Source organism: Castanea sativa, chromosome 10 (assembly GCF_040712315.1).
Source record: "Castanea sativa cultivar Marrone di Chiusa Pesio chromosome 10, ASM4071231v1".
NCBI classification, from domain to species: domain Eukaryota; kingdom Viridiplantae; phylum Streptophyta; class Magnoliopsida; order Fagales; family Fagaceae; genus Castanea; species Castanea sativa.
In genome coordinates this window covers 6,406,019-6,478,107 of record NC_134022.1, presented here as the reverse complement: position 1 = coordinate 6,478,107, position 72,089 = coordinate 6,406,019, and the positions used below count along the sequence as shown (strand labels likewise).

General features: G+C 32.0%; 4 protein-coding genes and 1 pseudogene across 4 annotated transcripts; 4 read left to right on the top strand and 1 right to left on the bottom strand.

Moving 5' to 3' along the window:
• The first annotated feature begins 22,133 nt into the window (after positions 1–22,133).
• Positions 22,134–24,979, top strand: LOC142611932 (akuammiline synthase 1-like; annotated as a pseudogene).
• A 7,150-nt stretch (positions 24,980–32,129) lies between these two features.
• On the bottom strand, positions 32,130–33,314 carry LOC142611931 (uncharacterized). Its single transcript, XM_075784081.1, has 3 exons — positions 32,985–33,314; positions 32,461–32,658; positions 32,130–32,357 (listed from the first exon to the last, which is right to left on the bottom strand). Exons 1-3 carry the CDS (start codon positions 33,312–33,314, stop codon positions 32,130–32,132), a joined length of 756 nt encoding a protein of 251 aa, XP_075640196.1.
• A 6,237-nt stretch (positions 33,315–39,551) lies between these two features.
• Positions 39,552–40,184, top strand: LOC142611929 (uncharacterized). The gene has a single exon (XM_075784080.1). It carries the CDS (start codon positions 39,552–39,554, stop codon positions 40,182–40,184), a length of 633 nt encoding a protein of 210 aa, XP_075640195.1.
• Positions 40,185–40,674: 490 nt separating this feature from the next.
• On the top strand, positions 40,675–43,266 carry LOC142611928 (uncharacterized). Its single transcript, XM_075784079.1, has 3 exons — positions 40,675–41,170; positions 41,246–42,302; positions 42,579–43,266. The coding sequence occupies exons 1-3, from the start codon at positions 40,675–40,677 to the stop codon at positions 43,264–43,266; spliced, it is 2,241 nt and encodes a 746-aa protein (XP_075640194.1).
• An 18,806-nt stretch (positions 43,267–62,072) lies between these two features.
• Positions 62,073–66,029, top strand: LOC142612868 (7,8-epoxymelianol synthase CYP88A154-like). The gene is made up of 8 exons (XM_075785043.1): positions 62,073–62,348; positions 63,151–63,628; positions 63,991–64,260; positions 64,532–64,621; positions 64,861–64,939; positions 65,027–65,133; positions 65,370–65,491; positions 65,609–66,029. Exons 1-8 carry the CDS (start codon positions 62,116–62,118, stop codon positions 65,700–65,702), a joined length of 1,473 nt encoding a protein of 490 aa, XP_075641158.1. The 5' UTR covers positions 62,073–62,115; the 3' UTR covers positions 65,703–66,029.
• Positions 66,030–72,089: the final 6,060 nt, after the last annotated feature.

Below are 72,089 nucleotides of genomic sequence, written 5' to 3'. Positions count from 1 at the left end.
AGTTGAAGTAATTGGGAAAGTTTAATGAAATTGGTTTCTTCTATTCTATTAGTTCCCTGCTTGTTATATCATCCATGCATGTTAGTCATGCCATCTTATCATTTCTTATTAATGGATTTTTTGGCCACCTTTGTTTGATTTCATGGATGGTGGTAAATACTAAAGGCAAGTTGATTTATTGGGATGTCTGTTTTTTCTTCAATACAAAAGTCATTGAGGTCTCACATTTTAAAATATGACATTATTTGTGCAGGTAAAAATTTATGAATAATGAAGATAAGAGAAGATTTTATACTATGGAACTTCGGTGATGGAAGGTCTTTTCAGAAAGTTGGAAAAAGAAGGGGCTGCATTACCTTGAATTCCAATATATATATTGAAGATTAGTGATATGATTACAATTAGTATTGTATTTGGTTTTAGTGCTTCTTATTTTTGTTTTTTCAGACCTATCTACATATATTATATAGTCTCCATTATGAATGTTATGTTATTTCCCTATAATCATATATGCAGCATCTTCATATATACTATTACAAAGTTTGGTCTTTCTTTGCCCTTTCTATATTTTTTAAAGCAAGTATGAAGAAAATTGACAGAGGGCTATAGCCGCGTTTTTTATAAACGCGGCTATAGTTCCGAGCTTCTCAGCTGACAGAGGGCTATAGCCGCGTTTTTTAAAAACGCGGCTATAGCCCTCAGCCTATGACCGCGTTAGTAAGCGCGGCTCAAGCGGGTCTATAGCCGCGTTTTTCTGAAACGCGGCTATAGACCCGAAGCCTATAGCCGTGGTTCAAAAACGCGGCTTCAAGCTTAGGCTTTAGCCGCGGTTATAAAAACGCGGCTACAGACCCGCAGGGTCTGTTGCTGCGCCGCTTAGGCGTGGGTTGTAAACGCGGCCATAGAAAACGCGGCTATAGGTTATAGCCGCGTTTTTGGGGTCTATAGCCGCGTTTTTGAAACGCGGCTATAGACCCCGTTTTTTGTAGTGAATGAAATGGGGTACAATTTTCAAAATTTTAGATGTGAACATGAGAACTTATTGGATGACATGCCCATGAACGTTGATGCTAATTAATATTGAAGTTGCATTCAATTTTGAATAGGCTTTGTTGGGTTAAAATGAATTGACCCTTGTAAATTAATTAATTAATTATTCAAATTAATTAATTAGGTTCAATTACATGCAATGACATGGTAGCACAAAAAAATCACCAACTAAACTAAATGCAGCGGAAAATAAATTTGACACAGATGATTCATTTACGAATGGGAAAAATCACCGAGGCAAAACCCAACCGAGTAATTTTAAGGCCACTCACAAGAATTTACTATTATCAATTACAAGCGATTACAAGTATAAAGAATCTTACCAAACCCTTTGGCCTATCCCGAAATATCAACCTACAGTTGAACCCTTGCTTCAATACCAAATTGGACTTGTATTGTAGCAGCAATTTTTCTATTCAATGCACGAATCCCAGTACGTGACTAACCAATGATTCACAAATTCCAGTACGTGACTAAATCCAACAACTTGAAGAGGTTTTTGACTGCAAAGTTCTTCACTTTATCAACAATGAAGATCAGGAAGTTTCTTGGTCACAAAACCCTTAGCGTAAAAGCGTAAAGACGCAGTAGTTTCTTCAAAGAGAATAATGAACTAGGGCACTATTTGCATGTATTCTCTTATGTGACGGCCTTTAAAATAAGCTTTATATATATATCTAGGGTTGCGAAAAAAGAAACCCTATACAAATATATAAGCATGGGCTGAAAATCAAATCTGGAAATTTTTATTTCGTAAGTCTCGACAGAAACAACTTGTGTCGAGCTTCAACATTAAATCTTGATAGAAGTCTTTTTGTCGAGATTGCTGTCGAGCTTTAATGAACAGCTCTTCTTCACTTGTTTCTTGGTCAGATCTTCATGGCTTTAACACTTGACTTGAACAACATGTTTCTTGAAGTCTTAAACCCATCCCAGATCTAACCAAATACAAGTAAAGTACATTTTATTAAAGGATTATCTAATTACATAAAATATGTCTCTAACAGAACTGACAAGTTTGACTCATTAAATAAATGCGGAATTGACTCATATTTTTGGTAGAATTGTTCATGTGAAAATGGAAGTTTTTGGGGTTGATCCATGTCTTTTTCTTTTGATTCCTCTTCCTATTTCTCTCATTTACTTATTTATGAGCAATATACGTTTCTTAATTTTTACCCTAAGTAAGTTGTAGAAAAAGTTGTATAATTTTTTAAGGTTCTAACATTTTTTAACAAACAAAGTTATCTAGATTTTTTTTAGTACTTGACTATTTTCTTGAGTATGTGCATATAATATATATATTTTTAGTGCAAGTGAACCATCACCTCATTTGTTTCCTTCTTTTCTTTTCTTTTATTTTTTTGAGAATTACTTCATTTGTTACCTTTATTTTTTTAATTGATCCCAAAAAAAGAATTGGTTTTTTTTTTTTTTTTTTTTTTTTTTCCTTTTGAGTTATCTGTCAACTCCAAAGATATGTCTAGTTATAATAGAAAATGTTCATCGATGAACATTTTCTATTATAAGTGAACATTTTTTTTTTTTATTGTTATTATAAGTGAAAGATTCTACGAAAAGCAGGCATGCTAGAAAAGACCGTTACTCATAAAATTGATATATTATTCATTTAATTGCGGCAGAAATTTTTAATCCTTCTCGCCGAATTTTGTGTATTCCTTTGGATTCTAATTCTAAGAAACTTCTTGGCTCTTGCCTATGATCAGTCATTAGTTTTCATATGGAGTGAATTGATATTCATTATAAAATGTGTCTGAAAACGAAAGGTACCCTTAAGAAACAGTAAATAGACACTCTTCAATAGTTGTTCTCACGAAGATAAAATGTGTGTTATATATATATAGAAGAATTCTAATTCTAATATACTTGTTGCCTGTGGTCAATGATCTCTTTTCATATGGAGTTGAATTCATCTTCATTAAAAAATTGTGTTTGAAAACAAAAGGTGAAACTACACTATTGGTCCCTAAAGTTTACCATGTGTGCGCAATTAGTCCCTCAAGTTTGAAGTGAGCACAATTAGTCCCTTAAGTTTTAAAACTGAGTTGTATTGGTCCTTTTACTAATTGCTGTTAACGGTGTTACTTACGTGGCTAACGGAACAATGATTTGGCATTTTTTTAATAATGTGGCATGTTTTTAATTAAAAAATTACAAACTAAATTTACATGTGGGAAAAAATATTCACGGGTACCAAATTAAAAAAATGAACTTTCTATCTGCTGTATATATTCACGGGTACCAAAGTTCTTTTTTTTTTTTTTCCTATCACTTCTGTCAAAAAAAAAAAAAGTTGAATTTGAAAAATCTGTTGGAACAATCCTAGGCACAGGAAATGCTAGCTAATGACTATTCTTATTGGGAAAAAAAAAAAAGTAAAAACCCATTTTATAATAAACTTCAATAAAATAATTGAATTTGAAACAAAAGATCTGGTCAAAAAAAGAAAATGAATTTCTCTCAAATTTGGCGAACACCCACCAACATGCCGCCTTTGTTCTTGGCCTTCACAAGTGAAGTTTGAGGGGGTTGGGATGCCTCACCCATTTTTCTAAATGTCGCTGCCTCACTGATCTGTAGAGCTTGGTAAGTTTTGGTTTTGGAGGGGACCCACATGATTCAAGGGGGTGAGTTGACGGTATTACTACTGCTAATACCATTTTGATGTTGTGGTTGTTGATAAAACTATTGGTTTTAGAGCTAAATCTAAGCTTGGAATTGGTAGATCTGAGATGAGTTAGTTAGTTTGTTAAAATGGTGTTTGGTTGCTCCGGCAGTGTTGTCTGAACTCGAAAACTTATCAGCTTGGCAGCATCGTCAGAGGTGACGCCGGAAGCTTCTTGACTTGGTGGCATCAATCATCATCGGCGGTGCAGCAGCATCTCGAGGAGCAAGCTTTGGAGAAAATCCGGTTTTCTATTTTTTTCCTTATTATTTTATTACTGCAAGTATAATACTCTAATATGAATATTGTAATGTTATTGTTTACCAAATTAAAAAATATTCATGGGTACCAAAGTTCCTTTTTTTTTTTTTTTTTTCATCCCTTCTGTCAAAAAAGAAAAAAGAAAAGAAAGTTCCTTTTTTTAATTTGGCACCTGTGAATATTTTTTCTCACATGTAAATTTAGTTTGTAATTTTTTAATTAAAAACATGCCACATTATTAAAAAAATGCTAAGTCATTGTTCCGTTAGCCACGTAAGTAACACCATTAACAGCAGTTAGTAATGACCAATACAACTCAGTTTTAAAACTTAAGGGACTAATTGTGCTCGCTTCAAACTTGAGAGACCAATTGTGTACACAGGGTAAACTTCAGGGACCAATAGTATAGTTTCGCAAAAACAAAAAGTACTCTTAAGAAACCGTAAGTGGACACTCTTAAATAGTTGTTCTCACAAAGATAAGACGTGTGTAAATATATTCCTTTGGACCCCACTAAGAATTCTAATTTTGATAGACTTCTTGCCTATGATCAATCATCTCGTTTTATATGGAGTTATATTCATCTTCATTATAAAATTGTGTCAGAAAATAAAAAGTACTCTTAAAAAATGTAAATTTTTCACTAAGTTCTTCACACAGCTACATTTGTTTTTTATCAGCAAAACCTCTCTCTAGAAGCTACTATCATAAAGAAAACGTTTTCAAAAACTTTTGAAAATTGCTTGTTATTTATGTTGTGATTACTAAGATTCTATTATGTTTTTGGTGTGAGACACGAAAACATAAAAAAGTAGAACATATTTACTTCTAGAAAACAAAAAATAAAACATAATTACTTTTGAAAAAAACCTCGAATCCACAAGAGTTTTTTGAATCTACTAGAAGAAAGGGTTCTGGAATTCACCAGAAAAATAATAGACAAAAGTCTAAATTTTTATTAATATCAATAATACTCTAAAAAACGTTTAGAGACTTAGGGACCGATTTAAGGGCCCCATAAAACTTGACAGACAATAAAATATATTCTAAAATAACTCCTAATTAATACTTAACCATAACAGAAACCAAATTTGACCTAAAAAGTGTTGGGAAATTTAGACCCCGATTGATAGAATTAACAAATTTTAAACCCAATTTGTTAATTAGATTGATTATGAAGAAACCTTGTTAAAACAAATTAACAACAATATCATGCACAACAGAAAAGTAAATAAGACAAGATATGATGATCTAGGAAAACCAATAAAACAAACTCATTTCACAGTAAAAAACTTTAGGGAAAAACCTTCCTAAAAAGCAATTCACTATAGTAAAGAGAAGTTTCAAATCTAGTACAAAAAATTTTTCCCTAGACTCTACAATCCCCGTAGATAAACTTATAGCAGAAATCTTCTACTGCTTCAGAACCTCTGAACTCTTCAATATATGAACGTCACCCTTTTGCACGGATCTCAGTACGTGACTAATCAATGATGCACGGCTCCCAATACATAACTAACTCACCAACTTGAAGAAGATGCTGGCTGCAAAGTTCTTCACTTCATCAATAATAAAAATCAAGAAGCATTTGGTTACAAAACCCGAAGGCGCAAAAACGCATTAGCTTCTTTCAAAGAGAATAAGCACTCGGTCACTTTTTGCATATATTGTCCTTGTATTCTCCTATGTGACGGCCTTTAAAATAGGTCTTATATATGTCTAAGATTGTGAGAAAAGACACCTTACACATACATGTCAGCATAGCCCGAAAACAGATATGGAAATCTAAATTTCGTAATTCTCGAACTCGATAGATATAGTTGTCAAGCTATCTGTTGAGACTTCGATAAATATATCTGTCAAGTTATCTATTGAGATTCATTAATCCTCGATAGATTTTATCTGTCGGCGGCTGTCGAGAGTCTATCCAGCTTTAATGAACAGCTTTTCTTCACTTGTTTCTTAATCCAATCTTCATGGCTTTAATACTTGACTTGAACTCTTGTTCTTTAAAGTATTAAACACATCCTAGATCTGCCCAATTACAAGTTAAGTGCATTTTGTCAAATGATTAGCCAATTCTATATGACATATGTTCATAACATGTTCCATATATGTCCTAACAAAAAGCATTAAAATCACCTAAAAATAAGGAAATAAATCACATAAACCTAAAATAACGTTTTTTTACCTAAAAATACCAAAATTAAATTATAGATTCTGTCTTACATCAAATCCCTCTACTTGAAACAAACTCGTCCTCGAGTTCATCTTTGAAATTTGAAATCTTCTCCTCCAAATAAACAAATCATTCGAATGCTTGAGCCCCTTGAACTACTTTCCATACTTGGAACCCATCATTGAAATAAAAAAATCAACTTGAAATTTTTTTTCCTTAGTCTTCATGTAATTGTAGAGATTTACCAAATAAGAATTGACAATTGAATCAAATCAATGAACCCCAATTAAATCAATAAATTTCGGTGTATTGCTTACCACCAAAATAAAAGGATCTTGAGATTGACAATCATATGATTTGACTTCATTGAGATCCTTGAAACTTTCCTCTTCAATTTCTTCCTCAATGGTCTCTACCATCTCGACTCCAAGATATTTCTCTATAATAGGATCTTCATTATTCCCCTCCACAATAATCTTAATTTTAGGATCTTCTTCCATAACAAGGCCTTCATTAATTTCCTCATAAATCTCTATATTTTATTCTTTGACTTCTACATAATCTTCAAGAACAATATTTTCTTCAACATGTAATTCTTTCTTTAATGGTGAAATATATGGCTCTTCAAAATGATTCAAGTACAAGCTTCTTGGTCAATAATAATCTTGTTTTGTATATGACAAATGTTCATCACAATCCAAAGGATAAAAGTTGATAGCAAACATCTTTTTCATCTTTGATCGTGAACGAATTTTGTCTTTACCTCGTCTAATTCTATTGGAGTGCATGTATTCATTCCCACCAACGTAATGCATACTCACTAAGTTTATACAAAGCAAGTTTAATTTTTCTCTCATAATAAATATTCTCAAAGTCAAATAAATTATCTAGATCAAGTAACCAACCGAGAAAATCTTCCTTTAAAAATTAACCATTAAAACTTTCTATTCTTCTATAAGGCCTATATGAAATTTGTTTACCAATAGGTTGCTTGTGAGTTATGTCTCCACAGAAATTATCCCTATTGTTTCCATACTCCAACGACGGAATCCTAGCAAAGATATTTGTGAGTGATGGTCATATGTCACGTAATACTTACAAAGTTTTCTATCATTGGAATTGCTATCGTCTAATATGTTAGCCACCAGACTAGGATAAGTTAAGACTCTGATACCAATTGCTACGTCAAGAAGCACAACATATTTACTTCTAGAAAATAAGAAACAAAACATGTTTGCTTCTGAAAATAATCTCGAATCAACGAGGGTTCCTTGAATCCACAAATATCCTTAAATACACAAGGAGATAGGATCCTGGAATCCACCAAAGACATAATAGACAAAAGTCTAAATTTTTTATTAATATCAATAATACTTTAAAAAAAGTTTACAGACTTAGAGGCCTATTTAAGAGCTCTGTAAAAATTGTCAGACAAGAAAACATATTCTAAAATAACTCTTAATTAATACCTAACTATAATAGGAACCACATTTGACCTAAAAAACATTAAAATTTCCTAAAAACAAGGAAATCAATCACCTAAACCTAAAAATAACTTTTTTTACATAAAAATACCAAAATGAAATAATTACAAAATTTAAATTGTAGATTCTGTCCTACATCATTTTTCAATTGGCTTCATTCTCAATTCAAGTTTGCTATTGTAACCACTAAAGGGTCAGTTAAAAGCTCCAAAGAATTAATCCATAAGCAAAGTGAGATAATTATTTCTTGCTTTGCTACATAGAATCCACATGCGTAAGAGTCATATTTTTTTTGTTGGCATATCTGAAATCAAAATGCACTTTTTATGCAATTAAGTCAAAGTTTAAGTTTATCCTAATGTTACATACAAGTGGTATTAATGAAAACTCAAGACTTCCTAAAAAAGTGCTCAAGAAAAGCTGAATGTGAATGTTAAATTCTGTTTTTCAACTCATGATGACTTGACCTTCTAGAAATTCATGCATTAGGTTCTAAAGTATATAAAAGACATATTTTATAACCGTCATTTGAGAGAGAGAGAGAGAGAGAGAGAAAGACACATGCATAACAGTAATTGCTACGATGCTTGTGGATCCGGGGTTTTGTGTCAAGCTACTTCCAATTCATCCAAGCTTAAATTGAAAAACTCTACAAAGCTACAACAATTAAAAGGGTTGCTATGGAATTAGAATTGGAAAAAGTAGCGTATGCCACTTGAAACAACAAAATAATTGCATCCAACTTTAGTATCATATAAAATTAACTGCATAAGACACTAAAATCAAACATTGCTCAGTAAAAAGGCAATGCGCAATTGGCTTGGACAAACCATTTCTAGGCATATATAATGAATAGGCTTCCATGTACATATTTAATTATGTAAATTTTTGGTGTTGGACCCTAAGCCCTTTATAGAAAATTGTAATTCCCTTTGACTGTTAAAAAAAATAAATACAAACGCAAATAAACATACAAAATGAAGTTTTGGTGCTTGAATAAAAGTAGTGTACCCATGGGCCACGTTACCTTAAAGGCCAGGGGGTTCAAATCAACCCCCTGACATTCTCAAAAAAAAAAAAATTATATATATATATAATTTTTAACAACTTTTTTGAGCCCCTTAAAAAAAATTTTGACCCCTGGACCTTAAATTTGTTTAAACCCAACTGACAGCTGATATAAGTTTGAATATGATTATCTTAATGCTACTTTCACAATATTTTTACAATAATTTAACAATAAAGGTTAAGTGGCAAGTTGTAACTGGTTTTTATCACGACCCACAACTTAAATCACTTTTTTCCTACCTTTAATAACTTGTCACTTAGGTTTTATTGTGAAAGTATTGTGTCAATAACACTACTCTAAATATATTTAATTTTATAAGAAAAAAAAATTTCAAATTTTTGCTCATTCGTTAAAAAAATGATAGAAAAAACCTTTTTTTCTAGGACTTTGGCTTACTTTTTCATTGATAGCTGAATAAAATTATTTTTCCCCCTTTTTTTATTTTAAAAAAGGTCGTTTTTCCCTATACTCACTACAACAAAAGTGGGCTATTGTGACGAAATCTAGTGAGGATAAACAATTTCGTCACTGAATGTTAGCATTCGGTAAGGAAAAGAAGATTTTGTCACCAAAAATTTAAAATGGGTGACGAAATCAATATTTCGTCACTATAGATGTTCAAATTGGTGATGAAATATTTATTTCGTCACTAAAGATGTTCAAATTGGTGACGAAATATTTATTTCATCACTATAAGTCATTAAAAAAAACACAAATGTAACGATACAAAATATTTGCATCACCAAAGGCCTATCTTGGGTGATGAAATTCTATATTCGTCACCCAATATAAAGATTTAGGTGTTTTAGGAGACAAAATAATTTTCGTCGCTTATTACTACAAATAATGTGGTTTCTTTTTGGGTTTTGAAGGTATTTTGGTCATTTTTAGGTTTCAAGGGTATTTTGGTAATTTTAAGGTTTTGGGGGTATTTTTGTAATTTATAGGTTTTGGGAGTATTTTGGTCATTTTTTTGGCTTTCGGGGGTATTTTGGTCATTTTTTAGGTTTCAGGAGTATTTTGATAATTTGAGTTTTGTGGTATTTTGGTCATTTTTTTGGGTTTTAGGGGTATTTTGGTCATTTTTTGGGTTTCGAGGGTATTTTGGTCACTTTTTAAGTTTCAGAGATATTTTGGTAATTTTATGGTTTTGGGGGTATTTTGGTAATTTATAGGTTTTGGGAGTATCATGGTCATTTTTTGGATTTTGTGGGTATTTTGGTAATTTTTTGGTTTCGGGAATATTTTGGTCATTTTTTGGGTTTTGGGGGTATTTTGATAATTTTTAAGTTTTGGGAGTACTATGGTCATTTTTTAGGTTTCGAGGGTATTATGGTCATTTTTCTGTTTCGGAGGTATTTTAGTCTTTTTTGGGGTTTCAAAGGTATTTTGGTCATTTTTGGGGTTTTGGGGGTATTTTGGTCATTTTTTAAGTTTCAATGGGGTATTTTGGTCATTTTATGGGTTTGGGGGGGTATTTTGGTTATTTTTGGGTTTTTCAATAACAATAGAACCTAGAGGTGTGATGAAAAAATTATTTCCCTTACATAATACTCATCACACCCCAAGGTTTTTTTGTGATTGAAAAATTTAGTAATCCCAAATTATAATGGATGCAAATTTTTAACCTTTATCCCAAAAATATAGAAGTGTCTCTGAGCACGTGCGTGAAGGCTAATAATTATTAAAAAAAAATGTAAATTGAATTTCACATAGAATTATACAAATGATAAATTTAGTTTATGTTACAAAAGAAAATTTTTTACAACAATTTCTTAGATAACAACTACTTCATGTAACGTTTGAATCATACAATAATTTTTGTAAACTCTCTCACGCGAACTTATCTAATATTCCATTCCAATGCCTCCTCGATGCAATCCAATAAATTTTTGTATTTGTCAACCTGAGAGGGATAAAAGAGTTAGAAAAAAAAAACTTCAATAAAAAAAAAAACCAAAAAAAGAGTTTGTGTTTGTTTTAAATTGGGAAACCAATTAAGTAGCATAATCCCCAAAAAAAAATCCTAAAAAAAAAAAAAAAAAAAAAACCAAACCAAGTAGTAGGCCTGTTATGTCACGTTATTTTACAAAGAGAGTAAATTCCTATACAAAAAATTCCATGCCAATATTTATTAATTGGATTAATTATGATCAATTGATAGTAGGAAAATTTTGTTCTTATGGATCACACAATGTGGGTCTTAAAGTGTAGAAATTTTAATTTATATATTTATTCCCATCAGTTGAAAACTTGTAAGTGGGTATGATGAAGGTATATTAGGGATCAAGATTGAGGAATCTAAATAGGGGAAGTCCCTTAAATAGTAGTATAGATTAATTTAAACTTTTTTAATGAAATTGGTGATGCTTGATATATTTGTGGGTTGTTGATTTGGAGCAAGCAGGTAGCTTGCATGTTGTTTATGGTAGTGGTTAGGTTTTTGTGTTAATGGTGGTGGCTGTGCTTTTTGTTTATTGTGATGGTTGGGTTTTTTCTTTATGACAGTGGCTGAGTTTTTGTGTTAATGGTGGTGACTGTGCTTTTTGTTTAATGGTGGTGGTGGGTTTTTTGTTTGCGGTAGTAGCTGGGTTTTTGTGTTAATGGTGGTGGCTGTGTTTTTTGTTTGATGGTGGTGGTGAGTTTTTTGTTTATGGTGGTAGCTGTGTTTTTTGTTTAATGGTAGTGGTGAGGTTTTTGTTTATGGTAGTGGCTGGGTTTTTGTGTTAATGGTGGTGGCTATGCTTTTTGTTTAATGGTAGTTGTTGAGTTTTTTGTTTATGGTAGTGGTTGGTCTTTTGTGTTAATGGTGGTGGCTGTGTTTTTTTGTTTAATAGCGGTGGTGGGTTTTTTGTGTTAATGGTGGTGGCTGTGTTTTTTTGTTTAATAGCGGTGGTGGGTTTTTTGTATATGGTGGTGGCTGAGTTTTTTGTTTATTGTGATGGCTAGGTTTTTTGTTTATAGTAGTGGCTGGGTTTTTGTGTTAATGGTGGTGGCTGTGTTTTTTGTTTAATGGTGATGGTGAGTTTTTTATTTATGGTGGTGGCTGTGTTTTTTGTTTAATGGTGGTGGTAAGGTTTTTGTTTATGTTAGTGGCTGGGTTTTTGTGTTAATGGTGGTGGCTGTGTTTTTTGTTTAATGGTGGTGGTGAGTTTTTTGTTTATGGTGGTGGTTGTGTTTTTTGTTTAATGGTGGTGGTGAGGTTTTTGTTTATGGTAGTAGCTGGGTTTTTGTGTTAATGGTGGTGGCTGTGCTTTTTGTTTAATGGTGGTTGTTGAGTTTTTTGTTTATGGTAGTGGCTGGGTTTTTGTGTTAATGGTGGTAACTGTATTGTTTTGTTTAATAGTGGTGGTGGGTTTTTTGTTTATGGTGGTGGCTAAGTTTTTTGTTTATTGTGATGGCTGAGTTTTTTGTTTATGGTAGTGGCTGGGTTTTTGTGTTAATGGTGGTGGCTAGTTTTTTTTTTTTCTTTTTTTAAAAAAATAGTATTGGCTAGATTTTTTATTCATTATGGTGGTTGGGTTTGTGTTTATGATGGTGGCTGGGTTTTTTTTTTGGATTTCACTTTATTTGTTTTGTTTTAAATTGTGATTTTTTTTGTATTCTTTATGATTTCTCCATGGTTTGTAATGTGGGTTTGGTTTTTATTTGATGAGAATGTTGTGGGTCTTCTTTCTTTGATAGTTTGGCTTCATATGATGTTGCATTATGATTATTTTGTCTAGTTTGTTATTGGGTATTCTGTGGACAATATTTGCATTGTCTTACTACTAATAATTTTTTTTTTTGTAGTACATCTTATTAGAGGTATAGGTTTGCAATCTAGTTTGTTATTGATGTATTTTCCTTTATACTTGTGCAAATATGGGATTGGTGGCAAAAAGATAGCTTTTGTGGGACTACTTGAGCTCAAATAATTTTCTGTAAAGTTTGGAAGCTAAGACATCATTTGTATATAAATGGTTGTAATTACTTTGTGAACATCTTTATTGCATTTTTAGATTGTATGGATGTTTTTTTTATGGATTTGGTTAGAATGAATGGATGTTTGTTTTTATGGATTTGGTTAGAAATGAACAGGTTAATGTAATGGCAAGTAAACGTAAAGAATATTAATAAAAAAAATAAAATTGGTGACAATAATTTTTGTTGCCATATCTGACTATAAGTAGAAATTGGTGACCAAATAATTCATCACCTGATCTATTGAATTTAAAATAAAAAAAAAATCAGTGACGCAAAACTTCGTCACCTAATCTATTGAAATTGGAAAAAAAAAATACATTTGGTGACGAAATATTCCGTCATTGAAAATAAGGTTTAGTGACGAAAATATTAGGTGACAAAAAACTTTCGTCACTTATCATTCTTTATTGGTGACGAAAAAATTTCGTCACCTATCATTTTTTTATTGGTGACGAAACATTTTCGTCACCAATACATTCTGTGACGGAGCTTAGGTGACGAATGTTGTTTCGTCACCATATGTATTTGGTGACAAATGTTGTTTCGTTACCATATGTATTTGGTGACGAAATAAGGACATATTGTGACGAAATGTTTCGTCACCATAGTTCACTTTTGTTGTAGTGACTTTTCTTTTTCATCAACAAAAAAAGTATATTATTGTTACAACAAACAAATCTGTATCTATATATGTGATTTATGTAAAGTTGGAATCGAGTTAATTGCAGAAGTTACTATGCAATTCTACCTGGCTCGATCGATCGAGAATTAGACTCGACCGATCGAAAGTCTTGCAGATTGTTTTTTCTGTAGAATTTCCAACTCAGCCCTAAGCGCATATGACGTGTAGGGTTTTATGTTTTGCCCTAAGTATAAAAGGCAAACCCTAGTCACATTTTTGAGGTTGCTCATATTGCTGTTTGTGTGAATCTCTTGTGAGATCTAAGAGGTGCTTGCCTTCATACAAGCTTAGGATTATCAAGAAGGAGATTTCTTCGAGAGCTTGATGATCATTTAGTTGCTGCCATAAGAGCTTAAAGATACACAAGCATGAGTGCTTGTACTTGCTGGAGAATCTAAGAAAGAAGGAGTCCATGGTCTCGAAGCTTGCACGTGGTCGTGTCAGTAAGTTTCTACTGGTGGGTAGTAATAGGATATTAGTGGTCTAAGTCGCTATTGTACAACTTCGATTCTTTCATAGTGGATTCAGGTTTACCTTAAGGATAGCTAGGTTAAATCCTCCCCAAGTTTTTTACCGGTTTGGTTTTCCTGGGTCATCATATCTTTGTGTTTTATATTTCACACTTTACATTGATATGATTATATAATTGTGTTAACCTAGATCTGGAATTTGGACTAAGTAATAACTTGGTTTGTTAACTAGGTTAATTCAAGTGTGCTTTAAGGGGTCTAAACAACTCAACAAGTGGTATCAAAGCGGGTAGCTCTTTTGTTGTAGATCTTTTGATCTTTGAGCTGATCCTTGACCCCAGTTATCATGGATAATTTTAAGTGTCTTACTATTTTTGACTGTGATGATTTGAATAAAAAGGACACTGTTATTTCTGTTGATTTTATTGATACCTGTGAAACTCTCCGTAAGGAATTATTGAAATCTTTGAAAATTGGTAAGAAATTCAAGGAAGAGTTAAAATTGGCTAATCTTGAAAAAGAGGAATTGATTGTGAGATTAGATGAATCTAATAAAAAGAATGAATTTTTGAGAAATCAAATTTCCTCTCAAGATGAGAAGATGAAAAGTTTGGAACAAGAATTAGTTGAATCTAAGGCTAAAATTGAAAATTTGACTAGTACCAAGCCTGCTGTTGATAACAGAAGTGTTTCTGTTTCTCTGAAGCCTAAAGATGAAAAAGTTTATATCCCTCCTTTCAAGAGGAATAATAAAGAAAAGACTTATTTTTCTAGGTTAGACAAAGGTAAAAATTCTGATGTAAACGCTGAAGTTTCTAAACCTATGTCTAAACCTACTGCTAGTGTGCAAAAGAAATCTGTTTTTGTGCCTACCTGTCACCTTTGTGGTGTTGTTGGTCATATTAGACCAAATTGTTCTTTGTTGAGGCAAAAACCAAAATCTGAGACTAGATTTGCTGTTAGGAATACTAATGTTCCTAAATTTGTTCCTGTTTGTCACTTTTGTGGTGTCTCCGATCACATTTGTCCTAATTGTCATAAATTGAAATTTAAAAATTTTGTATTTCAATTTAGGATATGTGATGATATTCCTCTTGTCATAAGTCCAAATAAATTGTTTCATATGCTTTTGAAAAATTTAAGTTTGTTGGCTTGTGAAAGAAAACTACAGGATTTTAGTCTTACTTAGAAGATTGGTGTAATCCCTCAAATACACTCTGCTTCACATGGATTTTCACCTACAAAGCCGAAGACTCGTGCTATATGGGTGAGAAAAGATTCTCTAAGGTGAGTGTTGCTGACTTGTCCCTGATTTAATTTTTTCAATTATTTGTGGACATGTTTTCTTTTAGTTTTTGGTTGTTTTATTTTCATAGGTTGTTTAGATTTTTCAAAAATCCAAAAACATTGAAAAATTTACAAAAAGACAAAAATATTTTATTTTGAGTCTTATTTTTATTTTTCTTGAGGATTACATGAGTTATAAAATATCTCTCTTGATTTAGAACATGCTTGACATTGTGGAGAAACTTGAATAGTATGTGTTATATAAGTGCTAAGCTATATCTAATTTTGTGTGAGTATGTACTAGTTTATACATGTACTCATGAGTTATTTAAGAAATTGATATTCTTGTTTGTGTGCCCTCTATAGCTTAGTTAAGCATTGTCATGCATTGCATTTGCATTTTTAATCTTATATCATAATGTGTGCTTTTAGTTTTGGTCATAACTTTTTTTTTTTTTTAAACTAAAAAGATTTTTATTTCTTTTGTATTACACATCATGGATATGTAATTGAGGTTGACCATATTATCTTTACACAACATGTTTATGTACCTTATTTAGCTTGGATGAGCTTATTTTATTACACTTTACTAGTTTGAGCTTTGTAGTGCATGTTGTGTGGGAAGATGTTTATAGTTTTTAATCACATGATCTTGATCTTGAAGTCACATGCCTTTGATTGTCGGACTTGATTTTAATGAAAAAGGCATAAATAATCATCTCACCACTGTTTACTAGCCAATCATGAACACCTTGGTGCATATCGTAAGATTTTGTGCTCAAGAAAATGTAGCACATGCACAAAAAGAACATAAGGTGTAGCCTCGGTTTAAATGCTAAAATTGGTGTATACATTATTGTGCTATAATTAAATCAATCAATTAAGATTGGTGTGTACATTGTCCTAGCTAATTTTAAATAAGTTTCTGATCAAATAGAATTGGTGTGTACATTATGAGGCATATCAAGAAACTTACATGATTGCAAGCTTTTATTCTAGGAGATGTGAGAGTTATATGATGTAACTCTTTAAGGGATAGTCTCTTTTAATTGTATGTGATGGATTTTGTAGAAATTGTGATTGATTACTATCTAAATATCACCTCACATGTATCTCAAGCTTTTGCTAGTTGCACACACTACACAAGTTACTCTTTGTTAAACTTGGTACATTATATTGTGTGCGATCTTGTTGTGGCCATCTAAGATTATGTGTTCTATGGTGTTTGATGCAAAATATGGAAGATCTGGGTTGAATTTAAGTGTTTTTGAAAAACTTTTAAGCTCATACTCATGCATTTCGTTCATGAAACACTATGCTTTGAGGAGTTCTTGCATTAAATTGCTGTGTTTTTCAAAGATTTGATTTTTCTAGATTTTCGATCGATCGAAGCTGTTTCTCAACCGATCGAAAATGCGTTAAAATTTTTGGTTAGGTTCTGCTTGACTCAATTGGTATTCGATCGATGCTCGATCGATCGAAACTGAAAAATTTTCAGTTTTTTAGATGTTTGACCAATCTATTTTTTCATGCATCATTTATGTTTAGGATTCACACGCATTGCATTATTTTCTGTATCCATCTTGCAGTTTTGCAATCATATCTCTCATTTTTTTTCATACATACCATGCATACACTTTGCTAAATTGGGTACTCAACTTGATTTAAAAATTGGTTGATTAATTTTTGAGTCCTTTGTACTTTCTAGTATATGCTATTTTTATGAGTGAACTATAGAAAATATTTTTCTTAAGAGATATGATGAATAATCAATTTGCAAATATTTTCTCTACTCATACAACTGTTTATGGGTCACATAATGTCAAGTTTGCATTTATTAAAAGAGAGAATATTTTTCTTCATGTGTATCCTCAACTTTATTTTTTAAAGTTAGGTTTGTGTGTTTTTATTTTTCCTCACCTCCTAAATTTTCCTCAAAACTGTTTTCTCTAAAACTTGTTTTGTTTTTCCTATTTTTATAGGGGGAGAAAAGTTTTTAAACCTTTGTTGTTCATAGGGGGAGTTGTTGCTCTTCATTGGGGGAGTTGTCTCTATTATCTATAGAGTTGAATTGTTTTGTGTTCCCTTTATTCTTTATTTTCTCTTATCCTTTATTGCGTATGTTTTCTGTTTACTCTTTGATTGAGTTGTCTTTGTCAATACGTGACAAAAAGGGCGAGAAATAGATGAAATGTCTTTGGGAATCTTGTTTGTTTTTTTTAGGGGGAGTTGAATTTGTTTTTGAAAGAGGAGAATATAAAAACTTTTTGATGTATCTAACTTTGGGGGAGAGTTAGTTTACTTTTGTTTTTATATTGTGTTTCATATTGGTTTACTTGTATTTTCCACACATGCATTTATGCGTTTGTTGAGTGTTTCAGAAATATACAAGTTAATTCAGTCGTTGCTACTGTCTACAATTGCAACTGATGAATAGTAGTTAGAATTGGATTTGTTATAATGAGCATATTTTTGCAAAGGGTTTTTCTTTGTAAACTTTGAGCTTTTAGTTGTGTTTTATCACAGATTGCCAAATGGGGAGTTTGTTAGGTTCTAAGTACTTAGGAACTAATGTATTAGAACTCTAATGTGTATTATTGGCAAACCATGATCAAATTAGGTGTCTAGTTATGTTTAGACTTGCTCAAAGTATGTTATTTATGTAAAGTTGGAATCGAGTTAACTGCAGAAGTTACTGTGCATTTTTGCCTGGCTCAATCGATTGAGAATTAGACTCGACCGATCGAAAGTCGTGCAGATTGTTTTTTCTGCAAAATTTCCAACTCAGCCCTAAGCTCATATGATGTGTAGGGTTTTATGTTTTGCCCTAGGTATAAAAGGCAAACCCTAGTCACGTTTTTGAGGTTGCTCATATTGCTGTTTGTGTGAATCTCTTGTGAGATCTGAGAGGTGCTTGCCTTCACACAAGCTTAGGATTATCAAAAAGGAGATTTCTTCGAGAGCTTGATGATCATTTAGTTGCTGCCATAAAAGCTTAAAGATACACAAGCGAGAGTGCTTGTACTTGCTGGAGAATCCAAGAAAGAAGGAGTCCGTGGTCTCGGAGCTTGCACATGGTCGTGTCAGTAAGTTTCTACTGGTGGGTAGCAATAGGATGTTAGTGGTCTAAGTCGCTATTGTACAACTTCGATTCTTTCATAGTAGATTCAGGTTTACCTTGAGAGTAGTTAGGTTAAATCCTCACCAGGTTTTTTACCAGTTTGGTTTTCCTGGGTCATCATATCTTTGGGTTTTTATATTCCGCACTTTACATTGATATGATTATATGATTGTGTTAACCTAGATCTGGAATTTGGACTAAGTAATAACTTGGCTTGTTAACTAGGTTAATTCAAGTGTGCTTTAAGGGGTATAAACAACTCAACACTCTCTATCTTTCTTTTTCCCTTAATCAAGTAGTTTTATAAATGCTCTATACATTTCCAAATCCAAAAAGTCTTTTAGTGCTTGCTCTAATTCCAAGAGTCTGACCATGTGTATGGTTAAGGAGTCATACACCTCAAAAAAAAAATAAAAAAACTTATATCAATTACTATTTTTTTTCTTAATTTCACATTTACTGTTAGTCCAAATCCAAGAAACTAACCACGTGTATGATTAGTTATTTAATTATATTTGTTTATGCATTCAATAGTTGTTGTCTTATCTATATTTAGATTAAATTATATCTAGAATATTATTTTAGATTATTGTATAACGTATATAATATGGAAATTGTACATATAAAATTTTTTTTTTCTTGCCCCCGATGACAAATTCCTAACTCCACCACTACTAACCCCCCTAGAAAAAAATCATTGAGCTGCCACTGAGTGTACCCTTAAACCTGACAGGTTAAGCCTACCCAATGAAGATCAAAACGGTGTTATGCTTGGATGTTTGTGTATCATATTCAAATATGCAGGATCAAGATGGATGGAAATTTTGAAAAAAGGAAAATAAATAAAAAAACAAAAAAAAACAAAGACTTAGCGGACCACAGAGAGAGAAAGAGACACCGGGAAAATCCCTGTGCGATTTCTCTCTCAAAACACAATATTAATGTTAGATTTTATGAGAGTGGAGAGGGAAAGAGAGTATAGAGAGAAGAGAGATAACACAAGATTTAATAATTATGGTCTATTTGAGATCCACTTATTTTGTTAAAAGTGTACTGTAGATGAAGGCAAAAGTTAGCTAGAATAGTACAGTGGGACTTATGAATAGTACCAAAAAGTGCAGTGAGACCCATGAATAGTACCAAAAATAAGTTGAATAGTAAAATAAGCTAGCAAAATTAAGTCATGCCAAGCGCACACTTAATAGGATTTAAATAGGGAGAGAGAGCAAGGGTTAGGCATACATGGGCTTACAATAGAATTGGGCCTCCTGGACCTACACACATAAACCTAATACCTCTAACACACAAAAATCAAAATTTTTATTAAGAGATGGGGTGACCGGCCAGACTACCATGCAAAGGTCAAAACAATAGAAATCTACCGATCAATCAGGGACTTAGGTCCCTTGAAATTAGGCCTTCCCCGATTACTTACACGTAGTATAGGGACTTTCCACTTTGAGATTTATAGCCTTTAATACATCACAAAGCCTTGTTTAATCATGCCCAATTGCAAAAGGAGAGACTGTACTAAACTCAAATGATGGAACTTATATTCATTGTATCTTAAAATACAACTTATGTCCTTTAAATGGATGGCTTGTTTCCCTAGTGGAAATAACCCTTGCCCAGATCCTGCATACACTACCTACCTTAAAATTAAATTGGAGGAATAAAACCAATTCTGTAACAAGTTTATTGTGTTTCTATTAATTTAGATGTTATATCATGAATTTTTTGGAAAGACTTTGTAGGTGTATATATTTTGTGGTGGTTAAAAACCATTTATGTCTATAACGACGCTTTTTCTATTTTGGCAGCATTTTAATGCACCACAAAAGGTTGATTTTTTTTGTAATAGGATAAATTGATTGGTAATATGCCAATGTATTCCAACAACTATTGTTATTTTGGCAAATTAAAATAATTAATTTTATGCCTTATAATGTGAGAGCAGATCATATTTCGGCAGATCATTTTTTTTATTGACTAGTTTGTAGGTAATATTATAAGTTTATAATATGTAGCTCTTCTACCAAATAGAAGTATGGAACAATACTGGAATTTGAAGAAAATAAGGAACAAGTAAAATAGAAATACTCCCCCTCTACTTATCCTCCCATGTACTAGAATCCAAAGGCATTGCTTTCTGCATCTGTGAACGAAGAAAGGCTTGCATAATTCATGCTCATTCTAGCTGTAAGACCAATAGCAACAAAAGCAAACATGACTCAGATGAAGATTTTAGATTTAAAAATGAGTCGAACCTGCTGAAGTCAGACACTATACGAGAAAATATTATTTTTCTCTCACCAAAAAAAAAAGTTGACCCATTTATTAAAAATATTATTTTTGATTTTTTTTTTATAAAGATAAGTGCGATGAATTTAGGATAGGGGGTCTAAAATTTAATTGGGAATTTAATGAATTAGGGATTAATATCTCTTAACGAATTCAAATTATTATAATAATAAAAAAGAAGGGTTCCCACCATTTTCTTAATAAAACAAATATATAATTTTACAATACAAATATATATATACACCTTTTTGTTTTTAGTTTTTAGTTTTTTCCTTAACCCAAATCTCTCTTTCTCCCTCTTTAGTCTCAGTTTTCAATGGGTTAGGCAATGGGTGGGTGGAGTTTCTATTCTTGTTCTTCATATGGGGAGGGACGAACCGTTTGTTATTTTAATTTTTGGTTTTTCTAAGAAATTTTTTTAAAATTAAGAAATAAATAATAAAATAAAAATTAAATATTAAATTAAAGGCAACTTAACGACAAGAATAGGTGGAATGTTAACAGAAGACTAAATTGAGGAGAATTGAAACTTAGAGGATTGAAATGATAGAATGCAAACTTAGAGGAATGAAATGAAAATTTGTGAAATTTAAATGATGGGTCTTGCATTTTGGCCTAAAAAAAAAAGTTTCTCATTATTTTCATAATAAAACAGATATATAATTTTACAATATAAGAGGGATGAGATAGGAGTATTCATACCCCAATTCGCCCTATGAAATGAATAATATAATGTGAATTAATTATTGAGAAGGCTCTTGGAAATGTCTTACCTTTTTTTTCTTTTTTTTTGATTGGATGTCTTACCAATCTTTGATGAATTTTTTTTTTTTTTTTTTTTTTTTTTTTAAGATAGAAATTCTATTCTAGTCTAATTTAAGTATATATATGTGTGAAACTTCTTCCTGGAGACTTGAACTTCAGTTCTTACCCGCCATATCCCTCAAACATTTATACTTGTGAAGTAATTATCTTACCAAGTTTTTACGGTGGTATCTTTGATGAAGTGTTATCCTAGCATAGTTTTCTTCTATTTTCATTAATATAAAAAATAGTAAAAGTAACATCCTTAGTTATTCTAGGTGATAAATTGATCGGTAATATGCTGATGTAAAGGATAATTCGGCAGTGTCTCGTACCGGCTTGTTCCGATGTCTTTAGTTTTAATGCAATCTAATTTACCTAATATATATATATATATATATGTTCCCATGTATATTCCAACAACTATATATTGTTCTGTTGGCGATCCAAAATACTTAATTTTATGCCCTATAACTTGGGAGAAAATCAAACTTAGAAATATGATTTTGTTTTTGTTGACTAGTTTTTGTACGTAATATTATAACATGTAGCTCTTGTACCTTATGCCCGTCTGAAACTGAAACAAGACTCAAGACTGGGGCATTTGAAGAAAATGAGGACCAGGCAAAATATTTCCACTCTAACTATCTTCCAATGAACTAAAATCCTGAAGCATTGCTTCTTCTATCTATAAAGGAAGAAAGAACTGCATCATTCATACTCATTCCAAATTCAATTAGCTGTAAGAACAGCAAAATCAAAAGCAAGCAAACATGACTCAGTTGAAGACTCAGATTGTTTCCAGAACTTGCATCAAACGTTCTTCACCTACTCCTCACAACCTCAAAACTTTTGAACTCTCTCTTCTTGAGCAGCTGTCTCTGCCCATCCATGCCAACACGACCTTCTTCTTCCCCGCCAATGCAATCACCACCGACCCCAATTTGGAATTCTCACGTAAATCCCAACTCCTCCAGCAATCTATGACCGATACCCTCACCCGCTTCTACCCCCTTGCTGGCCGCCTCCTTGATGCCTCTGCCATCGACTGCAATGACGATGGTGGGTTCTTCATAGAAGCCCGCTGTGATAGTCCGCTTTCCGACTTCCTTAGCAAACCAAACTTTGAGACACTTGATCAATTCCTTCCCACCACTGACCCTGAAACCCTGGAATTGTCCAAGGGTTCCATGTGGCTTATCAAGTTCACCAAGTTCAGCTGCTGTGGCACCACTGTTAGTGTTTCCCTTTCACACAAGATTATCGATATTGCTTCGCTACTAACTCTGTTAAAGAGCTGGACTGAGATATGTCGAGGTTTAAGCGAACCTATTCTCCCCAATTTAACCGGATTTTCTCTCTTGCCGCCTAAGGATATTTCTGGAATGTCAGCGTCTCTGAAAATTTCCGGCGATAAGTTCAAAATAGGGAGGTTCGTGATCAGGGCCTCTAAAATTGCTGAGCTTAAAGAAAAAGTTATAAGCGTGATTGCACGAGAGCAATACTATCCTTCACGTGTGGAACTAGTACTAGCAAAACTCTGGAAATGTGCAGCAGCGGTTGTCAAATCAAAAACCGGGTCTTTCAAGCCCACCGTGTTGTTTCAAGGAATGAACCTCCGCGGTAGAATGGACCCGCCTTTGCCTGACACAGTGTTTGGAAACTTCGTGTGGCCGTTTGCAGTGATTGTTGAAGAAGAGAGCGACCTGGAAGTACACAAGCTAGTGCAAAGCATGAGGGAGGAAAAGAATGACTTCCTCAACAAGAAGGCAAACAAGTTCAGAGGGGAGGGAGGTTTCTCGGCTCTAATGGATGCTCTCAAGGAGAAGGCAGAGATCTTCGGGAATAGGAAGGAATTGGTGGTATACAAATGCTCAAGTTGGTGCAAATTTCCTTTGAATGAAACCGATTTCGGGTAGGGCATGCCGGTATGGAACACAAGTATAAACAAGCTTGTGAGCAATACCATTTCTTTGCAGGACACGACTGACGGTGCAGTTGAAGTTCTAATAACCTTAGATGAGGAAGAGATGTCCATATTTGAACAACATGAGGAGCTTCTAGAATTTGCTTCAGTGAACCCCAGCATTGCTAACACTCCAAAACAACCCTTTTTTTTACTAATTTTATTATTTTTTAACTATTTATTTCTTGATTTTAAAAAATGTTAATTAAAAAACTAGAAATTAAAAAAAAAAAAAAAAAAAAAGAGGTTTGAAGTCCAAGACTCAATGGTTCCTTACCATGCATTATTGGGAAGACCATGACTCCACAAGCTCAAACTCATGCCTTCCACATGCCACCAATGTGTCAAGGAAAGGTTGAATGTGAAGTGCTCTTCTGCAACGAATTAAATCCAACCGAGAAAGTTCCAGCCTGTTTCAAGTAATTAAAATTTCATGAAATTGGAATAGCTGGATGAACTTGACCACAAGAAGGTGAAGGTGATAAAATTTCTCTCAAATGTATGACAATAGTGAGAGAAAAGGAGAAGCGAGGTTAGGAGTTTTTTCAGCTCTTAGAAAAATGGTGTTTCTCTACAAGGTGGATGAGATGAAATGAGGTCTCTTAGAGCATTCTTATCAAGGATTGCAAAAAATTTAGCATTTACCATCTTAAAACACTACTTTTTCAATTTTAACACTTCATTTTACAATATACCAAACATCAAAACTTCTATTTTTTTTACAACTTCATTTAAATATTATTTCTTTATAATTTTTTATTCCTTTTCTTTTGTTTTTATTTTTTTTCATCCTTTTTCTCTGGTCTCATTGTCTCCCTCTCGGTCTCGCTGTCTCACCCTCTCTCCCTCTCGATGACCCACGCCAATGAGACCGATCAAGTCAACAATCCACGCTAAACACAGACCCACACCCACAAATGCAGACCCACATCCACGCTGGTCACATAATCTTAACGATCAAGTCAACGAACCCAGACCCACAAAATCGCCGAAGCTCATAGCTAAAGCACATCAGACCACGACCCAAAACACCAAAGCCATAACCCACACAACCACTGGCGAATCTAACATCAAATCACAAACTTAAAAAAAAAAAAAAAAAAAAAAAAAAAAACCACTGCGATAAGGATCAACTTGGCTTGATGCTCCGGCCTAGGTTTCGTCGGAGAGGGAGGCAGAGACGTCGAGTAGAGGGAGCGAGAGAGCAGAGAAATGGGAGCAAGGAGAGACAGACGAAACAGAAATCATAGAGAGAAAAGAATGTCCGGAGAAAGAAGAAAGAAAGAATATAAAATGTATTTTTGTTTTACAATCTTGCTACAATGGGCTGCTAGACATAGCAGTCCACTATAGCTGAATTGTAAAATAAATGAGATTTGAGATTATTGATGGAGCATGTATTTTAGTATTTATAGCATTTTGTAGGTTAAATTTTAGCATTTTTAGGATTTGCCCATCTTGATAAGAATGCTCTTATAATGTATATATCATATCCCACTATCTAGCCACAGCTAGCATGCATAGGGTGTGAGTGTTGGATTATTGGAAAATATTAAAAAGATTAGGATAAAACATGACAATCTGTCTGTATGCCAGTTCGACTTGGCATGTTGGGAAGAGGTCACATCAACTGTTCCAGACAGACTTCCTTAAACTTTTTCCACGTGTCACTTGCAAGAAAGGCAAGTTGTATGATGGTCACAAGAAACAGCTTTGACTACTGTTTGACAAGGCTTAAGTACTTTCCACCTATATACAATTTTGATTGGAAAAACACATTAAAATGAGAGAAAAAATACATATATTTATATAACTTTTTTCACTGTGTAAAATCAACAAACATGTACTTAACAAAGTTGAATAATAAATATTTGTTTCTCAAAAAAATAATAATTGTAAGTGCACAATTTGTACCCGGACCCAATCGCGTGATGGGTTCCAGTCCAAAAAACCTTATACAATCAAATTTGTAGAGCGTGAGTTTGAAACCTAGGTTTTATGAATATTGGACAACAAATATGTGGGCTAGATTGCCACTATCTACACAATCAATAGACAAAAATAACAGAAATTCTCCTCGGACGTAAACCGATGATGACTTGTATTGGCTTTCCTTCTCCAAATAATAGATTAAAATTGAAGATGATGTGCACAATGCTTTCTTTCTTTTTTTCTCTTTTTTCCTCCCCCCTTACTCTAATGCCTTTCTCTTCCTTTTATATCTCATTTTTTCTTCCTTCTATCTTCCACGTATGGCACAGATCACCAATTCAGATACTTGTCCCATCCACCACCCTCTTGAAGTCTTCAAATAATAGCTGTAAGGCTGATCACTATTGTTCAGAGGTCATTTCCTCATTAATGCGGCCAGAGAGGTAGGTGCAGAGTCTTTAATGTGGTGGTAGCAGCTTTTTCCCTAATATTTCTCATTCGTTCTTCCTCTCTATAGTTTTGTAGAATATATCTCTATATTTTCTATTCTAGCAACTATTAGTTAGTGGATTGTGATAAGATTATATTAGGACAACACTTTGTAAATTGGGCTAGTTCTTAAGTTGAGCAATTCATATATATGTGTGTATTTTGTCACGGATTTTCAATGGGAGAGATTGTTAGGTTATAAATATGTAAGATTAAATGTTTAGTGTCCTACTTGTTTAAGTTAGCAAACCAAGAACAAAAATATGTCCAGAATGAGTGTTAAACATTGCTCAAGGTGATTCAAGTCAGGTCTCAAGAACATTCAAGCTACAAAAAAAGAATTCAACAATTGAAAATTACATTCGACCAATCGAAAATCGCAGAAATACATATTTAACAGAATTTTCAATCAGACCCAAGCCCATGAAAACATTTAAGGTTTCAGTCTAACACTCTTAAGTATAAAAGAAAACCCTAACCACGTTTTGAAGGGTTCTGTACCGTCTAACTCAATAAGCATCTACCGAATCAAGAGATCTACAATCAAGAATTGGTGAAACCAAGTTGCTGCTGCAAGATCAACTAGTGGTAATCTAAAACCTTTGAGTGAAATTTCAAAGTCATAAGCGTGGGAGCTTGTGTACTGCAAATCCAAGAGAGAAGAGTTTGTAAATTTGGAGCTTACACATGGTCGTGTCAGTAAGTTACTACTGGAGGTAGCAATAGATTTAGAGTTAAATTTTTTGTAAAAACTTCAATTCTCTATTAGTGGATTTGTTTACCTTGAGGATAGGTAAGTCAAATCATTCCCAAGTTTTTATCTTGAAACAGTTCATTTCATTGGTTTTCTTGGGTGATCATGTCTGCGTGTTATTTACTTTTCCGCTATTTGCATGATATAATCTTTCACTATTTAACCTATATCTCATAATTAACTTAAGTAATCACTTGGCTAATATTTTAGGCTAAACAATCTATTTTAAGAGGTCTAAACAAACAAACAAACAACATCCACAATATTTTACCACTATTTTACAACAAATTCTAGTTGCGGGACCCACCACTAACATAACTGTAAGAACACAATTCAAACTCCCAATCTAAGGTTGGAAATGGGCTTGAAAGGCCCTTTTACAATAAATTTATAGAGAGTGGGTTTGTAATCTAGTTCTCAAGGATGGTTTTAAATAACATAGAGAAGAACGGGCTCCGGGCCCAATGGCACGAAATAAAGAGTTATTTGTAAGAGTATAACTAAAAGCTTCTCCTCGGACACAATCCGAGGATAGTTTATAATATTGCTTCCTAAGGTTGGTTACAATTGTAGATTATCATATACTATTATCTTTCTCCTGTCCAGAAAGAAGCTCCCTTTTTCCGAAGGTCTTTCTCTTTATTTATACTTCCTCTTCTTCTCTTTATCATCTTCCACCTCATGGTTGTAACGCTGATTTGGGATACTTGTCCCATCAATTCTTCCCCAAAGTCCGCTGGGGTCAGGGACCAAGTTCCAAATCTCATGCTCAGGTCCCATCTTTCCATCTATGCAGTCAGTATATCAATTTACAGAGCTTTTAATGTATGGGCAGTGGTAGCAACTTTACCTTAGATATTCCACCGCTCTTCCTGTTGTCCTCCACGTGTACCGTATCTTCTTGTAATCATATGATTTCTTATAACATAGCCCGGGGACACTAAACCTCTCTTCTTATGACCTCGGCTTAAAAACCCGAGGACAACTCTATTTCTCGGACGTAATTGGTCACTCGTTTATCATATCTTTACTTGGAATTTCCTTTATGAAGTACATTCATGTACTCCTAGATCATTTGATGTCCTCGGATTTGGGTTTTTAGTCCAAAAGACTTTGTTGGGCCATCTTTGGTAAATTACTGGGCCCAGTGCCCCTACAATAACTTTTTTACTCACAAATAATAGTCTTTCAATTAGAATTTATTTTGAAACTGTTGTTAAAAGGATGTTAACATAAGATTTCTCCTTGAATCTATATGCGAAACTCATCCCGACCAATAAAAATTTGTGGTTAACTAAGTAGTTAAAAGAGGAAGAGATAATATATGTTTTCTAAGTCTCTCTCTTTAATAACAAATTCTTACTTTCTTCTTCGCCATCTGCTTAATTATATATTTATATATACATATACCAACTTTAAGCCTCAAATAAAATACTACCATTTTTATATATACATTTATGGGTAAAATAAATACTATTTGAGAACTTCTCACCTTATAAATAGTGTATACTTGTAAAGGTATACAAATTAGTAGCTGGAATAGTTGTATCTCAGGGATAGCATGCAAAATTGTTAGTCTATTACACTAAAAAAAATTGTAAACGGTGTGTGAAGCGTTGTCAAGAGAACGACCTAATTTGCACCTCAAGTCCACCAACTTTAAATTTATGGAATTGATGGTAATAATTTATTTCTTATATTATGAGATACATTCTAGCACCAACTAGGTAATATCTCTCAATATATTCTCCATTTTATGGTAAAATAGTGTATATGGAATAACATTATATAAATTATGAAATGCATTTTATTTATTAATTTATGTTCATAGGAACAGTATATAGTTGGCAACTTCAATTCTCCACTACCCCAACCCAGGAGTTAGTAACGTACACACTAAGGAACACCTAGCCCTAACAAGTTTCATGGAAAAACCTAAATGCGATCATTCGAAAAGAGGTCTGAGATGGTATGTGTGGGAAAATTATATCACTGGTGGGAAAACATATTAAGTACTTGTTTCGAATAATTTATTCTTTAACTTTTCAAAAGTAAAATATATATATTTTGAAAAGAAAACTAAACAACAAGAAAGTTTTACCCTAAAACAACATGAACATAGCAAGGTAGTCAATACTGTACTGGTACTGGCTGTACAAGACAGTATGTACCATATCAGTATTTATACCGGTATCGAAACATCAACATTTCGTACCGGTTTAAATACTGGCCAATTTCGGGCAATACCGATCGGTACAAAAAAAAAAGTTTTTTTTTTTTTTTTAAGTTTCGTAATTTTTAAATTTTTGTTAGGGCAGAATGGTAACTCATTTGTATTAACTTATTAGTATTATGTTTTCTTAGTATGCAATGGTAACTTTTAAGCTTTTTATTTTTTATATTATATATATTTTTTCTTTTAATTGATACTAAAGTTTAAAACCATGAATAATTTTTTCTGAATTGAGGAAATGTTTTATGGTAAATTTTTATATTTATTATAATATATATATATATATATATATATTTATAAATATAAAAAATAACGGTACTGAAATTTATCGTTCTACTAGTAAAACCGATACAACTTTCGGTATGAAATTGGCTCTCTTGAAACATAGTCTTCCTGCATGCGATGGAGAAAATGAATAACTTCTTGGGTGTTGATGCATTGACTATTTCGTGATAATTATGGACAAAAACTAAAAACTTAAAAAAAAAAAAAAAATCAAGCAATTGAATATATATATTTTACCTCAAATATATATACTCAAGCTAGATCGTCTCACAAGGTAAGTGAGCCGTACATACCACATGAATTTGGCAAATCAAGGCCTGCAAAAAAGTCAGCATGATGACTAAGTCCCGTAATTATCTTACAAAAGACGTGCATGTAAAATAGAGACATGAATGCCATAACCCAATGGATAGGATCCAGTACAGGACCCAATCATTACCCATACAATAGTATAAGCTCTAGACTAAGATGATTTTCCATTATCAAAAACTATGGTATACATTAATATGGCAACTGATATTTCCCAGAAAAGAAAAAAAAATTATAAAAAAAGAAGAAGAAAGGTTTTGCCTATATTCATTAGTAAAACTAAATTCGAAAGGACCAAGAATAAAACAAAAGAAAAAGAAAAGTTTGACCCTTAAAATACTTGATTCAAAACAAATGTGATATAACATGGCCTTCTTGCAAAGTTGAAAAAAAACTTGTGGCGCGTCGTGGATGAGCCAGTGAAGTGTGGATAGGATTAAAAATTATTAAAAAAAATATTAGGGAATTGAATAATCAATCATTCAAGGCCGCCAGATAAGATCACATCAAAGTAGGTGAGCCGTAAACCAAAGTATTTTTATAAGGAATCACGAAACTAATTTTCAAATTCCCTATGGGCCTGTTAGAAAATGATCATCACGACTAAGAGTCTATTTGGATAGAACTTATTTTGCTGAAATTAAAAACTAAAAACCGAAAATACTGTAGCAAAATAATTTTTAAATGTGTGAATAGTGCTGTAGAACTCATTTTTAATGAAAAAGTTGCTGAAAAGTGAAATTTGTGAGACCCATGAACAGTGCATTTGTGCACTGTTCATGGCTGAAAAGTCAATACATGCGGCTGGGTTTTAAAATAAAAAAAAAAAACAGAAGCAAAAACGCAGACGTGGACGCAGGAACGCAAATCCAAACGCCCTCTAAGAGTGCGTTGATTCACATTATTGCTGCGTTCACGTTTTTTTTTTTTTTTTTTTTTGGTTTCTGCTTCAAAGGGGGACATATGTGCAGTGCGTGTACTGTGCACGTACTGTGCATGTACTGTGCGCATAATGTTCATGTACTTTTTTATCAATTTTTTATTAAAAATGGGTCTCACATCACTATTCACATATTTAAAAATTATTTTGCTACAGTGTTTTCAGTTTTCAGTTTTTAATTTTCAGCAATAAGTTCTATCCAAACATACCCTAAGCTAGTCATTTAAAAAAAATTTTTTTTTTTTTTTTGAGAAGAGATCTTATTTTATAATCGTATAATTTATAAATACAACCAAGAGTCAATTATCACAAACCTGTTGTATAGATTCAACTTAAATGGTGATTCATAGTTCCAGGAGGCGGAATGATTAAAAAAAAAAAGGAAAAAAAATTAAACAAATGTCAGGTACTTACTAGTGAATCATTTTAAAAAAGATGTTATGGCAAAAAAAATTTATAAAAAAATTATTCTTATTTTGACAACTCTTTCTATATTTTATAAAAATGATATCAAAAATTTTCTAAAATGATTCATTAATAAATGAATTGAGAACATCCGTTAACTAGATCCAAAAAATAATAATTAAATAAAATAAAATAATTAAAAAGTCTTCCACTACTTACACTCATTGGCTAGAAATTAAAAATGGCCTTACCTACTTCATCTATGGATTATAACTACTCTAACAGTGAAGTCAGACCAATTAAATTCATATCTAATGATTCTAAATACCAAGTGAAGCTGTTTCTGTGACAATATAATATATATAATGAAATTGAAAGCAAGAAGCACGAACTGGTTAATGGAATATATATAGTTTTTCATCAAGAAAAGAGAAAGTAATAATAATAATAATAATAATAATAATAATAATAATAATAATAATAATATGTATAGTGTAGTTCATGAAGGTGAAGATAGAACATTAAAAAGTGAACATATGAAGAATTTATCCCCCAACAACAAACCAAGATCGAAACAGATCAGTTAAAGTGAACTACGTATTTCCTATTGCTGTTGCCTTACAATGGTGTCAATACTCACATATATATATATATATATAAAATACATTTGAACTAAGAACAAAGCGATTTCCGTGAAAGTGGAGCACATGAACAGCATTTCCTCGAAACTTAAGTTGTGTTTGTGGCAGAAAATGAATTCCAATGTTTGGTTTGTTCAAACATTTTTCGGAATTCATTTTATGGTATTCATTTTCTTATGTTTGGTTTGTTCAAACATTTTTCGAAATTCTTTTTACTGTAATCATTTTCCCATGTTTGCTTCGTTCAAACATTTTCGAAATTCGTTTTACAGTATACGTTTTCCCATGTTTGGTTTGTTCAAACATTTTAGGGAAAATATGAAATGTCTTACAAAGAAACACCTGCATTTCAAAACAAACCTGTACCAGCACAAAAATAATCATCTACTGCAACATCAACAAAGAACATCTAAATAATTACATAATATTTATAGCAAAACGCACATAATGTACTTTCACCATTGGCATTACACATCCATGGTGTACAAAAATGATACCTACACGTGGTATCTAAACAGTACACGTGCCCTACACATCCTACAGTCAACATACATAACTTGGACAATTGTATCGTCCCAATAATACAAAGGACTACACATCCTACAGTCAAGATACGTAATTGTTATCCCTTGGAGCATAACAGTTCACAAAATATGCGTACCATCAGCATATGTTGAAGGTTAGAAATACATACACAACCTACTTACCGATAATACAATTGTGTCAAATATAGAATACAATGATAGGTAAATACTAGTACTACAACAGATGACAATCCATAAAGCTACCATCGTAGTCAGCACCAAACAGACAAGTCAGAGTCGAGTGAGCAAAAAACCATCCATCCAAAGGTTCCTCAGCTTAGCATTCTTGGTCAAAAATCCCCGGGCTGCCTTCTTATTTTCACAAAGATGGTCAAAGGCAGTAGCAAGCATTTCGTCACTATACCCATCCGCAGCCATACCCATCACCCCCGAGTAAAGACTAGTGTAATCGATAGGGCCTCGGTTCATTTCTTTCAACGCCACAACAATTTCCTTAAGCTGATCAATCAGACAGCTTAGTCAGAGCACTATCATCAAAGGGAGGTGTGCGGCCTCTTTTGCAGGACTTCGAAATTGTGGATCCACTTGTGGATGATTTGACCACATTCTTTCCTTTATCCACCACACCATCCTCCCCATTGTCAGCATTCTCAGTGCTCTCCCCATTGTCTTGCTCTGTGTCGATATCAACATATGACTTTGCAAAGCTACCAGTGGCCGTATCCTTACCGACTACAATAGCCAACTCGTCATACAACTCTATTTTCTTGTTCAAATACTCGGCATGCTTTCGATGTGCCTGTAAGGGAGGAAGGAACGTATAATAACAATGCAATAATCACTTCAGTCATAAATTCAATATTCAATTCAATATAAATGCCATTAGATGATTTATGTCAATGATATACAATGCACACATGCTAACACCATATTTTACAATAGATCCTCAAATGAAAGTTACATTTTAAAATTCGTAAAAGCAATGGAATCCTAAAAAGAATGACACTGTAAATTTCATATAAAGAGGGTACTTGAGCAGCCTTGTCTTGTTCTCAATTCGTAGATTATAAAAGCCAAAAAAATATATTATCATTTAAATAAACAAAATATAGTTGGAAGCCATACCATAACTTCCTCTTGGTAAGTCTTCATATCGCATGTGATCATTTTCAAGTTATCATCCCAGCCAAACCCACTCTTCTTTCGAATAGTTTGAATGGTAGTCCACATGGTCCGCTGAGTACGCATCCAATTATCCACATATGAAGGGTGGCACTCGACCCCAAACTGAGTAGATATTGCCCTGACTACAGTAGCAAACGAGCTGGCCTTAAGAGTGTTCAAGGGCTTGTTGCCCTTCGCAGCCTCTTCGGCAAGTATAGTTAGCATGGTCGTGTGCATAGGGGGCAACCACCTAAACTGCTTACTACCCACCTTCTCTTTGTCTTTCGACATTTTTACATATGGAAATTGTATAGTGAGACTAGCATTTAATAATGGGAGTAGCATTTAGTAATAACTGTACATATGGACAACATATCAAACACACATACAACCACATTAATAGATGTGCACAACAGAAGAAAACAACTACTGGAAATAACAATGTAATGCTGGAAATAACAATGTCATGTTGAAAATAATTATCCTTACACCACAAGAAGTCTATAATAAATACATTGTCCATACAGAATTTGTAGAAAATACAGTACATACTACAATCATAAAAAACTAAATAAAGTACTACTCTGTACTCCTGGTATAATCAAACCACATAGCTTGGCATATCCCATCTCTCTTAGCATTCCACACTCTACTGTCTTCAATGGAGTCCCAACGTGACTGTGTTTCTTGTTGGGAGCCACTAGACTCTACTTGGTTCATTGTAGCTTCCATAATATAGTCAGCAGGATCAACCCCCATAATGTGATTATGAATCACACAACATGCTAATTACACTACTTTCACTTGGGTTTCAAAATACCAAAATGGTTTTGCATCCAACACTCGAAAACGTTTCTTCAACACTCCAAACCCTCGCTCAATGGTAGTTCTCAATGAAGAGTGTCAGAGGTTGAACAATTCCCGTTCATTCTCAGGAGGACGATCACTAAACTCTTTCAAGTGATATCACACACTTCGATAAGGTGACAAAATTTCCTTTTTATTCCCATACCTAGCACCACCAAGATAATATTTACCTACATATATTTAAAAATAAAACCAAATCACTACTATGCTTAGGAAAACGCACAAAATTTATTAAACTAATAAACCCAAAAGGTGAAGTAATCCTATAATACCTTCGGGAATTGAAAATCCCCCTGGCCTAGAAAATGCATCATTTAACACACATGAATCATGTGCACTGCCTTCCCATCCAGCCAATACATAAGTGAACTTCAAGTCAAAACTAATGGCAACTAACACATTTTGCGTGGTTCCATCTTTGCGACCACGAAACCTTCCTTGTAATTCAGGTGGCATAGATGCACGAACATGTGTACCATTTATTGCTCCAATACAATCCTAATTTTCAACAAACATAATGGTTTAAAATTACACAAATCTTCACAATTTACACAAATACACAAGTCGCAGTATTTACCTTAAAATATGGGTAGAACCTTCTACTATCCCTTATCTCTAGGGGTGTATCGGAGCTAGGCAGTCTTATTAGATCTCTATATAATTTCAAGACCCCCCTAAGGACGACGTTGAAGTATCTATGAATAGTCTCAGTCGATCTATGGAATCAACTACCAATTACACAAAACCTCACATTATGACCAATAATGTGTAAGAAAATTAGCACTTGCTCCGTAACGGACATGTGAAGAGTCAGGCGTATATGCTCCCCCTCAGTGAGGGTGTGACATAAGTGGTGGAAAGTTAAAGGCTTCATCCTAATTTGACTCACACAAAGTCTCTCACTTCCATGCAGAATACTATTTATGTAATGCTCTCTTTCAACTACATGATTAACATAAGGCATCCTAAGCAGTCGTCTACGCCGCAATTTCCTTACCAATGCAATCCCCACAACGAGGATAGATGCAACTGAGGCAAGAATGACTGCTTTGGTTTTTTTCTTCATCTAAAAAATCACAAACACTGTGGTCTAAGAGGTATGTAAATAGTGTGGTCTAAAAAAAACAACCATTGTGGTAGTGTGTCCACAGTATTCACAAGTGCCATATACATTGACCAAAACATCCAAATCACATTGATATTGAGTATTCTACCAAAATTTATGCACATGTATTTTTGTATAATTGTAACATCAACAACGTACACAACAGAATACCATCACAATCAATATTTATACCAACACACAACATTGCATTCTATTTACCATCATAATCAATATTTACACCAACACACAACATTGCATTCTATTACTGTATAATTGTAACACCAACAAAAGTTAATTTCTTCAATCAATAATTAAATAAAATATGGATAACTAAAAAAGTAAATAAATAAATATATATATATATATAGATCAGATCGGAAGGGAGATAGTGAAAGTAGCATTTGGGTTTGAGGATGGATGTTGGCTAGATGGGTTTGAGGGATGTATATTGGCTTTTGTAAAGGGTGGGTTGGAGGTGTGTGGATCAGAGGTGAGGTGAGGTTGTGGGAGTCAAATAGAGCGCGGATCAGAGGTGAGGTGAGGTCGTCTGACTCAACTAGAGGGTGGATCGGAGGTTCAGTGAGGTTGTCGGATTGAAATAGAGGTTGGATCGAAGGTGAGGTGTGGTTGTCGGACTAAATGAACTGAAACAGTGGACGAAACTCACCTTGGGTAGATCGGCGGCACTCGTCGGACTGTGGGTGGAGCTCGGACTGGCGTGAGGGAGAGGGTGGAGCTACGTTTGGCATGAGGGAGACGGTGGAGCTCGGTCACAACTGGAGCTTAGAGAGTGGCGTGTGAGAACCTTCAAGAGAGAGTGTGAGAGGCGAAAACCAATTGAAGGTAAAATAACTACAGAAATTATTTTACACCAAATAAGGCTTATTTTACAGTTAACGCAGAAAACTATTTCCGTTTGAACCAATTTTCTGTGTCTACCAAACACACAATATGGTGTAAAACAATTTCCTGAAATGCTTTCCAGTCAAAACAAACACAGCCTTATCATCACTACCTTCAAAGATATATAACATAATTTCATAAGGAATGAAAGAGACAGAGAGATGTGCACTACCAATATTAACGATTTGCTAATTAATTTGCAACCGACTCAACTTATTGTTCAAAAAAAAAAAGTCTAACACTAGCTACATTCATTATAAACTAGATACTAGATAAATATTCCTCGTAGAAGTTGTAGTATCAAGTCTTAACAATCTCTTTTACCCAAAAAAAAAAAAAAATGCTAACAAGTGCCTTTAGGGTATTGGTGAACAATCTATTTTAAGAAAATTTTAACATCACTTTTATAGAAAAAAAAAAACAAAAAAAAAAAGCTATCAAAAAATTAATTACTATTTTTCTTTTTTCATAAAAGTTTTTTTTAAATAGATTATTAGACAATGCCTTAATGACATAAGTTAGCATTTCTAAAAATAAAAAAAAAAAAACTAACGAATATCTTCCGTGTATTAGTTAATAATCTATTTAAAGAAAATTTTTATAAAAAAAATTTTTAATTTTTGATTTTTTATAAAAGTGATGCCAAGTCAATTAACCTAGCTAAAAAAAAAAAGTCTAATCAATCTCTTGTACAGATTCAATTATTCAAATGGCGATTAGCAGTTCCAAGAAACAGAATCATAATAGAAAAATAAGAAGTCTAACCGTACTAGTACTACCTAAATTCATTATAAAGGAATTGAAATTGACCCTGCGTAATGGCGATTGGCAATTCGAAGAAACAGAATCATAATAGAAAAATAAAAAGTCTAACAGTACTAGTACTACCTAAATTCATTATAATGAGTTGAAGATGACCCTACCTAGTTCAATTCATGCTACCATGGATTCCTACTCCAACTGTGAACTCACACCAATAAAATAAATAACTAAATACCAAGTGAAGCTGTCCCGATGGAATATGTATAGTTAATGAAGCTGAAGATAGAACATTAAAAAGTAGGGAAACGGGTAAAATGAAAACACATGACAAGTAGTGATAGGTGGAACATAGAAGATTAGGACTTATACCTTTAAGGAATTAGTTTATAAACTATTTTACTAAACTTTTTATAGAAAAAATTAATTTTTGATCTTTTAAATATTTTCTTTGAAAATAATGTTAATTTTTAAAAAAATAGTTTATAAGTAATTGCCCTAAATGAGCCTGTTAACAAGACCCAAAAGGTGAGCAATAAAGAATTTATTCCCAATTAACAAACCAAGATCAAAATAAAAGTGAAAGTGAACTACTTATTTCCTATTAGTGTTGCCTTACAATCGTGTCAGTACTCAAATATATATATATATATATATATATATATCCTTATTTCACAGTCGAATTGCAGGTCAACAGATCTTAATTGATCAAAAAAATAAATATAATTGAACGAAGATCAAAGCAATTAATTCAGCGAGAGTGGGGCACATGCACAGACAGCATTACCTCGAAACTTATCATCAATACCTCTATTGTCATGGATAACATATTTTATCCTAATAAGAGAGAGAGATATGTTTAACACCAATATTAACAATTTGTTAATTATTATTATGTATTTTTGGTATGGTGGTCACTTTATAAATATAAGTTCTTCTAGGATGTGAGGGGTAAGAGTTAAAATTCAAATCTTTAAGAGAAAAAAAAAAAAAATTGCTACTTTACAACTGACTCAACTTATGTACTAGCGCTTGTATTTTGATTTTTACAAATTCAGCCCCGGCACTCCCCCACATCAATCACTTTCATCAAAATAATATTTTAATAAAAGAGCAAGAAATATCCACCCCAACATACGGCAAATTCTAAGTTTATTTGTGTGAATTTTAGTTAGTTTAACAAGTAAGAACTAAATTATTTTTATAATAATAAACGGATCCCAGGATCCCACGTTAGTTGGGATAATTACAACCTTAAATTATACCACAAATTACATTTTGCGCCTTAAACTTTTAGAATATACATTTAATATCTTAAATTATAACTTGTTTTAGACTTTGCAAATCACTGTTAATTTTGCTATTATCTTGAATGAAAAATCAAGATTTAGGAACCATCCTAATCAATAAAATATATCTGCAAAATTACTTCAAAGGAACCATCCTAATTTGATAAATAGACAATTTCAAGAGAGGTTATACTTCCAAAGTGAAATTTCACTCAATAACAATATTTTTTAATCTTCTTTTTTATTCATTATTAAGCCATATAAACAGATGACGACTTTAGAAGATGAACATAAATCAAAATTCAATAGAACCCATTTTTTATCTATTACAAGTACATTGGATTTATTTAAAAACTAATATAACAATATATAATTTATCTCACCCTTATCTATTTACCCATAATTTAAGAAAGTACAACTTTAAAAAATGATAAGATAAAAAGCACCTACCAGATATCATGGAAATTGAAAAATTAATACGAATAGAGGAAAAATTAAAATTCTGGAAGGCAGGAAGCATATCATGTAAGGCCAATGGGGGAATTACAGTTACTTCAGAACTGATTGTTATTCATTGGAATTTAAATTCTACTTGGACATATTATAAAACATCATACCTATAGTAGCTAATTCTCTATTTCATATGAAACACAGTCAAAAACTAATCCAATAAGTATTAATTAGGGTTATGTTAAGCTTGTGTTTTGATTAAGTCTACTTGCGTTTTTTACTCTTAAAAAATGCTGTGACAGTTGATAATTGTATAGTGCAGGCATAAGGTTTTATAAGAAGTCTTTATACAATTGAAATCCTAATCTCAATATCATAAGCGAAAATTATACCGATAATATGACAATGTTTAGATTTTTCTATTTTGAGCGTTAAGAATAATATATATATATATATATATATATATATTCATTATGTTAATTTTTTTTTAAATTGAAATAAAGTGATGACACAAAACATAATCCCTATTTCACTAGCATGCTATCTGACTCATTTAAAGTTTATCATGGCTAATAAAAAGTTAATATTAAACTATTATTAAAAGATTTACCCATGGCAATTAGGTAGGGTATCCACTTGTTGTAACCAAGCCTGTGTGATGTGATGCACATATTAATTAAATAATTTATGTATAAAAGAACAAAATATTTTACAAATATTATTGAGAATATCATAATAATTAGTTGCCATGTAATGTGCAAGTTTTATTATAAGAAAAAACAAGATTATGACAATTGATTAAACTAATTAAAAGAAGTATTAAAGTTTATTTTATATATCTTGAAATTTTTGGTAATAGAATTGCAGTTGAAGTTGAGTTTTAAATTTCTTGAAACTTAGATATTAGAGTCTTATTTAAATTAATTTATCCTAATCATTAATAAGATAAATAGAATTTTAGTTGGAGTTGAATTTTTGATTTTTTGAAATTTATGTAATAGTATTTTAGTGATATCAAGCTATCCTAGCCACTAGTCACGGAGGAAGATGGATTTAAATGGTACTTGACTGGGTTTTATGTGGCCGGAAGCACAAAATAAAGAAAAATCTTGGAAATTGTTACAACACTTGAAGACGTTTGTAGAGGGTCCGTGGATGGTTATTGGAGACTTTAATGCATTCTTACATGCCTCGGAGAAGCAAAGTACAAGACCACCTAATTATGCACAAGTTGAACCTTTTAGGGAAGCGTTGGATTCTTGTCAACTTCAAGATATTGGATACAGGGGTTATCCGTTTACTTGGAATAATAAGAGACCGGGTGATGCAAATACAAGAATTAGACTTGATAGAGGGGTTGCAAATGAAGAGTGGAGAGTGAGATTTCAAATGAGCACAATTACTCATCTATCAACACATGCGTCAGATCATCTACCAATTATATTGCAAGTTCAATCCTTTAAACGTCAAAGGCAGCTGCGTGGGAAGTCATTTAAATTTGAGGAAGTCCGGCTACTTTCTAATGAGTGTGAAGAAGCTGTTAAGGAGGCGTGGGGCAGGTCTAGAGATGGTGCGCATGGGTTGCTTTCTATCAAAAATAAAATTCATGCATGTGGGCTAGAATTGACAGCTTGGGGTTCGGCCAAACCTGATGAGGTAGCCATGAAGGAGCTACAAAAAAGGTTGGACATGTTGAATGAAGCCGAAGCTAGTGAAGAAAATAGAGTTGAGTTTTTGGATGTGAGCAAACAAATGGATGATCTTTTACAAAAGCAAGAAATTTACTAGGCGCAACGGTCTAGAATTTCATGGATGAAGCATGGAGATAGGAATACGAAAATTTTCCATTCTAAAGCATCACAAAGGAGGAAAAAAAATCACATAAGTGGTATACAAAATGCACAAGGGCAGTGGGTGGAAGAGGTAGAGGAGGTGGTTGAAGTAGCTTCAGATTATTTTGCCAATATTTTTAGTGCAGGTGCAGCTGATCAAATGGAGGAATGTTTGAATGCAATTCCTCATAAAGTGACAAATAACATGCTGGAAGTCTTGTCGAGAGATTTTACTGCTGAGGAGGTGAAGGTGGCTCTATTCCAAATGGGACCTACGAAAGCTCCAGGACCTGATGGTATGAATGCCTTATTCTATCAAAAATTTGGCATATAGTGGGAGATGATGTAATTTCTGCTGTATTGGATTTTTAAATAATGGAAATATGTCACTGGAGGTAAATCACACACACGTAGTTCTTATTCCCAAAGTGAAAAATCCACAGAAAATGGCTGAGTTTAGGCCTATTAGTCTATGTAACGTGATTTATAAAATTATTTCCAAGGTGTTGGCAAACAGATTGAAACAGGTGCTTCCAGATATTATTTCTCCTACCCAGAGTGCTTTTGTTCTGGGTAGATTGATCATAGATAATGTTATGGTAGCTTATGAGACCATACATACTATGCATGTGAGGAAGAAGGGCAAGAAAGGGACTATGGCATTGAAATTAGATATCAGCAAGGCGTATGATCGGGTTGAATGGCTATTCTTGCAAAAAATTATGGAAAAGATGGGTTTCCCTACAAGGTGGATCGAAAGAGTGATGAGCTGTATCACTACTCCATCTTTTTCTATTCTGGTGAACGGAAGACCATATGGTATGATACATCCATCTAGAGGAATATGTCAAGGAGATCCATTGTCACCGTACCTATTTCTTTTATGTGCTAAAGGATTCACTGCTTTTCTGGCTAAGTCTGAATTGGAAGGGAGGATTCGAGGTGTGTCAATCTACAGAGGAGCTCCTAGAGTTAGAAATTTATTATTTGCAGATGATTCTTTGTTGTTTTGTTAAGTAACGCCGAAGGAAGGAGAAGTGATAGCAGAAAATCTTCAAACCTATGAAAGAGCTTCAGGTCAAAGTATAAATCTGGAGAAGTCTTCAGCTTTCTTCAGCAGTAATACCACAGATGTTCAGAAACAACATATGTTGCAGATCTTGGGGGTCAAGGAGGTGGTGAAGTTTGACTCTTATTTAGGACTGCCAACTTTGCTTGGAAGGGATAAATACCATACTTTTGCTTATTTAAAAGATAGAGTATGGAAAAAATTGCAAGGTTGGAAAGGCATGTTGTTATCTAGAGCAGGGAAAGAAATTCTTATAAAAGCTGTAGCCCAATCTATACCTATATACACGATGAGTGTGTTTCAACTTCCTTTGAAATTGTGTGATGAATTGAATAATATGTGTGCTAAGTTTTGGTGGGGACAAGTAGGCAATGAAAGAAAAATTCATTGGAAGAGTTGGGATAAATTAGCAACTTCTAAACTGGAGGGTGGTATGGGATTTTGGGATCTAAGAGCTTTTAATTTAGCGATGTTGGCTAAACAAGGGTGGAGGATGATTCAAGGGATTGATTCTTTATTATCTAAGTGTTTCAAAGCGCAGTATTATCCCCGATCATCTTTTCTTGATGCTAAAGAATCTCCGGGTTGCTCTTATGTTTGGAGGAGTTTGGTGGCAGCCTTACCTATTCTTAAAACTGGATATTGTTGGAGGGTCGGCAATGGGAGCTCAATTAGGGTGGTTGCTGATAGGTGGATACCGAATCATCCTACAAATAAGGTGCTACATCCTAATCATGAATTAATGGCTGAGATGGTTGTATCAGATTTGATTAATCCGGAGATAAATGCATGGAGGAGTGACATGATTCATTCAAGTTTCCATCCGGATGACGCTGAAGCAATAAGTAGAATTCAGCTTAGCAGACGACGTGTTGCTGATTCTATTATATGGAGCTATAATATGAATGGGTATTTTTCTGTGAAGTCAGCTTATAAGGTGGCAAGGAGGATACAAGGGGTGGATAGGGCAGAATCATCAAATAATAGTGCAAGAAAGAAGGTCTGGCAAGTGTTGTGGAATCTGAAACTTCCCAATAAAATTAAAGTATTCAGTTAGAGGGCTTGTACTGATATTTTACCCACAAGAGCTAATCTGGTCCGAAGGAGAGTAATATCGGAAGCCAAATGTCCATTATGCTTAAGGGAGGCGGAGAGTACAATCCATGCAATTTGGGGGTGTGCTGCGGTGCAAGATATTTGGGCAGGGAGCTGTTGAAAATTGCAGAAGAGGTGCGTAGCTTCCACTGATATGCTGCAACTTATGGAATATTTAATTGACAGGTTGATGACTGAGGAAGTGGAGCTGTTTTGGATTCAAGCTTGGCTTATATGGAACCAGAGAAACCGAGTGGTGTTTGGTGGAAATCTGATGGATCCGAGGCACTTGAATAAAAGAGCAGAGGAGCATCTGACAGAGTATAAATCAACACAAATGCAGCTGACTGTGATGCAGCCAGAACAGAATTACAGCGTGACTTGGCAGCCCCCACCATCTTCTGTCTATAAATTAAATTTCGATGCAGCTATTTTCTTCAACCTGGACAGAACTGGAGTGGGAGCAATTATTCGAGACGAGCATGGTCAGGTTATGGCAGCAATGATAGCAAGTGGGCCACAGGTGCGCTCTAGTATGGAAGCAGAATTATTAGCATGTCGAAGATCAATGGAATTTGCTGTAGATGCTGGATTCAACAAGCTGATTATAGAGGGAGACAACGTAAATGTTATGCAAGCCATTTCATCGACAAAGATAGATTGTTCTCTGAAAGGCTATGTGGTGGATGATATTCGCCATTTGGTTTATTGTTTGGAGTGGGCTAGTATTAGTACTACTAGGAGGGATGGGAATAAGGTTGCACATGTTCTTGCTCAGCATACTAGGAATTCTATAGATAATGATGTATATTGGATGGAGGATTCTCCTCCTCCGGCTGTGGAGGCCTTGGCTCACGATGTTTTGCTATTATGATTTTATGAATGAATGACCCCTTTCAAAAAAAGAAAAAAAAGATAGACTAATTTAACCATTATTGATTGTGTAGCCACTTGTATGAGATAGAAGATAGATTCCGGGCATAACCACGGTTTTTAGAACCTAACTTTTATTATAAAATGTATGATGATTAAAATACTAAAAAATAAATACTGGAATTTCTTCTATTCTAAAAAAAAAAAAAAATCTGAAATTTCTTCTAAAATTTTAGTGATTGAATTTTAATCAAAATAGTAATTTAAGTTTTTAGATATTTGAGGATAGAGTTTCACTTATAATAGAATTAGGTTATCAATTTTAAAGTACTTATAGTGTGGCAAGGACTATTTTGTTAGTTTTAGCAAAATAATTATCCACATGAATTTATATGAAAAAAAGAGAAGGTGTTTACTCAATATAAAACTTTTATTATATACTAAGTTATAACCCCTGCATATGAACTAGTATACATAATTAAGAATAAACACAATTTCATATATATATATATATATATATATATATATATATATATATGTATATATGTAGGGTCATTTGGGCCTAGGAATATGTGGGGGGTGGCCCAAGAGTATTCTTTGGGTTAAAGGCCTAATCTGAGGACACTGAAAGGTCCGAGATGTACGAATGACAACTCATAAAGCAATACTAAATAATAAAGAGGTAATGCCTGAACATGTATGTCCAAAAAAATAGTCCGAGGATGATTATGTCCTCGGCTATGTAAAGCCGAGGCAGGTAAAGGGCTGGTTAATATCCACAGCCAATGTTCTAGAAAATCATATAGGTAGGGGTAAACATGGTAAACATGAAAGTTAAGAAGAAGGGCGGTGGAATATCTAAGATAGAGTTGTTACCACCGCCCCCGCATTGAATGCTCTGTAACTACTATTCTGGCCGCATTAGTGGGGAAGTGAGACTTAAGCATTAGAGTTTAGCCTGCCACCTGTCTCCAAAGACTTCATGGGAGGTGGATGAGACAAGTATCTAATCCAGCAATTTAACCCTGACGTGGAGGATGAAGAGGAAAAGAAGGAGGGAATATAAAATAAAGAAGGGACCTTCAGCAAAGGGGGAGGAAAAAACAGAGAAAAAAGACTGTATACCTCACGATCCATAATTGTAATCTATCTAAGAAGAAATAATATAAATCATCCTCGGCTTGTATCCGAGGAGAAGATTCTTTCATAAATACAGTTCCTTGTGTGTATCGTTGTGATCAAAGCCCATCATCTTTGTTATCTAGACATCACTAGAACCTAGATTTCAAGCCTACTCTTTACAAATTTTATTGTAAAAGGTCTTTCAGACCCATCCCCCTCTGACTGTGGGTCCAAGTTCAAATTGTGGTCTTACAATATATATATATATATATATATATATATATATATATATAGTGAATGAGTTTAGTTACAATTGATGTAATTTAAGTAATATTACACTACTCAATATTTTTTATTAAATATGCTTTGTACAAACCTATCTTAAGATTAATTGTTCTTCTTATGCCAGAAACAATAATTGTCTCATCTATAAATGTGTAAATTTAAGCTTTTGTTTTTGAAAAGTATGTGTAAAAAATAAGTTGATGGTTTGAATATTATATATCTTGTTGACATAAAATTTGATATACGTGTTAAAAACATGAAAAACATGCAATTTAATATTGAGATTTTTAAAATATTAATCCAATAAAATTTATAATGCGGTGTAATATTAATTAAAATTATACGAAATGTAACATGATCTTGAAACTATGTATATATTGTTTCTAACCAAATAAGTAACACATTTTACACATTTATAGTATTGGTATTATATAGAAACTAATAATTTTGAATTAATCATTTTTATATTTACGAAGTTTAGATACATGACTTTGGATATTAATATGATTGACACAAAAGAGTATAATTGAAAGGAAATGGGTCATGAAATTGGAGTTACACACTTGGCATCACATTATAAGGTAATTAGAAAGACACTTGAAACAAAATTAAAGTGCAATTGGAATCTAATTTGGATTCTTAATCGAACTTCCACTTTCATGTTGTAAACAACTAAATTCAAGTTTGAAATAAAATAAAACAAGTAAAGTAGTTTCACAAATGAGAATTTATATTGGTGAATAAGTAGTACTATTCTTAGTAATCACAAAAGAATGATACTTTGATTCGATCTATTTTAAAAAAAATTTAATTGTAATTGTAAGAATATAATCTTGATTTGAACACTAAATATCCTTCAATTTGATTAAGGAATGGATCAGAGATCTTCAAAATGGAATTACAAAGAATATTTGGCTATAAGCTTGCTATAAATTCTTTGTTTTTTTCATTTTTCATATTCTTTATGCATTCATCGTGTTCTTTGAATATTCTATTTTTTTGAATATTAATGGTGGAAGTTCTTCAGGGTTATGGAGGCTTGAATCTGTAAAACTTTACTAATCTGTAATCTTTTGGTGTTTTGGGAGGCTTTTAACCTGGATTCCATTGAAATTTGAGATTTAAGAAGATAATTTGGATGAATTCTATTTGAACGTTCTTTATATTTGAAGGTTGAAGTTCTTAAAGTTCCTAGAGGCTTTAAGGGCTTGATTCCAAAGGAGTTTCTAAACTTTTGAATGTATCCCAGACTTCTGAATGCTTATGGGTGTCTAAAATGCCTTAGGAAGACTTATATTTATAGGAGTTTGGATAAGTTAAGCAACATGTGAACGAATTTGATTGGTGACAAATGTCACAATCTAAGTAGATAAAATTTAAGACTTTTTTCTCCAAGACACTTGGCACTTTTTGATTGGCTAAAATGTCTTAATTTTCAAAATGACACATGTTAGTACTCAATTGGATTGCTTGTGTAATTGCCAATACGTATAGACATGTGATTGATTCTTGTATGCTTCTTTTGCTTTTGTTCCAGTGACACTTAGCAAATTTCTGTTGGTTTTTGAATAGTAGCGGTGGTATCCACTAGTAGTAGTGACACTTTGTAATTGGCCGTAGTATACAAACTTGGTAGTATAATGTGGTAAGTTGTGATTGGTTGAGAATTTTTTTTCTTTACAAACATATTATTATGTATTATATGATATGAAATGAAAAACCTAAAAAAAGAAAGCCAACTTACAAAATTTTCCCTATTTGTGATGAAAAACTGTTTTAATTTATACCCATAATCTATTGGTCAAATGACTGTTCCAATAATGTCTTCCACGGTGTGGCTAGGGTCCATTCCGATCATATAAATGGAGTAGGATTAGGGGGCATGTTGACTATGGTTTTGAGTTGGGTAAAGAAAAACCAAATATAATTGTATAGAGGAGATTATAAATCGACTATCTATTCATATAATAATTCAATTTATAAAGTTTTTGTTATCAAACAAAGGGCATTAAATCAATTTTTAACTACAAGATGAGAGAGAATTAAAACTAATTTACCAATTGGTGCTAGTCAATTCAATTTTTCAAAAAAATTCACTGAACAAGAATTGATTGCTTGAAAAAAGTTTTTCTATAAGAAGATAATGTAATCTAACAAGTTATCGAGTGGTGTAACTCTAAGCAATGTTATACCACTCAATAATTTGTTATAGAATTCATATTTTGAAAATCTTACTGTTGAAATACACGTTTTATATGTTGTTAACATTCATGCCAATTTGTATGCCAATTGGATGTTATTTACCATTCAATCTATAAATTCATCTTTTATATATTATTTTAAACTATAAAAACTTGAAATTAAAACATGACTATTAAGCTTTGATCACCTTGAAATTTCACAAGTATAGAGAATATATGAAGAAAACGTAATCTAACGGTGGATTTGTAAAATTTCACATCTAGTTACAAAATATTAAATGGTGTAATATTGTTTAAAGTTACACCTTGTGTTACTTTAAATAATGTCATATCACACTATAATTACTTATTATAGAATTCATATTTTGAAAATTTCACCATTAAATTACATGTTCTATATGTTCTTAACATTCATGCTAATTATCATATCAATTGGATGTTATTTACCATTCGATCTATTAACTCATATTTTATGAATCATTTTAAACTATAAAAGCTTCAATTTAAACAATTGATTGATAACATAACTATTAATATTTGATTAACTTAAACTTTTTCAAGCACGAAGAATATACAAAGATAATATAATCTAAAGATGGATTTTTCAAAATTTGCGTCCAATTAAAAAATAATGAGTGATGTAACGTTATTTAAAGTTACACCAAGTGTAACTTGAATCTGTCCCTTTTATATAGGGTTGGGTTCAAGTTATGCTAGGTATAACTCTAAGCAATGTTACACTCCCTAATAAGTTGTTATAGATTTATATTTTGATAATTCCACCATTGCATTACATGTTGTAAATGTTCTTAACATTCATACTAATTTTCATGTCAATTGGATATTAATTACCATTCGATCCATAAACTAATCTTTTATGCAATATTTTAAACTATAAAAACTTGAATTTAAACAATTAATTGATGACATGACTATTAATCTTTGATCACATTGAAATTTTGTTAACATGGACAGTATACAAAAATAATGTGCTCTAATGGTGGATTTGTCAAAATTCGCATCCAATTAAAAAATATTGATTAGTGTAATATTGCTTAAAGTTAAACCAAATGTAACTTGAACCCCTATTTAATTCAACTGGTAAATTCTCTAATAGTTGAATAAGAGATTTGAGATTCAATCCCTGCTTATACCAAAAACCGATTAGTGTCTTAGTCTAATGATAGAGCTATCATCAGAAGCAAATGCCATAAGTTGAATCTCTAAAAAATAATTAAAAAATGTGTAACTTGAACCCAACTTAATATAAGGGTTGGGTTCAAGTTACACCTAGTGTAATACTAAGCAATATTACGCCACTCAATAATATATTATAGAATTCATATTTTGAGAATCCCATCGTTGAATTACACGTTCTATATGTTTTTAACATTCACGCCAATTTTCATATCAATTGATCATATTTACCATTCGATTTATAAAGTCATCTATTATGCATTATTTTAAATTATAAAAACTTGAATTTAAACAATTAAGTGATGGCATGATTATTAATCTTTAATGACCTTGAAATTTTGCAATCTTGGGAGACTAATATAATGTAATTTAACTGTAGATTTATCAAAATTCGTATCCAATTGAAAAATATTAAGTGATGTAACATTAGTTAAGGTTACACCAGCTATAACTTAAATCCAACTCATATGTAGGGTTGGATTCAAGTTATACCAAGTTTAACTCTAAGCAATGTTACATCTCTAATAACTTATTATAGAATTCATATTTTGAAAATCTCACCGTTGAATTACATGTTTTATATGTTTCTAACATTTATGCCAATATTCTTGGTCAATTGGATGTTAGTCACCATTTGATCAATAAAATAATCTTTTATGAATTATTTTAAACTACAGAAACTTAAATATAAGCAATTGATTGATGATATAACTATTAATTTTTTATCACCTTGAAATTTTGCAAGCGTGGAGAATATTCGAATATAATGTAATCTTACGATAGATTTGTCAAAATTTGTATTCAATTAAAAAATATTGAACGGTATAACATTGCTCAAATTTACATAATATGTAACTTGAATCCAACTCTTCTATATGCTTAGGTTCAAATCATATGCTATGTAACTCTAATCAATGTTACACTAACCAATAAATTGTTATAGAATTCATATTTTGAATATCCCATTATTGAATTATATGTTCTATATGTTCTTAATATTTATGCTAATTTTCTTGTCAACTGGATGTTATTTACTATTCGATATATAAACTCAAAATATAGAAAGACAATGTAATCTAAAAGTAGATTTGTTATAATTCGCATCTAATTTAAAAATATTGAATTGTGTAACATTGCTTAAAGTTATACTAGGTATAACTTTAATCCATGGTTTTAAAAACCGGTACGGTGAAAGAACCGGTCAAGGGGCTAATTACCGGTTTTTAGGTTGGACCGTGGTCTGACCGATGGTCGAACCGGTAACGTCATAAATAATTTAATTATTATTTATTTAAATTATATAAATAATTAATAATTTTTTAATATACTAAAACTAACCAACCAATAGTAATAAATATATTTCCTTTTAAAAAAAATACAAATATATAACTTTTTTTAAAGAATGTAACATAATAACATTAAAAAAAAATCATCCTTAACATAATAAATTTTCAACAAAACCAAATAAATAAATTCATTAGTCATTACATTTACATCCAAATGACAAATAACAAATAAGTTCATTACATCCAAATAGCAAATAAATTTTAAAATTTCAAACAAATAACTACTAAATTTTAAGACACAAGCCTCATTTGTCTCTAAGAAAATTGAAATCACTGAACTGATTGGAATTTTCTTTTCTTGTGAGTAATGGTTGACAAAGAATAAACAATTTAACTATTTAAGTTTCATCTTTTAGTTTATATAAATAATAGTATACTTTAACTAATAATTTATTTAAGAAAATTTAAATTAAAAAAAAAAACACAAAGTCAGGTGACTAGACAAGTCACTGACTTATTACTCTTACCAATCCACTTTCCCACTCCAACTCCTAGCCACACGTTTACTTCTTTTTTTTCCCTAATGCAACTCTCCACTCCCCACTTTACTTACCATCAAGAGACCTTATTTTTCCAGTCTTCAGTGAGTATGTCCTCCGCAGAATCCACATCTCCCTATCTCTTAGGAAGTTAGATCTATTCCACTTTGCATTTGTTTCAAATATTTCTTCACAGTTACAAGGAAAGTGAGTATATATTACTCTTTTTGATTCTAAAAAAAAAAAAGGAAGTTAGATCTATTGTTTATCTCTGCAATACCTCATCAGTTCCTCTCATTCCTCTCTTTCTCATTGAAGATCTGTAGATACTATTCCAAGATGCTAATTTCAACGCCAAGCATGAATATTCAGTCATTTTCTATCTTTCAAGCATAGCCAATCTTAAGAAAAAATACTTTATTGCGAAAATCTGTCATCAATATTAGCAGATATGAGAAAAAAAGAAGATTTTTACTGCAAAAAAAGCTCCATTGCAGATCTGTTTCAGCAATTTTGCAAAACCGGTTCAACCACACCGATTTCCGGTTTTCCGGTTGAACTGGACGGTTTTTGAATATTTCCGGTTTTTAAGTCTTTTTCGGTTATTTGTCATAATCGGACCGGATTAATGCCAGTTCCCGGTTTAACCGGTCGGACCGGCCGGTCCGGTTTTTAAAACTATGCTTTAATCCAACCCTTCTATAGGATTGGCTTCAAGATATATGCGATGTAACTCTAAGTAATGTTACATCACCCAAGGTGAAATCGGTCAATTACCACTTTTCGCAAAAATTATTAGCAACATACCATTGTTTGTAAAATAAGTAGCAATGTACCATTTTTTGAAACTCGAGTTCATGAAACTTGAGTTTGCTATGTAAATCGAGTTTTAAACACTCGAGTTTCATAAATAAATAAATAAAAAAACTTGTGTTGACTTGGATTTTTTAATTGAAAAAATGCCACATGGAACTCGAGCTTGGCAAACTCGAGTTCCATGCAACAAAATATTCTAGCTTACTAAGCTCGAGTTCTTTGTAAATACAACTTCTATGGTACTCGAGCTTACCAAGCTCAAGCTCCTTGTAATATGGAATTCAAGTTTGGCAAGCTCGAGTTCCTTATACTTTCTTTTCCTAATGATCAACAAATAAACATAAACATAAAAATAAGTATTTTTTTTTTCATTTGAATGCACAAACATATGTAGTGAACAAAGAATAATTTATGCAAAAAAGAATAGTGAACAATTTTTTAAATAATGCTGAACAGAAAGAATTTTATGCAGAATGCTAGAAACAATTTATGCAGAAAACAGTGAACAACTTTTGTGAGAAAATAATGAACAGTTTTAATTAATGCAGAAAACAGATTTTATGAATGCAGTTAGCAAATTTGAATATACTAAAAAACATGATGTGCAGAGAGCAAATTTTAATAATGTAGAAATAGATTTTATCAATGAAGAAAAACAGATTCGACTGTTGTGAAATTTAAACGTGAAAAAACATTCAAATTTGGCTATTCACTACATATGTTTGTGCGTTCAAATGAAAAGAAAAAAAAAAAAACTTATTTTTATGTTTATTTTTATTTGTTGATTATCGAAAAAAAAAGTATAAGGACCTCGTGCTTGCCAAAATCGAGTTCCATATTACAAGGAACTCGAGCTTAGTAAGCTCGAGTACCATAGAAGAACAAAAAAGAGCATTATGCTTGAATTTTGTATTTACAAAGAAATCGAGCTTAGTAAGCTCGAGTATTGTGTTGCATGGAATTCGAGTTTACCAAGCTTGAGTTCCATGTGGCATTTTCTCAATTAAAAAATTCATATCAGCACAAGTTTTTTATTTTTTATTTTATTTTATTTTTTTATTTTTATGAAACTCGAGTGTTTAAAACTCGATTTACACATACACAGCAAACTCGAGTTTCATGAACTTGAGTTTCAAAAAAATGGTACATTGCTACTTATTTTGCAAACAGTGGTACGTTGCTAATAATTTTCGTGAAAAGTGGTAAATGGCCAATTTGGCCCATCACCTAATAACTTGTTTTAGAATTCATATTTTGAAAATTTCACTATTGAATTACATATTCTATATGTTCTTAATATTTATGTCAATTTTCATGTCTGTTGGATGTTATTTACCATTCGATCCATAAACTCATCTTTTATGCATTATTATGAACTACAAAAACGTGAATCTAAACAATTAGTTGATGATATAGTTATTAATCTTTGATCGCTTTGAAATTTTGTAAGCATGGAGAGTATATAATGTAGTCCAACGATAAATTTATCAAAATTTGAGTCCAATTAAAAAATATTGAGTTGTATAATATTACTTAAAGTTACACTAGGTATAACTTGAACCCAACCTTGTATGGAGTTGGATTCAAGTTACACCTTGTGTAACTTTAAATAATATTATACCACCCAATAACTTGTTATAAAATTGATATTTTGAAAATCACACCGTTGAATTATATGTTCTATATATTTTTAACATTCATGCCAATTGTCATGTCAATTGAATGTTATTTACCATTTGATTCATAAACTCATCTTTTATGCATTATTTTAAACTATAAAAACTTGAATTTAAACAATTGATTGGTGAGATGACTATTAATCTTTGATCACCTTGAAATTTTACAAGCATGGAAAATACATGAAGATAGTGTAATTTAATTGTGGATTTGTCAAATTTCGTATCCAATTAAAAAATATTGAGTGGTATAACATTGCTTAAAGTTACATTAGATGTAACTTGAACTCAAACCTATTTTATATATCAATAGATGATATAATGGATTCTTGACCCCAAAAAAAAAAAGATAGGGAAGATAGAGTGGATTTAATGGAAGATAGATAATTTCCTTCCACTGTGCAACAAACTAGGCCAAGGAGGCTTCAACGTATTATAAGCATATAAAATAAATAAATAAATAAGTTACCTATAATAAATCAGGGCTGTAAACAAGTTGAGTTGAGGCAAGTATTAAATGTTTAGTATTGTTCTTCTTCTTCTTTTTCAACATGAGTGGAGTTTGAGTTTATCACCAAAAAATTTTAAATGTTTAAGCTTAGTTTATTTTTTTGTCGACCAAGCTCGAGTTTGTTCATGAGTTACTTAATTAATTAATCATTTTTTTCATATATAGTAATACCATGATTAAAAACATTTTACCCCTTGAAAAATCCATGAATTTCACTATTAATTAATCCATTCATATTGAAAATTCATGGATTGTTTATGTTGTCAGTAAACTATAAATAATAATTGATATGAATTTATTTGGCTAAAATGAAAAACTCACCTTCTAAGTTTCACCATTTTTCATTTCAGTCCTCTAAGTTTGCATTTTGTCATATCAGTCCTCTAAATTTCAATCCTCCTCAATTTAGTCTTTTGTTAATATTCCATCCATGCCTACCATTAACTTGTCCAAAAACGATGTCATTTTTCCCTTTATTTAATATTTAATTATTCATTTCTTTATTAAAAAAATTAAAAAAAAAAAACCCAGTCCATTCCCCATCTGAAGAACATGAACAATCTGAAGAACACAAAATAGAAACCCCACTACCCACTCCTGCCTATTTGCCTAACCCATCAACAATTGAGATTGAGAGGGAGACAATGAGATCAAGAGGGAGAAAAAGAGATCGAGAGACCGAGAGGTCAAGAGATTGAGAGGGAGAGAAGGTATTCCAGCAGCTCCACTCTTGGTGTATTCGGCATCTTGGCGCAGGCCAATCCTTGGCGGCTCCACTCCAGATGTACTTTACTCCGGCCAAAATACCTCCTCTCCCTCTCAGTCTCTCATTGACGGGGCCTGTGTTCTCGGCCACTGAAGTCATGGACCATGAGGCTAGAGAACCTTGGGTGCTTGAGCATCACTAAATTGAGTACCTAGGTTTAGTCTGGGTCTATGGGGTTCTTTAACCCGATTTCACAGTGGATTACTTGGTTTATTTCAAGTAGGAGGAAGAGCCTTTCTACTGGGGTTAGACGTGCGTCAATCTCTCACTTTCTTCCTCACAATCTATTGGTATTAGAGCCTTACTGGGTTCCTCTCATTTGCCTTTTTTTTTTTAAAAAAAAAATTTAAATTAACGTTTTTCTTTTAAATTAAGGGAAAAAGAAAGTTAATGGCAAAAATTAATGGCATATTAACAGAGTACTTAATTGAAAAGGAATGAAATATAAAGGACTAAAATGATAAAACTCAGACTTAGAGGATTAAAATGAAAAATTTTGAAACTTAAAGGGTGCGTTTTGTATTTTGGCCAATTTATTTATATTGTAGCTTGGACAATTCAATCTCAAGTCTATATAAGTGTGTGTGTGTGTGTGTGTGTGTGTATAATATGTATACTATATATAGTTAAATCGAGTCTCACGTTCACTAAGTTGTTCATGAACATATTATTATATTAGATCTTAGCTCGTTTAATATTCAAGTTTAAATTTGGACTTGAGCTTGACTTATTTGCTAAAAAAACGAACATAAACAAGTATCTTTTCAAGGTAGGTTCGAGTTGTTCATAGACAATTTGATTCATTACAAACCTACAATAAATTAGTGTTTATTTATTTATTATTATTATTTTTTGTGTGAGTATTCTTGAGTTCACATTGGTGAATCAAACTGTTAGGATATATGTGGTTCACTTGATAAGAACATATGTCATTCTTTTATGTAATTGGCTAATCCTTTGACAAAACGCACTTTACTCGTAATTGGGTAGATCTAGGATGTTTTTAATACTTCAAGAAACAAGGTTTCAAGATCAAGTGTTAAATTCATGCAAGTCTGTTTAAGAAACAAGCTGAGAAGTGCTTATCATTAAAGCTCGACAGTTGCATCTATCAAGCTTTAAGAAGCTGTTCCAGCCCCGTGGCTCGACAGCTGCTCGATAGCACCTCGGCACCTCTTTTTATCCAGGTTTAAGGAAAACAAATTTTCAGATCTGTTTTGATTCCAATCCGTGGATATGTCCTTGGACCTTCTTTTCTCATAACGCTAGACATATAAAATGATTATTTTAAGGGCCGTCAAAGAAGGCACAAGTTGCACAAGCATTGAGCAAAGTCTGTTTAAGCAATTTGTGACCGGAGACAAAGTTCGCCCTAGTTCATCTCTTTGTGAGGAAGCTGCTGTGTCTTTGCACCGTAGGGTTTTGCAACCAAGCATCTTCTTGTTCTTCATTGTGAGAATGAACTGAAGAACTTTGCAGCCAACATCTTTCTTAAGTTCGTGATTGAAGTCGCGTACTAGGATCTGCGCAATTAGTTAGTCACGTACTGGGAGCCGTGCATTGAAAAGGAGAGATTGCCACTACAAAACAAATCCAATTGGGTATTGGGGTAAGGGTTCAACTGTAGGTTGATATAAGTTACTGAGATTCCTTTACTTGTAGCCGCTTGTTGTGATAATAGTATATTCTCGGGAGTAGTGACTTTAAAATCACCCGGTGGGATTTTTGCCTTAGAGGTTTTCCCTATTTGTAAACAAATTACCGTGTCAAATGTATTTTTCGTTGCACTTTAATTTATTGGTGATTTGTTTGTGCTACCATACGTTTGCATGTTAAATTAGTTAATTAATTGAACTTGACTAATTAATCAATTAATCCATTACAAATGATCAATACATGTTTGCCTTGTCATAAACATTTTAGTAAAATAATCCTTTATCTCTACCTGTATTAAACTAAGATAGTATGCATTACGTAATAAAGGTAAACTGTGAGAGAGTGACGACTACAACAATAGAAAAGTATCACATATTGAGAGATGAAGCATAAAAACTTAAGCTGCAAATAAGATTTGTTTTTATATTGATTAACACTTAAGGATGAATTTATTCAACAAATTATTTTATTCAACAAACTTAAGCTACAAATAAAATATTTAAAATTATCAGCTTACCTTTATTTGAAATGTCAAGTGGAAATTGGAAATTATTTTTCTCCAAAAATTTATACCAAGTCTGCACTGTTAGTCAAAAATAAATAAGTTTGCTTGTGAATAACAAGTTTGATGAGAGAAAAAATAAATAAATAAAATCTACGACCAAGTCCTAGAGAGACTTTATAAATTTAATAATAATATCGGCTCTAATTTGTTATAGCTAGCCCCAAACATGAATCATTCCTCTCACACAAATCTATGACAACAAGGATAAGCAATCGACTCACCAACTGCTTACACCACGCGTAGATGGTGACAGCTATTATAAAATAATTTAAAAAATGGTAAAATTTAGATACAAATCATACGATGCTTAGGTGCAACACACACATATATACACTAATTTTTTTTTATAAAAGAAATACCATTTTACAATTATGTGTTCGAATGTATGCTCGCTTTGTTTCGATAGAAAATCTTATATAAAAATCTTAACTCCTCCTCTTTAACTTTTTTTTTTTTTTTGATAAGTTCTCCTCTTTAGTTTAGTGTAAGATAGAGTTGTTTTCCATAATATTTTATGGAAAACAACACTATCTTACGCCAAGATAATTAAAGGAACTAAAAAAAAAACATTTCAACTCGCTTTAAGATTGTTACTAAATATAGGATAATAAAATAGTATTCTTGAGAATACTTTTTGAAAAATAATTTATTTTCTAAAAAATGTTAATATCGAAACATTTTGAACCCATAGTTAATAAATTTTGTGAAACATAGCTAAGTTTAAATTTTATGAAACCTTATATAATGCACCTAAGATACCATTTTTAAATTTTACAAAAATAAAAATAAAAATTTTTCCTTCATTTTTCAAGGTCAAATAGTTAGTAAGTGTTATGGGACATTTTGAACCCATCAGAATCATAACATGGCATCGTGGCACAATAAATGGAGGTTAAAAGAAAAATATGTTCGATCCTTAAGTTGTGTATAGGGGACTTTAAGTATTTTTTTTAAAAAATAATTTATTGAGATGGAAGAGGCAATGAAATATTGAAGGGTGGATTATACGTCCATCTCAAAGAGAGTAATCAGTCCTTAATTAGTATTTTCTTAAGACTCATAATAATATTGTTACAAGTTCTAATAATTAAGTCAACTAAAGTTTTTCGTATATTTATAGTAATATTTCATTGTCAAGTCACTTAGATGGCCGCAGCTTTTTAATTTAGTACTACCAAAACTAAAACATGTATGATAATCTATGATGTAAACAGCAAGCATTACCTAATTTTTATTAACTACACGTAATATTCTTTATGAATTAAATTCAAAGCTTGAAAGCAAAACTGTACGGTTTGTGCGTGTATCAAACAAGGTGTATCAAACAAATTTCTGCTATTGAAAGTGACAAAATTTTCAACTTTTTGAAAGGTTAAACATATAGATAAAATTATATATGTTGAACGTAATACTTCCAAATCTAGCCAATTGAAAGGCTGGAGTATCTACAATATTGCCCAATTTATCAAACTTTGCCTTAGTCTACTTAATCAGCTGTGAGAATCAAGCTTCTTCCACTAGCAAGAATTCCGAGAATGTCTTTATTGTTTTTTCTTATTCTCAAGTTTCATTCTTCTTTTGGATATACGACACTGTAAGTTTTTTTTAAAACTTTTTCCTATCTCCCTATGTGTATGTTAAAAATATTTAGTATTCTAAAATATATATATATATATATATATATATATATATATATATATATATATAATATGTATGATAATCTATGATGTAAACAGCAAGCACTACCTAATTTTTATTAACCACACGTAATATTCTTTATGAATTAAATTCAAAGCTTGAAAGAAAAATTATACGGTTTGTGCGTGTATCAAACAAGTGTATCAAACAAATTTCTTCTATTGAGAGTGACAAAATTTTCAACGTCATACTTCCAAATCTAGCCAATTGAAAGGTTGGAGTATCTACAATATTGCCCAATTTATCAAACTTTGTCTTAGTCTAGTTAATCGGCTGTGAGAATCAACCCTCTTCCACTAGCAAGAGTTCGGAGAATGTCTTTATTCTTATTCTCAAGTTTCCTTTCTCTTTTGGATATACAGCACTGTAAGTTTTTTTAAGACATTCTTCCATCTCCCCGTATGTATGTTAAAAATATTTAGTATTTAAAAAAATATATATATATATAGATATATATATATATATATATATATATATATATATATATATATATATATATATATATATATATATATATAAAATATGTATGATAATCTATGATGTAAACAGCAAGCATTACCTAATTTTTATTAACCACACGTAATATTCTTTATGAATTAAATTCAAAGCTTGAAAGCAAAATTGTACTGTTTGTGCGTGTATCAAACAAGTGTATCAAACAAATTTCTTCTATTGAAAGTAACAAAATTTTCAACTTTTTTGAAAGGTTAAACATATAGATAAAATTATATATGTTGAACGTAATACTTCCAAATCTAGCCAATTGAAAGGCTGGAGTATCTACAATATTGCCCAATTTATCAAATTTTGTCTTAGTCTAGTTAATCGGTTGTGAGAATCAACCTTCTTCCACTTTCGAGAATTCAGAATGTCTTTATTCTTTTTTCTTATTCTCAAGTTTCCTTCCCCTTTTCAACAGGCTAGGTCAAGGGTTATTATGAGTAGGATAACGAGAGTAGGCTGAACGTTTTTAAATATAAACATCAATAAAAAAATGTAAACATCGTCTATAATATTACAGACGTTGTTTGTGTATAGTGTATGTTAACAAGTGATAAAAACTAATTCTACAAATAAGCCAATTGGCAAAAGGAGGGGTGTGGGAGGAATGTGTTTGGCTAAAATGATAAAAACTTAAATGAAATGAGAATCAATCTACACAATGAAAACAAAAGCTTGATGAAGTCAACAATTCCTCTCATATAGTTGTAGATCCACAAGGACCACACGTTAATTCATATCCTAAATGATCACTCCAGATAGCTAGGAAGATTAGGAATGTCCTAATTAATCTTCCTGACCTCATCTAAACTGGCATGTAATGTTGAAATCTTCTAAAAATAACACTCATTTTTTTTTTTTTTTTTATTCTAGATATTTATCACTTGCCAAAAACAAAGGGCTCCTCATCAGTCATCACTATAAAAAAAAAAAAAAAAAATACCAGCAAAAACTTCTAAAAACTATTGCTATAACTCAGGTATGGTTATAAAAAGGGTTATTGCAACACTTACTAAAATTTGAAAAACCACTGCTAAGTTTCTATCATTATAAATTTCATTAGCCCAATATCAGAACCCCGGAGTACCCAAAAAAAAAAAAAAAAAAGATGGTTCCAAATATGAGTTTAAAAAAAGTGTTTTGTGATTTTTACTATAGATGTGTTAGGGACAAAAAACTAAACAAAATAGTTTGAAGAAGACAGAGGGTTAATTATGTTGAGGTTTATGACTGTCTAATCAGATAAGAGGAAATCATCATCGAAGATAACCGTTCCAATTTAAAAATGGATATTATTACCACCACACATCCTTAGTGCGATGGTCACTCCACAAGTACAAGTGCTTGTGAAGTGTGGGGGCCAAGGGTCGGAGTTTAAGTCTCCAAAAGAGAGCTTCACACACATATACACTTAGAATATTAGGCTAGAGTAGAATTCTATCTTGTATAAAATAAAATAAAAAAAAGATATTATCGCTCACTAGTGTCCTTCCTCTTGAGACGAAATTAAAATACTCTATCATTTATAGATTAGTGAATTGTGATGTAGATCACAATACAATACATTTACAAATTGATCAAAAAACGAAAAACAACTACAATTTTTTATTTGGCGAATCAAACAGCTAACAAATCTCAATCATTACAGTTTCTCCATCTATTTAGAATTTTTCAGAGAATCCTACTCGCATTATTATTATTATTATTATTATTAAAAACAATTACTTGTATATTAATAAGACACTAGTGTATAGGGAAGCCACTAAAATTCCTAAAATTCACTTGACATATAAATTTAAAAATTAGATGAAACACGTATTAAACTCTAATTTAAAATTTAATTAGATTTTTTCTTAGTTTTGCGTGTGTATATATATATATATATATATAGAGAGAGAGAGAGAGAGAGAGAGAGAGAGAGAGATTAGTGCACTCTCCACAGTGATGTCAACATGTACATTTACGTGGGGTAGTGTCAATTGATACTTTTGAGTATGGTTTTTATATAGCTTCTTTGTTTTTGTCTGCTACTATATATAAAAGAGATCAATCACGGTTTATGATTTAGATTTTATAATTAAGATAGAATCTTTTTTTATTGGATTAACCCTAATCATAATTGGTTTCATTAAATTATCTATGTAAACTATAATCTTTCTTGAAAAAAATAGATAATTATTTTTAATAATCTAGAAATTTCAAATTATCTTCTTGGATATTGTCATATTTAGAGGGAGTTTGGATAGCGTTTATCACTAGCTTTTGTGCGTTTTGCTGAAATATTGTGGGTCCCACGGCACTGTTCATGGACCTACAAAAGTCATTCAAACACAAATTTCAATATAAATATGGGTCCTATAGTACACACATTTAAAAATTATTTTGCTATATTATTTTTAGTTTTTAGCAAATAAACGGTATTCAAACACATCTTTAATCTTAAAGTGTTTTTTGACCAAAAGAAGTTCAAATTTTTTAATATTGGACCAATCTTGAAGTCAAATCGAGGTTCAAGGTTCAAAGTTTTTGTTGTAAATATATTATAATAATAATAATAACATGCGTATTTGTTTAATATATAGTGTAAATCTTACATTGATAGGTAAATGTAAAGTAATATATAAATTTAATAAATTAACATACGAATTGGTGGGTTTATACTTTGTAGAACTAAGAATTAGACTAATCACTAAAAAAATTAACCAAGAAACACCTATAAAAAAAAATTAACCAAGAAACAAGTCAACAACAAGTAGGAGGTCCAAAACTCTTTTTCAATCTCATGTGGCATGCAAGCTTTAAGTAAATAAAATAAAAACACACAAGCAAACAAAATCCCAAAAATTCACAACTACAAGTCCACTGTCTCTATCCGAAAATTATTGTATATTATAATATTATTATAAAAATATACTTCATCATTTCATCTAAATTGTAAGTTTTACTATAAATTTAATAAGTGAGACCTAAAGTTATGTAAAAGGAGAAAATACGTATTAATTTATGGTATGATAATCACTTTACAAGTATAAGTGCTTGTGAGGTATGGGGACAAGAGCCGAAGTTTAAATCTTTTAAAAAAAAACTTCTTATACGTTTACTCTTAAATTATACTAAAGTAAAATTTCTATGTTGTATAAAAAAAATAATAATAATAAATAAATCTCACTATTATCTCTTTCTCTCATTGGACATCCTCTTCTCTTGAAACAACAAAGTTCAGGCTACTTCAAACCTCACATTTTTCAGTTTTTGCCAGCCGCACGGTAGCCATCAACATTATCAGTTTTTGCCAATCATATGGTAGCCATCAACAGCCAGCAAGGGGTCTACTCCACAGAAAAACGACAGTACACTTCTCTTTTAATCCTTGTTCACGTCGGCATCGTTCATGGTTTTTAATCCTTGTACACTGGCTTGGTTTTGTGTGTGTGTGTGTGTGTAGAACGGGTTTTGGAGTTTAAAGAAACGTTTCAAGGAGCAGTTCCCCGTTCTGGCTTTCAAAACCATGCCGGCAAGGTCTACTTCCTTGGAATAAGTGAAAATGATAATTTATGTTAATTGGCAGGCTCCGGCTGATCACTACGATCATCTTTATAATGGGAAGGGGACGACAAAGAGAAAAATATTAGGCAATAAGAACCAACTCAAAAATTATTAAATGGGTAGTACTAATAAAGTGACCAAAAGCATTTTGTTCTGAAGTTTAAATCATCGAAAGGGAGCAAAACATAACAAACAAGTAAACCCCAAATGAAGTTAACCAAAGAATTTTTCCAACACACGCATTATCTTTTCGGAAAAATATATATAATAAAAACAAAAACAACAATACAAATATAATAATATTAATGATAATAAGAAAAATGGACTAAGTCTTCTCAAATAAATAAATAAATAAAAAAAGAAACATGGACTAAGTAATGAGCATTGAACAGTCACGAACGGTTATAAAAACTCCCCCTTATGGGAACTTGAACTTATTGTACGTGTTTCCTCCAGTCCTAAGAAAGAGAGGAACTATAGATAAAATGGAGATAGAGTTGTTGCGGTTGATACTTTCAGTTCTGTTGGGTGGCTATGTCTTTGTGTTTGGGTTTCTCAGGAGATTCAATGAGTGGTATTATGTTAGAAGGCTGGGGAAAACACAATATCCTCTCCCTCCTGGGGATATGGGGTGGCCTTACCTTGGGGGTCTTCCAACTTTCCTCAAAGCTTTCAAATCTGATGACCCTGATTCCTACATATACAACCTTGTTTCCAAGTCTCTCTCTCTCTCTCTCTCTCTCTCTCTCTCTCTCTCTCTCTCTCTCTCTCTCTCTCTCTCTCTCTCTCTCTCTCTCTCTCTCTCTCTCTCTCTCTCTCATGCATGTAATGGTGCTATAGGACCTTCCTCAAAGCTTTCAAATCTGATGATCCTCATTCCTACATCCACACTCTTGTTTCCAAATCTCTCTCTCTCTCTCTCTCTCAAAGACGCATCACACACAGTAATTTACATGCATGTAAACTGTAAAGGCATTCTTTGTTTATTGGCCTCTAAATTATGATTAGCATTTGGTAGCATGATTAGTGTAGCATAAAGTGAAGCACAAAAAATTGGTTAATAAATTTGTTTTGATTAGTGCAACATTATTTTCTTGTTGGGATCACCACTAAATGTTAGTTTAGATACAACATTTTCCTCAATGTGTGCGTTTGGCGTCTGCAATCTGTGAGTTCTGTGCACTGTTCATAGGATCTGCAAGTATGGATTTAAGCAAATTTAACTTTAAAATTAGGTCTCACAACACTATTTACACATTTAAAAATTATTTCACTACAATATTTTTAGTTTTCAGCAATAAGCAGTATCCAAACAGACTATAAATCATTTTTATGGTACATCAATAACAATGTACAACCTCAATAATTATAAAAAATGTGAAATTTGTTACGATATTTATGATTTCATAAATAACAAAACACTTCTTAACTTTCAAGATGCCAAGCAAATGGAATTTTATTGTCAACCAATTTTTTTCAAGCACATATTTACACGTTTTTTTTTTCTTATGGAACTACAGATATGGCCGGACAGGTATCTACAAAACATACATGTTTGGGAAGCCAAGTGTGATTGTTTGTACCCCAGAAACATGCAGGAAAGTTTTGACAAATGATGACCAATTCAAACTAGGTTATCCTAAAGCAACAACAATCCTTACAGGTAAATCATTCCATGGCATTACAAATGCTGAGCACAAACGATTGCGCCGGCTAACCACAGCTCCCATCAATGGCCATGAGGCACTGTCTGGATATATAGATCTTATAGAGGGCATAGTGGTTAATTCTTTGGAGGAGTGGGCTAGCATGAATCGGCCAGTCGAGTTCTTGGCAGAGTTGAGAGGGGTTGCCTTTAAAGTCATTACAAACATTTTCATCAGTACATATAGTGAATCAGTTATATCATCAGTAGAGAACTTGTACACAGACTTAAATGCAGGAATAAAGTCTCAGGCCATTAATCTTCCGGGATTTGTATTCCACAGAGCACTCAAGGTAAAGTCTCATCAGCAAAGAAAACAAAAAAAAAAGAAAGACCTAATGATTTCACAAATAATTTTTTTAACTTAGTTAGGATTCTTTTTTGCCCATTATACTGTTTTCACAAATAATTTTGTTATATGAACTCAAATGAAACTATTTTGTTATGTAACCTCATTTGGAACAAATAATAATAACAATAATAACAACAACAACAACAACAACAACAACAATAACAACAACAACAATAATAATAATAATATCATACTATCTCTATTTTATGTAGTAGTCGTCTAGCAATAGATGAAAATTGTTGATTTCCAACTTTGTTGTATTTGTTAAACAAATGAGACTTCATGGTGGTTTTCTTTATTCAGGCCCGAAAGAAGTTGGTGAAGATATTCCAGTCTGTACTAGACAAAAAGAGGGCCACGATGAAAGACAACACCAATCAAACAGATGCGAAAAAAGATATGATGGATTTACTTATGGGAGTCAAAGACGAAGAAGGTAGACAATTGGAGGATTTGGATATTATAGATTTATTAATCGTGTTCATGTTAGCTGGTCATGAAAGCTCAGCCCATGGTGCATTATGGTCAGTCATTTATCTATCAGAAAATCCAGAGGTCTTCAAAAAAGCAAAGGTTGGTTTGTATTATGTATTGAAATAGTATACTTGATCCTGTAATGTGATACGCAACAGAGCTAGATTGGAATAAATCTTATCTTAAGAGAGAACATAGTTTAAAGGCACAGTTGAATTAGAATTACTTCTCACATAACCTTTGCTTGTGGCCAATTAGATAGCATACACACCAAAAACAAAAAAAAACAAAAAAAAAACAAAAAGAAGAAGAAGAAGAAGAAGAAGAAGAAGAAGAAGAATATGTCACTAAACTTGGATTCACTTTTCAGGAAGAGCAAGAGGAGATCATGAAGAGAAGACCATCTACACAAAAAGGGCTTAACCTTAAAGAGATTAGACAAATGGAATATCTTTCTAAGGTATGTACGCATTGAAGAAGCATGCAATGCCTATCTAGGGAAGAGAAATTATTCAAGATTGTTTTAAAAAGCATGTGAGGCATTACTGTTCTTATAAGAAAACTAGTACTAATGATGGGACAATCTAAGGAGTAGAAAATGGTTATATACATGTGAAACAAGTTTATGTCAAATTCCTTTAGGAAAAATGATGAACGAGCTAAACAAAAATTAACAAGGTTCAAATTTTTATGAACTAGGTAATTGATGAGATGCTGCGCAGAACTAGCATCTCATTTTCAGTTTTCAGAGAGGCGAAAGAGGATGTTAATATCAATGGTTAGTTCTTCAATCACCTATATATTTTCAAACTCTATCAACCCTCTTTTATATTATGGCTTCTTAAAGAAATTTATTTACTCGTAGGTTATCTAGTTCCAAAAGGATGGAAAGTTTTAGTCTGGAATAGAGGTGTTCATATGGATCCTGAAACCTATGCAAACCCAAAGGAATTTGATCCTTCAAGATGGGATGTAAGTTGAACAAAGTTTTAGTATCTTACAATTCTTTTCTTATTCCCTTCTGTCGGTTACTTACATTTCTGAAAAAAGTTAATTTGGTTGAGAAGTTTCTTTTGTTAAGACTTTTAAAGAAGTCTTTGTCAAAAAAAGAAAAAGAAAAAAAAGAGGTATTTTGAAGAAGTTATATTACTACTATTTAATAACAAGTCTAAAAAATTGATAATCATGTTTGCTCAACTTTTGTCTAGAATCATAAACCCAGAGCTGGAAGTTTCCTTCCATTTGGAGCAGGAAGTAGGATATGCCCTGGAAGTGATCTGGCCAAGCTTGAGATCGCTATTTTCCTTCATCATTATGTCCTTAACTACAAGTGAGATTGCATGCTTTCTTTTTGCAACCTTTAAACCTTAATTAGTTCATGTCAAATAAAATTAACTTTTTTTCTCTCTGTATATGTTTACAAGGTTTTTTTTTTTAATTGGTACAGTGTGGAGCGACTTAATCCAGGTTGCCCAGTGAAGTATTTACCGGTAGCAAGGCCTACAGACATGTGCCTTGCAAAAATCATCAAAGTCACATAATTATTTACATTGCCAATAAAGTGAGAGGCTTAGGTCCAGTGTATATAATGCACTGAACTTGTTAAGAGAGTGACATGTATTCAAAAGTGAACACATGTTATAATTTTAATGATTTCAATGTAACTGAACACTAGATTTAAACCTCACCCACATATATAAATACGGTCTAGTTTAAGTTGGAAACCACCCTAAGCTACATGGGACAAATTTAATATATATATTTCGTGCTAGGCATAAAGCCTTGTATATGTATTTTTATATTGAATATAATATTTGTAATGGTTGAATTTATCCATTAAAATAAAAGTTTTGATGGTTTTGGGTGAACTGTAGCTGCTTGAATGATTACATCAAAATTGACAGGGCTTAGATTCTTTAGAACCACAACCACCACCTGTATCTAATTCTTAATTCCAGCTTTTGAGTTAGTTTTTACTTCATTCTTATTAAATGACGTACTCCGCAAGGAACGGTGAAGCTTATAAAGTGAGTATTGTATATAATGTACAAAAGTGCAGCCTTATCTTCGATAGTAATCACCATATATATTTGTTTAGTTGATCTTTTCGAAGACGGAACAATAAGAATATTTGACTGACTTGGAGTCTTCAATATCTATATATATATAAAAAGTGCCAATGAGTAAAAGAACATTCCATTTGGTGTATTCAAGTGACACTGTTCCTGTTCCGCTAGTTTCTTTTTTTTTTTTTTCTTTTTTAATTTTAAATATTGCCAGTTCAACTCTATTAAAACAACAAATTTTCACAATTATTAGAAGTGTTAAGTCTTTATAGATCAAAATAAAATAACAAAAATATCATACTGAGACCTACCATAACTAAAAAATAAAAGTATTGTAAAAAAAAAAGTGTTACATTTACATCATTTTTCACATCATTTTCATAATAAATCATAGTGATAAATTGTTATTGGTTCTCATTTAAATTTCTATATATAAAAAGTGTAAATGAGTAAAGCAACCGTACATTTGGTTTGTTCAAGTGACACTGTTTTGCTGGCCCTTTCTTTTTTCTTTTCTTTCTTGTTAATATTGCATGTTGAACTCTATTAAAATAACAAAGTATCACAATATTTTGGCAATTGTTAGAGGTGTTAAGTCCTTATAGGTCAAAATAAAATAATAAAAATATCATGTAGGGACCAACCACAACTAAAAATAAAGATATTGTAGAAAAAGAAGTATTACATCTATAACATTTTTATAATAAATCATAGTGGTAAATTGTTATTAGTTCTAATTTAAATTTTTTATATATAGAAAGTGTAAATGAGTAAAGCAACCCTGCATTTGGTTTGTTCAAGTAGCACTGTTCCGCTAGCCCTTTCTTTTTTCTTTCATTTTTTGTTAACATCACATGTTAAACTCTATTAAAATAACAAATTGTCACAATATTTTCACAATTTTTAGAGGTGTTAAGTCCTTATAGGTCAAAATAAAATTTAAAAAAAAAATTCATATTGGGACTAACCACAACTAAAAATAAAGGTATTGTGAAAAAAGAAGTGTTACATCTATAACATTTTTCACAACATTTCTATAGTAGTAAATTGGTATTGGTTTTAATTTAAATTTCTATATATAGAAAGTGTAAATGAGTAAAGCGACCGTGCATTTGGTTTGTTCAAGTCGCACTGTTCCGCTAGCCCTTTTTTTGTTAACATTGCCTGTTGAACTTTATTAAAATAACAAATTGTCACAATTGTTAGAGGTGTTAAGTTCTTATAGGTCAAAATAAAATTATAAAAATATCATATTGGGACTAACCACAACTAAAAATAAAGGTATTGTGGAAAAAGAAATGTTATATCTACAATATTTTTCACAACATTTTCATAACAAATTATAATTGGTAAATTGTTATTGGTTCTAATTTAAACTTCTATATTTAAAAAAAGGTCAATGCTCAAAGCTACAGTAGCAAAGCTATAATAGTTTTGGTTTATTCAATCCAAACTCTTTCACTAGTTTTCTTTTTTCTTTTTGGAAATATCGCCTATTGAACACGCTTTTTATTTTATTTGCATATGAGCTGTTACCCTAAAAGAATAAAATATCATCAAAACAAATTGCCATAATATTTTCACAATTGTTGAGGTATTAATTATTTTTAAGCTAAAAAACAAAAACAAAAACAAAAAAATAGCATACTGGAACCAACCACAACTAAAAATAAAGGTATTGTGAAAAAAAAAAATGTGACATCTACTACATTTTTTACAACACTTTTATAATAAATTATAAATGGTAAATTATTATTGGTTCTAATTTAAACTTACCAATGAAAATTGTTAGGTTCTAAGACCTTAGGGACTAATGTATTAGAACTTCAATGTGTATTGTGTTGGCAAACCATAATCAAAACATTTAATCTAGGTTTAGACTTACTCAAAGTTTGGTTTAATGTAAGTTTGGAATTGAGTAGTTGGTTTGTTAACTAGGTTAATCCAATTGTGTGTTTAAGGGGGTCTAAACAAACTCTACAAGTGGTATCAGAGCAGGTAGCTCTTTTGTTGTAGATCTTTTAATTTCTAAGCTGATCTTTGACCCCTGTTATCATGGATAATTTGAAGTGTCTTTTTGCTTATGTTTTTTATGATTTGAATAAAAAGGACACTGTTGTTTCTGTTGATTTTATTGATGCCTGTGAAACTCTCTGTAAGGAATCATTGAAATATTTAAAAATTGCTAAGAAATTTAAGGAAGAGTTAAAATTGGCTAAGCTTGAAAAAAAGGAATTGATTGTGAGATTAGATGAATCTAATAAAAATAATGAATTTTTGAGAAATCAAATTTCCTCTCAAGATGAGAAGATGAAAAGCTTGGAACAAGAATTAGTTGAATCTAAGGCTAAAATTGAAAATTTGACTAGTACCAAGCCTGCTGTTGATAATAGAAGTGTTTCTATTTCTCTTATGCCTAAAACTGAGAAAGTTTATATCCCTCCTTTCAAGAGGAATAAGAAAGAAAAGGCTTATTTTGTTAGGTTAGACAAAGGTAAAAATTCTGATGTAGATGCTGAAGTTTCTAAACCTATGTCTAAACCTACTGTTAGAGAGCATAATAAATCTATTTTTGTGCCTACTTGTCACCGTTGTGGTGTTGTTGGTCATATTAGACCAAATTGTTTTGTGTTGAGGCAAAAACCAAAATCTGAAACTAGATTTGCTGTTAAGAATACTGATGTTCCTAAATTTGTTCCTGTTTGTCACTTTTGTGGTGTCTCAAGTCACATTCGTCCTAATTGTCATAAATTGAAATTTAAACATTCTGTGTTTCAATTTAGGATATATGACGATATTTCTCTTGCCATAAGTCCATATAAATTGTTTCATACGCTTTTAAAAAATTTAAGCTTGTTGGCTTGTGAAAGAAATTTGCAGGATTTTAGTCTTACTCAGAAGATTGGTGTAATCCCTCAAATACACTCTGTTTCTCATAGATTTTTATCTACAAAGCCAAAGACTCGTGCTATATGGGTGAGAAAAGATTCTCTAAGGTGAGTGTTGTTTACTTGTCCTTGATTTAATTCTTTCAATTAATTGTGGACATGTTTTCTTTTAATTTTTGGGTGTTTTATTTTCTTAGGTTGTTTTGATTAATCAAAAATCCAAAAACATTGAAAATTTTCAAAAAGAAAAAAATATTTTATTTTGAGTCTTGTTTTATCTTTCTTGAGGATTACATGATTTATAATATCTCTCTCTTGATTTAGAACATGCTTGACATTGTGGAGAAACTTGAATAGTATGTGTTATATAAGTACTAAGCTATTTTTTGATTTTGTGTGAGTATGTACTAGTTTGTACATGAACTCCAGGGTTAATTAAGAAATTGATATTCCTTGTTTATGTACCCTTTATAGCTTAGTTAAGCATTGTCATGCATTGTATTTGCATTTCTTTTAATCATTTAGAAATTGATATTCCTTGTTTAAATTTTTTTTAAACCAAAAAGATTTTTGTGTTTTGTATTACATATCATGGATTTGTAATCAAGGTTGGTCATATTATGTTTACATAACATATTTATGTACCTTATTTAGCTTGGATGAGCTTATTTTACTACACTTTACTAGTTTGAGCTTTGTAGTGCATGTTGTGTGGAAAGATGTTTATAGTTTTTGATCACATGATCTTGATCTTGAAATCACATGTCTTTGATTATCGGACTTGATCTTAATGAGAAAGGCATAAATAACTATCTCACCACTATTTACTAGCCAATCATGAACACCTTAGTGCATATCATAAGATTTTGTACTTGAGAAAGTGTAGCACATGCACAAAAAGAATATAAGGTGTAGCCTCGGTTGAATGCTAAAATGGTGTGTACATTATTGGACTATAATTAAATCAATCAAATAAAATTAGTGTGTACATTATTTTGGCTATTTTCTAATAAGTTTCTGATTAAATAAAATTGGTGTGTACATTATGAGGCAAATCAAGAAACTTACATAATTGCAAGCTTTTATTCTAGGAGATGTGAGAGTTATATGATGTAACTCTTTGAGGAATAGTCTCTTTTGATTGTATGTGATGGATTTTGTAGAAATTGTGCTTAATTACTATTCACATATCACCTCACATGTCTCTCAAGTTCTTGCTAGTTGCACACACTTCACAAGTTACTCTTTACTAAACTTGGTACATGTTTTTGTGTGTGATCTTGTTGTGGCCATCCAAAATTATATTTTCTATGGTGTTTGATGCAAAATATGGTTAAGAGTTTGAAAATCTTTGTTTTAAAGATCTGAGTTCAATTCATGTATTTTTGAAAAAACTTTTAATCTCATACTCATGCATTTCATTCATGAAACATTATGCTTTAAGGAGTTTCTACATTAAACTGCTATGTTTTTCAAAAATTTGATTTTTTCAGATTTTCGATCGATCGAGTGTGTTTTTCGACCGATCGAAATTACAATAAAAATTTTGGTTAGGTTCTGCCTGACTCGATTGGTATTCGATCGATCAAAACTGAAAAATTTTCAGTTTTTGTTTGACCAATCTGTCTTTTCATGCATCATTTGTGTTTAGGATTCACATGCGTTGCATTAATTTTTGTATCTATCTTGCAATTTTGCAGTCATATCTCTCATTGTTTTCACACATATCATGCATACTCTTTGCTAAATTGGGTACTCAACTTAATTTAAAAATTGATTGATTAATTTTTGAGTCATTTGTACATTCTAGTATATGCTATTTTTATGTTTGAACTATAAAAAATATTTTTCTTAAGAGATATGATGGATAATCAATGTGCAAATATTTTCTCTACTCATGCAACTGTTTATGGGTCACATAGTGTTAAATTTGCATTTATTGAAAGAGAGAATATTTTTCTTCATGTGTATCCTCAACTTAATTTTTTTAAGTTAGGTTTGTGTGTTTTTTATTTTCCCCACCTCCTATGTTTTCCCCAAAACTATTTTTCTCAAAACTTGTTTTGTTTTTCTTATTTTTATAGGGGGAGAAACTTGTTTTTAACCTTTGCTCTTCATTGGGGGAGTTGTCTCTATTTTCTATAGAGTTATCTTGTTTTTTGTTCCCTTAATTCTCTATTTCCTCTTGTTCCCTTTTGAGTTGTTACTCTTTGTTTGAGATATCTTTGTCAATACGTGACAAAAATGGGGAGATTTAAATGAAATGTGGGAATATGAGTTGAAAATACAAGAATGTTCTGTTTAGGGGGAGTTGAAATTTTTTTTGATGTATCTAACTTAGGGGGAGAGTTAGTTTGCATATTTGTTTTTTTACTGTTTTTCTGTCACACATGCGTTTATGCTTTTGTTAAGTATTTCAGGAATATACAGGTTAATTCAGTCGTTGCTGCTGTCTACACTTGCAACTGATAGATAGTGGTTAGGTTGAATTGAGTTTAGTGCTTTTTAAATCTGATTGGGTTTTTTGTAACTTTGAGCATTTCATGTTTGTAATGTGTTTTGTGACTTTTGTCACGAATTGCCAAAGGGGGAGATTGTTAGGTTCTAAGACCTTAGGAACTAATGTATTAGAACTTCAATGTGTATTGTGTTGGCAAACCATGATCAAAACATTTAGTCTAGGTTTAAACTTGCTCAAAGTTTGGTTTAATGTAAGTTTGGAATCAAGTAGTTGCAGGAAATTACTGTTTTATTTCTGCACGGCTCAATCGATCGAACAATAGAATCGATCGATCGAGAATCGTGCATTAGGAATTTTCTGCAGAATTTTAAGTCGGCCCAAACATAGTTCAAGCCCATTAAGGATTAGGGTTTCTGATCTACTTCTCCCACTATATAAAGGAAACCCTAAGCACGTTTTTAAAGATTTCTAAGAGAGAGAAGAGTGTGCCTCTTTTTGTTTTTAGGGTTTGTA

What these genes read in the sequence shown, in the direction of transcription:
- LOC142611929 (XM_075784080.1), top strand. Translation starts at nt 39,552, where the DNA reads ATGGTTATTGGAGACTTTAATGCATTCTTACATGCCTCGGAGAAGCAA.
- LOC142611931 (XM_075784081.1), bottom strand. Translation starts at nt 33,314, where the DNA reads ATGTCGAAAGACAAAGAGAAGGTGGGTAGTAAGCAGTTTAGGTGGTTG. An exon ending in CTTACCAAGAGGAAGTTATG is followed by an intron (nt 32,659 to 32,984) that starts GTATGGCTTCCA and finishes CCTCCCTTACAG; the next exon opens with GCACATCGAAAGCATGCCGA. An exon ending in TGGATAAAGGAAAGAATGTG is followed by an intron (nt 32,358 to 32,460) that starts GTCAAATCATCC and finishes CTGATTGATCAG; the next exon opens with CTTAAGGAAATTGTTGTGGC.
- LOC142611928 (XM_075784079.1), top strand. Translation starts at nt 40,675, where the DNA reads ATGGCTGAGTTTAGGCCTATTAGTCTATGTAACGTGATTTATAAAATT. An exon ending in ATTGGAAGGGAGGATTCGAG is followed by an intron (nt 41,171 to 41,245) that starts GTGTGTCAATCT and finishes TGTTTTGTTAAG; the next exon opens with TAACGCCGAAGGAAGGAGAA. An exon ending in AGTGCAAGAAAGAAGGTCTG is followed by an intron (nt 42,303 to 42,578) that starts GCAAGTGTTGTG and finishes TTTAATTGACAG; the next exon opens with GTTGATGACTGAGGAAGTGG.
- LOC142612868 (XM_075785043.1), top strand. Translation starts at nt 62,116, where the DNA reads ATGGAGATAGAGTTGTTGCGGTTGATACTTTCAGTTCTGTTGGGTGGC. An exon ending in TATTCCACAGAGCACTCAAG is followed by an intron (nt 63,629 to 63,990) that starts GTAAAGTCTCAT and finishes TTCTTTATTCAG; the next exon opens with GCCCGAAAGAAGTTGGTGAA. An exon ending in TTGATCCTTCAAGATGGGAT is followed by an intron (nt 65,134 to 65,369) that starts GTAAGTTGAACA and finishes ACTTTTGTCTAG; the next exon opens with AATCATAAACCCAGAGCTGG.